The sequence below is a fragment of the Pleurodeles waltl genome, chromosome 8 (genome assembly GCF_031143425.1).
Source record: "Pleurodeles waltl isolate 20211129_DDA chromosome 8, aPleWal1.hap1.20221129, whole genome shotgun sequence".
Lineage (NCBI taxonomy): Eukaryota > Metazoa > Chordata > Amphibia > Caudata > Salamandridae > Pleurodeles > Pleurodeles waltl.
Window position 1 is genome coordinate 1,467,618,408 of NC_090447.1, and position 72,089 is coordinate 1,467,690,496.

Genomic DNA, 72,089 nt, shown 5'->3' on the forward strand with positions numbered 1-72,089 from the left:
TTAAGTTTAATTTGTTGCTGGAAAGCAAGTTATTTTTTCCTGGTGGATATCTTTTATCATATAATCAACATAATAAACATGGGATTGACTCAATATGTGAACCGGATCGAATATTATTGCTTTGCAAAGTACAAAGATCAACACAACCCTCGGTAATAAAAGGATGCCAGACACTTACTCCTATTGGTTCTCCGGTATTTACAAAACATTTTCTACTGCAATTGAGTTCACAAAGGTTTCCATAACACCTCCTTGTGAATCAACAACAAATCCTTTCCACTCATATGCATTACCCCTTGACCTTCTCAAGGCGAGCAGCTCTAGATCATTCCCTAAATCTTGCACAGAATGTTGCTGTGGGACATCATATTGAGTCATTTCCAGAATCTCTAATACACAGTGAGGTTCTCTAGGTCAGTAATTCCCAACCTTTTGACTTCTGTGGACCCCCACTTTATTATTACTGGAACCCAGGGACCCCCATTGGATCATTATTGGAATCCGGGGACCCCTCAACTGAGTCATTACTGATGCTGGGGCCTAATCTGTTAATATTATTTAATTTTCTAAGCAGTCGCGCACCCGCTGACAAGGCTTTGCGGATCCCCAGGGGTCCCTGGACCACAGGTTGGGAACAACTGCTCTAGGCCAACTGAAACCGTATTAAGAACCCTTGTAGGTGCCCCGCACTAGAACTAGAATGCACTAGATCTAGCGCCTGAAAGGCAGAAGACCTGCCAGAAGGTGGGTATCGCGTGATAGCAAGTGATAGCATATGGCACCAGAGCAGCCGGGACTACAAGTTATCTTAAGCTTAGTATGCAGCTCTTGCCACTGGCGGAGTCAAGAAGCCTAACCACTACTGGTTGGGACTGTGGCCCTGCCCAAGATCCGCCACTACCGGAAGCTTAACACCTGGATCCATAAAGTGACGACAATTGCACAATACACTATCTGTATAAAATGGTCTTGTTTGACAAATGCACCTAGATATGGAGAATCTGTGCATTACATATGCAACCTGAAGGGATGGTTTGGTCCTTTGTTCGATGCTTTTCTTTCCGCACTAAGGCGTGCATAAATCAGGACTAGTTTTAATTGCATGTATTATTAGAGCTCAGATAATGAGATCAGGTATGCTAATTGCAGCATTTAAGTATTTAAAATAAACACTGTTGTTTTGCAACGTCAAGAGACATCCTGGTCTTTTATTCTCAGAGTTCGGTGATATCTTGTCACCATCTTTGCACTGGATAAACTAATTCCTTCTTTAGATTGGTAGCCTCTGATGGCTGGTCTTCGTTTTTATTTTTACATGAAAGGCTGGACCTACTGCACAACTCTGCATCCATTCTAAGAGTAAACTGACAACTGGGACCACTCATGGGTGGAAAACAGCTACTCCCTTAATTTGCTTGAACGCTATGAAAGATGTTAAACTAAGAATCGTCTGTGACATTGACACCACTTCTATGTCTTAAGGGCACCTCCCCTGGGGTAACAGTTCCTCGCTTCCTGTTTCTAAGAGGAACTGCTCATAGTGAAGACATAGTATTGTTGAATTACTTAAACAGGAAGTGATTCATTTACTGTTGTCTTCCATTTTCTTAGCAGCCATTTCTAAATCCAAATGGCGAGAGAAATGCAGAGCCAGACAGTGACAAAAGGGGGTGGACTCATTCGTGGATCATTTGTATCTCCCTCTCAGAGAGTGCAAATCTTGAGCCTTAAGATATCAAGGACAAATTTCCACCAGAAAGATAACCACTACAGCTTCCATGCCAGGGGTCAGGCTCAGGGGGGAGCCAAGCCATGCTGCAGCCTGTCTCCTTAATGAACCAGTACTCGAAAGCCAATCCTCAGGCTGCATTCCAACTGACAACAGCCAGGTTAAAGTTCATCTATAGAACACTACCAAAGCTAACAAGCTTTGGCAAAGGCAATAGGTCTTTCCTATGCGCAAGCTACTGGCTTTGATAATGTTTTTTAGGCATGTTCTGCAGCAGTGTAGCTGCTGTTCAGCATAGCTAAAGGCTAGTGGTGTGGAGTGTTGTGGAGTGGAGTGTCGAAAAGTGGAGTGGCACAAAGTGGCATAGAGTTTCATAGAGTGGAGTCTTATAGACTGGTGTAAGGTGTTGTTGAGTAGAATGTTATAGAGTGTCATAGAGTGACAAAGAATGTTGTAGTGTGGAGTGTCATAAAGTGGAGTATCGTATAGTGGATTGTCAGAATGGCATAGAGTGGAGTGGCTTTGAGTGGACTGTATTAGGGTGGATTGCATTGGAGTGGAGTAGACTGAAGTGGACTAGAGTGCATTAGAGTGGGATGGATTGGAGTGGATTAGAGTGGAGTGTTTTAGAATGCAGTGTATTACATTGGATTGGAGTGGAGTACATTGGAGTGGACTTGATTGGAATGCAGTGGAGTTGAGTGGATTAGAGAGGAGTGGATTAGAGTTGGGTGTATTGGAGTGGATTGGAATGGAGTGGATTGGAATGGAGTGGACTGGAGTGGATTAGAGAGGAATGGAGTGGATTAGAGTGGAATGGATTAAAGTGGAGTAGATTAGAGTGGATTTAAATGGATTGGATTAGACAGGAGTGGATTAGAGTGGATTGGAGTCGATTAGAATAGGTTGGACTGTAGGGAAGTGGATTAGAGTGGAATGGATTGGAGTAGAGTGGAATAAAGTGGAGTGGATTTCATTTGATTGGAGTGGATTGGGGTGGAATAGATCGGAGGGAAGGTGATTGCAATGTAATAGATTGGAGCAGATGAGAGTGGATTAGAGTGGAGTGGATTGGAGTGGAATGGACTACAGTGGATTAGAGTTGATTAGATTGGAGTGGAGTTTAGTGAATTGATGTGGACTAGAGTGGAATTGATCAGGATTGAGTGGATTAGAGTGGAGTTAATTAGAGTGGTGTGTATTGGAGTGGATTAGAGTGGACTGGAGTGGAATAGAGTGGACTAGAGAGGAGTGGATTGGAGTGGAGTAAAGTGGATTAGAGTGGAGTGGCCTGGAGTGGTTTCAAGATTAGTTGATTGGAGTGGAATGGAGTGGAGTTTAGAGTGCAGTGGATCTCAGTGGAGTGAATTGGAGGGACATGGATTGGATTAGAGTGGAGTGGCATGAAAAGAAGAATAAAACAAATGCACACACAAGGAGTCGTCCTTGTACAACAGCTGTCAAATACAGTGCTCCCAGAACTCTGCCCCTAAAGCACACGCTAAAAAAAGAAATGAATGTGACCTTGTGCAATGTAACTTGTGCTCACGTAAAGCTCTCGGGTCGAGCTTGTGCTATAAAAACTGTGAACAAAAGAAGAAATAGTACCTCAATGGCAGAGCGAGAGTGGACTGACGCTAACTTAGAGAAATCCATTTGTACCTCGTTTATGCACTACACAAAGACCGGAAGTGACGCAGGAAATGGTGCCTGGGACACGCTGCAGAATTAGAAGGCAGGAAGAGGAGCAATAATGATGACGATGAATAGTAAGTAATGTGCACGCTAAAAAACCCTTTTGAGGATATTTTAATTTTTTAGATATAATAGGTCGCCAAATAGGTGTAAATTAAAAATCTGCCCTTACCATAGTGTGCTGCCCAACTATTTTGCTGCCTCATTCTGTTATTGCAGCCAGATAAAAACAAGTCAGGACTATTGCCTTTGTCAATAGTTGTTAGCTGCATAAGATAAATGATTATCAACAATGAATTTATTGTAAATATTGAAAATGCTCCAGTTTTGAAAAGATAAGACTGTGAAATGATAGAACTGTGAAATGATAGACGGTCCATTGTTTTGCAACATTTATGTAGCACTTTCAACCCTTGAGGGGGTACGGTTGCACCTTACATCCAGCAGGATATTGAACTCCACGAAGCCCTTCAGCATCAAGGCATGTGACTGACTCTACCACAGCGCATTAACCCCATAGAGGCATGAACCTGACCCGTGCCTGACTGTGATCCAGCCCAGGAAGCTCAATAGAGATGTCAGTCAACTGACTACCTTCGCCACAACTGATAAAGCCCCATGGACACATGAGCCTAACATGTGACTTACTCTCCTCCGCCCTAATGCCCTTCCAAGGCAATGGCATGTCTTGAAGCGTTCCAGTTTGCCTGTCTATAGTGCGGTATGCCTACACAGCAGACAGAAAGATGGACCCCACGCACTCTTTTCTTTATTTTTGCAGTTTTTTTTAGCAGTTTTTACATAGCGAAAATTTGACCCAAATGTTTTGGAGCACCTTACATGAGCACCAGTTACATTATACAAGGACACGTTCATTTTTTTTTTAGTTATGGGTAGAGTACGTTTTTTCCCCAGAATCACAGGCTGTCGAGCGGACCCCGAGACTCGAACCTGGTTCCCCTGCTCCAAAGTTGGCATCTCGTGCCTTAAGCCACATTCTGTTCCCATGGGTGAATCTTCACAAGCCCTTGTGAATCCCAGGAGAACCTGCGAGGTTTAAAGGGCCCAATTTATCTTTTTGTAAAACATGCTCATTCTATCGCCTGTTCCCGCTCTGCTTATATTGTACAATTGTTTACTGTTAGTAGTCTCTTCTACTCTTTCCTCTTTGCTTTTGTTAGTGTAAACTTATGCATGGTGCTCTGCTATTCAACAGCACTAAACAAAAAAGTGCATGCAGGGCACCTGCTCATGCTTGGGGCTTTGTATGGGGTTTGTTAGGGTTGAGCGCGCAAAGCGCTCTGGCTCTGTTGTTATCTCTCTATTGGCTTGTAACCACACCCATCAGTTTGGTTGGTTTGTGGGCTTGCCTTTTAAAATTTGCTTGATTTGATTAGTGAAAGGCATGCATATGTCATGCCTTTTACAGTGTTTAGCCCTCCTCGAGTGCACCGGCCAACTACTGAAAACATACGAGGCTTGATGTTTTCTGTATGGTTTCTGGGATACCTTTTCACTTTGTTTCGTAGGTAGCGCGATCTCGCTAGGCAGTCGTTGCTTTTGCCGATACGTTTCACTGGAAGCTAACTTCTGTTTCCTTTTGTGTGTTTGCTTCGTGCTGTCAGCTCGCTTATGTGAAACTGGTTATCTTTTCATTTTCAGTTTATGTGGCAAGAAAAGTCCGGTTAGGAGTTTACAACACTAATATTTCTAACTCGAGCAAACGTGAGGCCCATTGCATTGCAGATGCTTGTTTTTTGGTTGCCATGTTCCCGGGTACAGAGAAGGCGAGCAGCCTAGGACTTTACTTCAGGGACTATGCAAGAGGCCCCCATTAAATAAATAAATAAATGCCCATTAGAAAAAAAACATGATTGCACAGTACAATAACAGTAGATGAAGAGGGATAAATGTGGGGAAAACACTTGTTAAATAAACACACACACACACAAGTCCACGCAACAACATTAAAACCCTTCTGTGAGACAGTAACAAAAAACGAGGGGTTTGGTGGTACACAAGGTTCATGGTTGAGCTGCTGGTGTGCTTGTGGTCACCTGGGGACAGATACAGTTTCCCAGCAATCCTTGAAGCCAGGAGAAAGGCACATGTAGTCATCAAAAGCCCAAACTGCCTGCTTTTCTTCCCTCAGCTCTACCTCTGCATTGCCTTCAATGTGAGCCGTGCCAAATCCTCTTTAACTTATTCAGCAGTCTGTGCTGTATGATATAATCACATGTATTTACAAACAATGGACTGCATCTGAATACTGTGTTATTTCTAGTTGTATCGACCTAGAGAGGATGAAAGGCTGAGACAGCCCAACTACGGGTTTCATTCAATGGTCTACGTGTTAAACAGGGGCTCACCCCACTGAGTTACCATTTCCACCCTCGGTAAGACGGCACATGGTGGGGAACAATCAGTATATCCCTCTGCCTCTCAGCACCACATTGCTCCCCCGCCCCCCCCCCCCCCCCACACCAGTCATCAGTGACTGTGGACCGTACCCATTGGTCATCAGGACTGCAGATGAGGAAATGACTATGGGTATTACATTTATAGCCTAAGCTCTGCCTCCCACCCCTTGTGTCCTCTGAGGACTTCAGATCACTATCAAACAACAAATGAATCTCTTGGAAGTCCGGTGATGGTTAGTACTGCCTGGAAGTTACAATTTTGTTCACAGGGAGGGCAAAATGGAAAGCCCGAAAGGGACCTGTCTCATCATCCTATTTTCAGAATTGCCGGTACTGAGCACTGGTAAGACCCGGCCCACTTAAAGCCCTGCTTTTGCTCTGCATTCCTTTTTAATCTTTCCCACATCTTCTTTCGTCACTTTATTTTAATGGTTTAATTACTCACTTTCTAGACTGTACATCTCTACTCACTCTTTACACATTTTTTTCCATGTAACTCTGTTATTTTTTCTGTTTTTCCTATTTGTCTTACGTCATCTTTTGCTTTTTCGTACTCATCTCTTCTTCTTTCCCTCTCTGTTCCGTACATTCCTGTGACCATTGATATTCAGTTTCTCCCTTTCTCTCTTCTTTATCTTGTCACTTTCTCTTTTCCATATCCTCTGCTCTGCCATCATTCTTTGTTTTCTCTCTCATATTTTATTTCTCTATACCTCGAATGTTTACTTTCTCATAATATCTTTTCTTTCATCATTATTTTCAACTTCTCTCTTTCTGATCTCAATGTTTTATCTTATAATTGCTTTTCTTACTCTTTTTTCTACCTCTTTTCTTTGTTTTCTTACTTTCCCAACTGCATCCATTCTCCGCAATGTCTTCCCTTCTTTTTTCCTCCGTCTCTACTCTTCGCTTTATAAAATTTTCCTCTTTTTATCACTGTATTACCATTTAATTTGTAGTCTTCGCTTTGCTGTTTTCTCCCACCCATTTATATTGTTGGGCTTGTTCTTTTATTTGCTTCTCCTTCTCTATTTTCGCTCCTGTATTCAGTCCTACTATTTATTTCACATATTGAGTTCTCTTCTATCCCAGAGTATTGTATTACTTCTCTTTGTTTCTTTATTTGCATATCTTTACACAGATTTGTCACTGTTCATTCTCTTTCGAACTTTCTCATTCTGCTTTCTCTTTTCATTCCTAAACTTTATTTCAAATCCAGTTCATTTCTTCTGCTGCTGCCATTTTTCTGTCTTCCTATTGTGCCTCAGCTCTTTATTTCCTCTCAGTTCTTTCTTTAACACGATACTCTTTATTTTCCTCACTCCCTCTCCCCCATTGCCTTTATGTATTTCTTTCTCCTCTCTTTGTTGTTGCTTCTCATATATATTTTTGTTCCTTTTGTTCACGTTGTATTCCACTTTTATCTATCTCTGCTCATCTCTTGCGGCATCTTTTTTCAGACAGAACGTTTGAAAAAGCTTAACAATCCTCGCTTTCTTCACAAAGTTAGTAAAGTTTCAAAGAATAACGGGAGTTCATCTCTGTTAAAATTAAATTTACAGGAGAGAACTGCAAACATCAGCAGCTGCGGAATTATTTCTCAAGTATTGTTTATTAAAACTTTCCTTTGAAGGACTGTTTTTTTAACACTAAGCCTCATGTGCAAGACAACTTGGCCAAGGTTGGGAAAATGCAAAATTCTCAAACTTAGGGATTTACACTTTTCCAGTACTGCACCTCTTTAAGGGCTAAATTTTCAACCTTGCCCACTCAAAGACTCATCTTAATTTAATTACAGATTGCATGTCAATACAAACTCTTAAATCTACAATCCAACCAATTCACATACTTTGATTCAATTAATACAAATGATAAAAGGCATTAAACCCCTTACTAAAATGTATGTTTTTAAAAATTCATGACAAACGTATCCCTTCCCATCAGTATGGATTGTACTCCACTTCTCGTTGTTAACCAACAACACATATGTTGACCTCATGCAATCCCAATAAATTAAGTCGACAACCCGGGCATAAATCTCAAAGTTTTCCCAAGTATCTTTGTGTACAACGGTACGGTCCAAAGAGTTTGAAAACCGTGCCCTTAACACGTTCAAGGTATATTTGAGTTCAGATGGCCTATTTGGATGAAATTTATATTTTTACAATTTTACCAAATTATAATGTTATGATTTTTCTAAAATGATTGCCATTGACAACATTGTCCAAGTTTTCTGGTGTATTTTCTCACAAAAACAAAATGTGTCTTTATTTTTATTATGCACAATAACTTCAAAAGTCATTAAGAGTGTTCCACTTATTTGGTTGAAATATGTTGACCACAAGTCAATTCTCACTCTCAAATCCTGATTTATTGATATTTTGCAATTTTTATAAAACACACCTTTCACGAATTTTATACAATTGGCAAGATTTTAGCAAAATTTCACGAAAAAAATACTAATTTGAACAACTCCCTCTGGCCAGTTCTAAAGAAGCATTCTTCAACACATCTTGAGACAGTGTGCAAGAATTTTTACAAGGAAAAATGTTTCGATCCATAGAAATGCAGACAGGGTAATAAGATATCACACGTTAGATGCCTCCAAATTATATTTGTATAACTGGCTCCAGTGGAGGCCGGCAGCTTTGGGAGGGAGGGGGGCGGGCGGGGCACATACACACACACACACAAACACACACACACACAGACTCATTCTTTCACACACAGACACGCACGCACGCTCATCCATTAACAACACTCATTCCATTCAAACATGCACGCACGCACCAAACATTAATTTTACAAGATCACACACATTCATTCTTTCACACACACACGCACGCACGCACATCCATTGACAACACTCATAACACTCAAACATGCACAGGCGCACCAAACATTCAATGTAAAACAACACACATACATACACACACACACACACACTTACCTTTAGCCTCCAGGTCCATGGAGGGTTGGGACTGCTGCCTTCCCTCATTGGCTGACCTGAGGTCAGCCAATGAGGGAAGGCAGCAGTCCCAGCCTCGTCACAAAGTGGGATGGGGTTAGTGAGACTGCTGACCCCACCCCACTCTGTGACGAAGTGTCACTGATTGACACTCGCCCTGGGCGCTTCAGGGCTTAAACTGAAGCGCCCAGGGAGAGTGTCAATTGGTGACGCTTTCCTCGTCACTCAGGGGAGGGCCTCAAGGCACCTTTGCTGGGCCGAGGAGGTCACGCCCATAGGAGCTGTGATCTCCTCAGCCCAGCAAAGTTCAGCTCAGGCAGCCAGGAGTCTGCGCAAATCACACATGTTTGCTCCTGGCTGCCTGACCTGAGCATGAAGAGTTTCTGTCAGGCTGACCTTTGTTCAGCCTGACAGACACTCTTCATGGGGTGGGGGGCGTGGCCCCTCCTCCCTAAAGGACGGGCCGCCACTGACTGGCTCTCAAGTAAAAAGTCCTAGTGTAGGACGTTTCATTGCATTGCAGATGTTACAGGAGTAGATAAGGTCCTCACTTTCAAGTAGATCCTAGGGGTGTCTTACAAAGATGGACTTTGGCAGGACCAACCAACCATCCCTGCATGCCGGAATTCAGGACCGCCCTAGAAGGCGATACGCTTATTTCGCGTCAACAAATGAGCTGGTCTGAATTCACTGTTGTGCAGATGCCTTTGAGTTATCAGAGCCCAGTCGAGGTGCCCAGGTCCAGCAAGTGATGGCTATTCTAAGTCAGGGTTCTCAATCTATTCTTTCTGTTTAACCCAAACCAGCCTTGAATTCACCGCTCTCTACTTCAATATACAGTCAATGCTTAGTCACTCAATAAACAGTCTATTGCCGAAGGTCAAAGCAGGGCTTCCCGTCACAACTCGTTTACAAGTCTTATGGTGCTTTTTATTTCTCGTCCTATTTCACTGACACTTTCTCTCCTTATTTCCATCCCACCCACTCTTTCCTTCCTTCTCTGTAATCCAATGAGTCTGTTTCACATCATCTTTCACTTATTGTTTCTCTTTTGCAGCTTTTCTATTTCTCTTCTCTTTATGCCTCCACGTCTGTCCTTTTATTTCTTCTGTTTCTTTCTGACACATTTGTTCTCTTTTCCTTTATTTTTTGACTTCCCATTTTCTCTATCTCGCTTCCCCTCTCGTGTAAATTCTCTGACTCCATCCCTCTACTCTTTTTTGACTGCTTCTCATCTTTCACCATCACATACTTGTTTCCTTCCCCTCACTATGACTTTTCTTATACCCTCTCCTGCTCTGTTGTGTTATTTTTGGTTTGTCATTTTCTCTTCCTCTTCAGCTCTGGAGTTGGTGTCTTTCTGGTTTTATCTCCTAACCTTACTTTCTCTCTTGCTTCTTCTTTGTTTCTCGATCTCCCCTTTTCTCATGATCCCTCTCTTTTCTTTTTCATTCTCTTCATCTTATCCTTCACTTGATACATTGTTGTCAGGCCCCTTCTCCCCCTCTCTTCCTCCCTAGCTAGCCTGTCTTTTCTTTTTTTTTCTTTTCTTTTCTTTCCTTTTCTTTCCTTTCCTTTCCCTTCCCTTTCTTTTCTTTTCATTTCTTTTCCTTTCCTTTCCTTTCTTTTCTTTTGTTCTCACCCCACATTCATCTTCTGAATATAAACGCCTGACATTTAAGCAGCAGGGTAATTGTAATTCTCCAACTATATATTTGTAATGCATTCTGGGCACCGGCTGAGGCAGGCGCTGCACGGGTTTAGACCGCTTAAAGCTCGCACAGTCCCTCCAAAGCCCCGGCTCCTCTCAGCGGGGAAGGCCTCTCTGCTGAGCTTTGTCTCAAATCTTGCTAACTGGTTTCCTGCAAGGACCTTAAAACGTTATTGTTTCCAAAGAATCCTGACAGATGTTTTGTTATTACTTTACGGTGTATTTAATGTTGTGCTTTACTGTTATGGCTTTATTATACAGCTTTGTTTTTGAGAATCAAAATATTCTTCTAAGATAGAACTAAGAAAGTTGGGGAATCAACATATCTGAATTAATCTTTTTTAGGAACACAGAGCCCTCTCAGAGTAAGGTAAGCACAAGCAGCAGTAAACATCCTAGGGTTTCCATCTCGGTCCATGCTGTCAGGGCATCTTTGACCCAGCCCTGGGCTCTGATGTGACAACCCAATGCATTCTGGGAGTTGTAGTGTTACTCTGCTTCCATTGAACCATTGAATCTATTAGACTCTCGCACCTCCCAAAAATGACTGCTGCAGAAAAGATCGGGATTACAAATGTGTTCCTGAGGACATGGAGCTAAGAGTTCTCCATGTCACCTTCTAACAGCAATAGGAGGTCGCCAGTGACATATTTATTTCTGAATCCTGAGCATTGACAAATATGTCCGCTATAACCCAAACTAGGAAGGCCCGCTCCCACCACACAAGAATAGGGCACCCATGCCAAGTTTCTTTCTAAGTTGTGCTTTGTCCCCATAGTGTTAGGGGTTAATTTAAATCTCTTGGTGCTTCCTAATAGGCAATGAAGCGCCCACTGCACACATCACGTAACCTGCAAGGAATGGTTAAGTTATTGCAGTGTGTCTCTTTCCAGAAACACGGTGTGACTGGTTGGACACTTGTTTGACCTTGTAGGAAGGGGTAGGTAATTTGCATATAATGTGGCATCACGACATCCTGTTTTCCATCTAACAAATCATTTGATTGGAAAGGGATGCCAAAAATGGACCGCTTAACTAGGTTTTGATTCTGTCCACAAAAAGGTAAAGTAGACAAACATGTCAATGATGAGGTGAGTAGGGAGGTGCCCAAATCATGTGCAATATGGAAACTTAAGTAACTATTGACACATTAAAATGCAATCACCATTAAACTACCACTAAGACCTTGTCTTAAATTGAATCAGGTCTCTGCAATTATTTTTATTTTCATAGGGATCTCGGTCGAGAAGATCAAGCCTTCAAATCTTGATACCCTAAGGGATTGTTAGATCGCTCTTAACTAAAATGTTTAGAGATTTTTACTTCTGAAACTAACCCTAGTCAGACTCTTGTACGGACTCCGAGACTTTTTTCAACTTTATAATATAGTGTAGATAAATGTTAGCTAAACACTTCTTCTGAACATGACCATCGAGGTGAGTTCTAAGTAGAACAAGGGAAACAAGTTGTAAGGCCTAGTCACAGTCAACGATGGGTTAGTATCGGTTGCTGGATGTCAGCTTGTTCAAAGATACTCAAAACAAAAACCATAGGGCAGGTTTCCAGAGTTCACAGGTTTAGAGGCCTTAGTTCTAAAAAAGCTAGAGGCATCTGAGTGGCCTTCGTGGAACAAAACTAGGCACGTTAGGACAAGAGAAGCAGGTCTACCTGACTAATAGTTGGTAGAAGCAGGAGAAGTTACTGATGTCTTCGACAAACTACTGTAAATATGGTGCGTTGAAGGTTGGCTTCATCTTGGGAAAGCATATAGAAAACTACTCAGGAGAAGTTATTCTGAAGTTTATTTTCACTTTCTATGGAAGATGCGGAGGAGCCCTTAGGGGTTGCCTCTAAGTCACATTGGCAACCTAGTTCTGCTAACAAACTCTGGACCAAATCTAACAGAACAAGGATGTCTTGATGAAGGCTACGTGAATACAGGTCATTACCATTAGAACATTGTCATTCTAGCAATGTATTAGGAGACAAGCGATTACTAGTAATAAGAAGGGTTACAATGTAGTACTTTGTTGTATGTGTTTTTGTAACATGCACTCTCATCCTCAAGTTTACCCTGGCTCTGAACAGGTGTGCGTGCCTAGCCCTGTCTATGGTAGGTTGGAGTCCTTAAAGAGCCAGGTCTTCAGCTTCTTGCAGAATTGCTGAAGAGAGGAGGAGGCTATGATGTGGCGTGGGAGGCCGTTTCTGGCGTTAGGAGGGATGTAAGAGAATGTCCGTCCTGATCTGGTTCTGTGTATGCCTGGGAGATGTGTGTGAGTATGAGCCCTACAGAGAGGAGGTGCCTGAGTGTCTGGTGGAAGGAGCTGAGACTGTTCAGGTACATGGGGCCTTAGATGTGCAGTGTTTTGACTGTGTGTGAAGAGTTTGAAAAGAGTGCATTTATGTTTTCAGGAGCCAGTGGAGCTCTCTGAGGTGTGGTATGATGTGTGTTCTGTGTAGGAAGTTGAGGATGAGTCTGGCTACTGAGTTCTTGATGTTTTTTTAGTTTTCTAGTGAGTTGCTTGGTGATACCAGCATAGAAGCTGTTCCCGTATTCCAATTTGCTAGGGAATGAGTAATAATTTTCTGTAAGTGATTGAGAGACATTTGAAGGTCTTCCTCAGCATCTTCAGGGTGTGGAAGCAGGATGAAGTGACAGCATTTACTGGAGCGGTCATGTCCAGTTGCCTGTTGATGATTATTCCAAAGATTCAGGGATGGGTGCTGGGCATGGGCATGGGTCCGAGTTTGTCCCACTACCAGTTGGAATCCCATGGTGAGGTGTCCTTGCCAAAGATCACTACTTCTGTTTTGTCAGTGTTGAAGTTGAGATACGTCTTTCATTCAGTTAGCGACTTTGGTCATGCAGGTGATGAACTTTTTTCAGGCGATGAACTTTGTTGGGGTCATATCCTAGAGAAAACGTATAAGTTGTTTGTCATTGGAGTGCATTTTAAGCATCCTTTGGGCCAATAAACATTATCTGTGGCTGAAAATCCAATTGCTCAAGAGAAAAACACATGCAAACCTTAGGTAAAGTTTGTCAAATACTTGTGTCTAGGCAACTCTCTGGTTGCGGTGAAGCTTTAAAAACCAACCACTTAATTGGTTATTCTTTCTTTAAATCGATAATATAATAAGATAAAGCGTGCCTGACTGATTCTAACAGTCTCAAATTCGCAAAAGGGAGAGGGAATAAGAAAAGAAGGGACACAGAAGAAAATGTCAATTACCTAGTGGATAGCTGGTAAAGGTTACTTGCAACTGCTTCTAACACATGAATAGAGATAGTAAAATTACAGCTGGGGAGAAGGGAACCGGGCTAAAATTTAACAATAATGTCATGTCAGAATGTATTTTTTATGAATAAAATAAGCTTAGAGTGAGGACCACAAAAAAGTAAAAATTCTCACCTGCCTTTTGAAGGGTCGAATTCTCTTTCGAAAAAAAAGACTCAATTTTATTGTAGTTTTGAATGAGATTCTTGCACAGGTGGTCTATTGCATGCCACCTGATGAACCTTTCATTTCAAAAGTATCACAAGTCACTCTCAGGTATATCACTAATTAAAGTCATAATGGCAGAGGCAAGGGGCAAATGGCAGAAGGTCCCTGCTTGAAACATGAAATCTAAGTGTCTTTAAACTCTGACTACCAGCTGATCCAGAACACAGGAGTGCAAAAGAGGCGAATGCCACATTGTTGTAGGTCGATTCTCTTTCTATTTGTTTCAAAGATTTTGCCTTCCTGTGAGATATGCAGGCCATTAAAAATAGAACAAGGAAGCAGAAAATGGAACCCTACAGCTGTTTTAGATTACATGAATGGCATTGATTGGACGCTATATCACATCAAATGTAGCAATAAATATTAATACAACCCTAGACATTTCAAAGTGGTGAAATTTATCTAGCGGAATATTGCTATATTATACACAGGTGATGGTTTAACAGAAATAGGCTATATGGCCATGTATGAAAATCAAAAGAGAAAATCCTTGGCAATCCTAAATGTGATTTCGGAGAACGATCAAGTTATTTTCCCAATCTATCTGAGGTGTTATTGTTTGAGCAGTTCTTGGTTGTATACTATAGTGGTATAAAGCTAGAAAGGCAGATCTATCAAACTTTCACGCAGCTCATGGCGAAAGCCACCCTTGGTGCGCTGCGCTGTGTGAAAGGAAAAGTACTGGAATGGATCTTATTTAACATCGTACGGCACAATCCTGCCCTTTCCTTGCGCTGGTGCACTTTTGGCTGCCTAGTGCCAACGCAGGCATCCAGGCGCTGTGGTGCAAGGGCTCCTGCATTGTAGGTAGGATTGTTTTTGTGCAGGAAGGGGCACCTTCCTGCACAAAAACAACTCTCAGAGTCATTCTCCTTGTTTTAATTGTGCTGCAGAATACTTAGAAAGCGGAAACAGGGAGGAGAAATAAAGATACTTCTCATTGGCCCTCCCCTGGGAAAGCGTGGCATTTTGATGCATTGAGAGGCTTACCAGTGTTGGTAAATCTGGGAATGCACCAAAATCCATGGATGGATGCGTAGGAACACCCATGCTCCACCCATGGAATGCCTCTCTGGGGCCGAGTAACTCAACAATAGATTTGTAATGAGCTGCATTACTCGGGATTTATCAAGCCATGCAGGGCTATGCAAGATGGCCTTGCGTGGCTTGATAAATCTGACTTAGTAGTTGCTTCGCCCTTGCTCCCTCTTGCGTGGCGCAAGGGCCACACAAATCAATCATAAAATATGGCCCAAAATGTACTGAAAGGGTGGAGTAAATGACACCATGATTACTCTAAAGACCAGAACTCTTTCCTCTGTCCAGTGGAGACCAGTAAACAATCCTATTGGCAAAAAGGCAGGTTATTCTCAATATAAGTGACAGTCCGTCTCCTAGTTGTGGAACGTGGGGGGTGGGAGTGACACCCACCCATCAGTAATAGTTTATAGTATAAGTCACAGGGCAGGTAGCAGGATGGTGACTCAAGGGAAGTCCACAGTGGAAGGGGCACATTGTGAGAGGAACTAGGCAGGTGTGATGATTTGAAAGTCCAGACAGTAACAGTTACCCTGAAAGGAAGGGATACTCAAAGGATAGGAATTGGAGGCAATAATTATCCCGATAAAGGGTCATTTAGTAAATTTGGAGCAGCAGTGCGGGAGTAATGGGTTAGAACATGGGCTCATATTTATACTTTTTGCCGCTTTTTGATGCAAAAGCGCCACAAACTTACAAAATACTACTGCATTTTGTAAGTTTGCTGCGCTTTTTTGTAAAAAAATGACGCAAATGCGGCGCTAAAAAAGTATAAATATGGGCCATGGTGTGCAAGAAGGTATAAAAACAAATCTTCTCTGTCCTCCTGTCAGTCAACTGGGAAGGAGAGGCATGGGATAATGTGGCATGTGGGTGTGAGTGGCTCCTTTAGTGGATTGCTTGTGCAAAGCAGTGCACTCTACGTTCTATAGTTCCCCCCCTTGAGCAGTACTTCTACCCTTCAACAGCAAGCTATCAGTTCCAACTGCCCTTAGCTGTGCCTGCTTAGCTTCTTGTCAGAGTGTCTGTTCAGAGTCATGCCTTCATCATGCAGTTTTAATGTGGTTTAAAAATGCTTTCAGAATCATGTAGGATCCCAGCAATGTGAGGATAGTCTCTCGGAACCTGTGAAGTGCAACAGCATCGCAGGTGGTGGCAGGTTCCCCCAGCAGACACTGATCAGTGCTATGGTTCGCCAGGTCGTCTCAGTTTCTTCCAAGCATGCGCACAAAGTGCTCTAGAATGTCAGCAGACTGACCAAGAACATGTCAAATTATCCAGCAGTGACTTCTATGCTCTAGGATGTCAGCCGTCTCCACCTAGGTTCCCCCGCCTGAACCATGCTGGCTCATTGATATTGTAACCCAGGCCTCCTAGAGATTTATATTAGTGGGAGATTTTCATTTCGATGTTCATAAATTTAATAGGTTTATAGTATTCCCGAAGTTTAGAGGAGACTGCTGTAGTGTCAGCCAGCATCATCTCAGTGGGGGACTTTGACAATGATCTGTTGTGCAGCATGGCTAAAAATAATAATAAAAAAAGACTGTGATGCCCTGGCTGCATCATGGCACTTTTTTAAGTGAGTTTGAGCCACACTGCAAAGCATGTGCGCTGCTGTAAACCATGGCTACTAATCATTACCAAAGCCAATACCTCTCATAGGTGAGACCTACTGGCTTTGCCAATGCTTGTTTTAAAAAGTAGTGATGCAGCATTCTGATGTGCCCAGAATTTACATCAACAGAGGCAGTCTGAAATTGCTTTTCCTTATGCACAACCCCTCTTAAGCTGCTCTGCCCATAGCAGAGCATTGAAAAGAGCTTCATTTGGAGGTCAGGGGGTGATCTTTAGTGTGGTGTGTCACTCACAACTAGTGAGACTTGAGGTCTCTGCTACATAAACACAAAACCTGCTTTTAGCCTCTGCGTCCCCTTCTTTGATCAAACAGAATGTAGCCTGCCTCTGCCACAACTTTAGTTGAAATAACTGCATTCAATTTCTCTAGGCCATGTTAGAAAATAGATTCTCCCTTCCCACGAACAATCTCCTGATTTCCGCTTTCAAAACACCCTTAATTGTATTTTCTTACAAACTGCAACAAAACGCGTGGCTGAGTTTTTCTTTCTCCTGCTACAGATGAGACCAAACCAGCCATCTCTCTAATGAGCCGTTATTGGATTTATTGTGCCATATGCCGGAGAGACGCACGGTGAGGGAGAGGGATGTTTCTTCCATGTCTAATTAATTCACCCTCACACACTTCAATAAAAAACAATACATGCACCATGATCACAGTTATGGTCCTATTTAGTTCACAGCCCTGAACTTGGAGATCCAGAATTCAAGCTAGAGAGCAGTGTTTAATTTGTTTTAGAAAATTACATTAACAAAGTCAATAGGTCTTGCCCATGCAAGAGCTATTGGCTTTGCCAATGTGTTTTATTTTTGTTCTATACCAGTATGACTGCTATTCAGCATGGCTAAAAGTTTGAGGCATAGAGGAGAGTGGCATGGCGTGGAGTCGGGTAGAGTGGAGTAGCGTGGAGTGGTGTTGAGTTGCGTAGAGTGCTACATCATAGAGTAGAGTGTCATAGAGTGGACAGTCATAGAGTAAAGTGTCATACTGAGGACTGTCACACAGTGGAGTGTCAAAGTTGTAGAATGCAGCGGTGTATAATAGAGTGGCACAGAGTAGACTAGAGTGGCCCGGAGTGCAGTGATGTAGAGTGCAGTGGTGCAGAGTAGAGTACAGTGGCACAAAGTAGACTTAGAGTGCCCGGAGTGCAGTGATGTAGAGTGCAGTGGTGCAGAGTAGAGTACAGTGACATGGAGTGCAGGTGCAGAGTGGTAAAGAGTAGAGTGGTGTAGAGTGCAGTGGTGCAGAGTAGATTAGAGTGGCACAGAGTAGACTATACTGCCCAGAGCGCAGAGATGTAGAGTGCAGTAGTGCAGAGTAGAGTGGCATAGAGTAGACTAGAGTGCCCAGAGTGGAGTGGTGTAGGGTGAAGTGGTGCAGAGTAGAGTGGAGTGGCACAGAGTAGACTAGAATGGCCCAGAGTGCAGTGATGTAGAGTGCAGTGGTGCAGAGTAGAGTAGAGTGGCACAGAGTAGACTAGAGTGCCCAGAGTGCAGTGATGTAGAGTGCAGTGGTGCAGAGTAGAGTAGAGTGGCATGGAGTGCAGGCGCAGAGTGGTAAAGAGTAGAGTGGTGTAGAGTGCAGTGGTGCAGAGTAGATTAGAGTGGCACAGAGTAAACTAGAGTGCCCAGAGTGCAGTGATGTAGAGTGCAGTGGTGCAGAGTAGAGTGGAGTGGTACAGAGTAGACTAGAGTGCCAAGAGTGCAGTGATGTATAGTGCAGTGGTGCAGATAGAGTAGAGTGGCATGGAGTGCAGGCGCAGAGTGGTAAAGAGTAGAGTGGTGTAGAGTGCAATGGTGCAGAATAGATTAGAGTGGCACAGAGTACACTAGAGAGCCCTGAGTGCAGTGATGTAGAGTGCAGTGGTGCAGAGTAGAGTAGAGTGGCATGGAGTGTATTCGTAAAATGGTAAAGAGTGGAGTGGTGTAGAGTGCAGTGGTGCAGAGTAGAGTAGATTGGCCTAGAGTGCAGTGTTGTAGAGTGCAGTTGTGCAGAGTAGAGTGGCACAGAGTAGACTAGAGTGTCCAGAGTGCAGTGATGCAGAGTGCAGTGGTGCAGAGTAGAGTGGCCCAGAGTGCAGTGGTGTAGAGTTCAGTGGTGCAGAGTAAAGTGGCATAGAGTAGACTAGAGTGCCCAGAGTGGAGTGGTGTAGAGTGTAGTGGTGCAGAGCAGAGTAGAGTGGCATTGAGTGCAGGTGTAGAGTGGTAAAGAGTAGAGTGGTATAGAGTGCAGTATCGTACAGCGCAGTAGCATAGAGTACAATTAGTTCTCTTACATCACTCCTTTCTGCTTTGTCACTTTTTTCCTATATTTGATGCCCTCTTTCCTACTCTGCTGTTCTTTCTCTTGCTCTGGGTAAAGGTCTAATGATAAAAAACCCTAGTCCCAAAAAATTAGTGCCGCTGGCTACTACCTAGAGCCACTGGCACAAATTAAGCACCGCCGGATAATCTTTTTGATGGTGAGCATGGCCCATGTTGTCCCTAGGGTCCAATGATCGCCGAGGTATACACTGCCATCTGTACTAGGGGCGTGCATTATAAATGTCAGATGATGCAAATTGAAACAGGCATTGGTCATGAAAGAAATGCGAGATGCTCTGATCTAATACCTGCTGAGAGGTTCGTGGAGCGCAAAAAGGTCATAATTATCAACTTTTTTCAACATTCAGGGAAGAAAAGGAAGACATTTAGGCACTTACTAGAGCTAAAGTGCACTTTACAACACTTGTAATTTGATTTACACCTGGTATGATTTAAGAAAAGCTTGAACTGATTAAAGCTTTTGGATAGACTATTTTCTCGCAGGTGATCTGTGCCTGTCATCAATCACTGTTCATTAAAATTCCATAATTTGGAGTTTTATATAAAGATTGTTGAGAAATACCTGCCATGGCTCGGGCACGTCACTTCCTGTGATGTCACGAGCAGGGCACATTCACTATTATGTCCCTTACGCTACGGATAAGGTCAGTGAATTTAAGCCACTGCAATGTTTCTTTCAGTCGATAATATACTGAGTGAAAGCAAGACCAGATAGCTGGTGACTGCGACAAAAAGCAGAGGTCAATGAGTTTCTTTGCGCCCCTTACTCCATGGATTTAACACTTTGGGGGTAATTCTAACCCGGGCGGGCGGCGGTCGCCGCCCACCTGGCGACCCAGCGGGAAAGAGGCCTGCAACACTGAAGCCGGCTCTGAATGGAGCCGGCGGTGTTGCAGGCGTGCGACGGGTGCAATTGCACCCGTCGCGCTTTTCACTGTCTGCTAGGCAGACAGTGAAAAGCATGCTGGGGCCCTGTTAGGAAGAAGGGGGTTTTGCACCCCAAAATGACGTTAGGCAGGTTAGAATAAAAAAAAACATGACTCTAACCTGTTCAGAGTCATTTTCTGATGCAAAACAATCCATACCACATGACACCTGTCTTATAAAAGACAGGAGTCATGGCCAGCACAGGGGACCAGGGCCCCCTGGGCATGGCCATTGCACCCAGTGCCATGTAGGGGGGCCCGTTTCAGGGCCCCCAATGACACTTAAAAAAATATATATGTATACTTACCTGTACTTACCTATACTTACGTGGGATGGGGTCCCCCATCCTCCGCTGTCCCTCTGGTGTGGGTGGGGGTGTCCCTGGGGCAGTGTGAGGGCTCCTGTGGGCTTATTCCATGGTGTTTGACCATGGAAATAGGTCCATAGGTCCCCAAACGCCTGCCCTGACCCAGGCATTAAAAAATGGTGCAAAGCAAGCTTTGCACCATTTTTTGACCTCTCCTTCCCCACGTGCATGATATTTGCACAGAAGCATAAATAAGGCGCTAGGGCCTTAGAGTCATTCTTTGTCTGGGAACGCCTACCTTGCATCTCATTGACGCAAGGTAGTTTTCCGCAGGCAAAAAATGACTTTAACTCCAATATTTTGGTGCTTGACATGTCTGGTGCCAAAATATAAATATGGAGTTGAAGTTGTGCCAGATTTGCGTAAATAAAATGACGCAAATCTGGCGCAAACAGTGTATAACCATGCCCCTAAGTTTGATAAGTTTAGTCGGGCATTAGTAATGGCTATAGATGATAGTGCTATGAAACCTCAAGAATGTGTGAGCAAGTACAATGTATTTCAAATATTTTTATATGGTCTTATGGGGATATTTTGATTGATGCGAATACAAATACTTTACTTCTGGAACTGATTCTGCCACATCCGCAGTCTGTGGACATATTTTGATCCAGTCATCACAAAGCATCATTGTGCTCTTCCTTGCCTCTTCTTTTCAGGTAGATGTCCACCTCCCGCCCTGATGTAGTCATCACTTCCTCTCTCCCGCTCCTACCACCTCTTCTTTATGCTTCTCTTCCTTTGGGGTTCTGCTCTCTCTTCTTGCTCCTCAAAGCCCTGTCTATTTTTAGTTTCTCCAAAGTCATCGATTTATTAATTCTCCCTTTTCATATTTTTCTCCCAGGCTGAAAAGCAGAAAACCTCACATCTGCTCAAGGAAGCCGAGACAGTGCATACAAAAGAAGGGATAAAAAAACCCAGCCCGGAGGAAGAATCAGTCTTGGCAAAGAGCTCTGCAATCTCTGACACAAGCGCTCTTTGAAATGCCTTTCTTTTCTCTTTGTAATGCCCCAGCTTGCAAAACAAGATAAAAAAAAGACTCTGTTGACTGGGGGCGCTTTGCCGCAATGTCCCCTGCGGAATAATCCGCAAGTTTCCGTGATCAGGCTCATTACAACGATGAGGTTGGTTGAAGGAAGTGCTGGGAGGGGGTGGAGGGTCGCTGTTGTGATGAGCAAGGGATAATGAGAAAGGTGAAGATGAGGTTGCAATGGGGAGGGGAGCGCCCTCCTCCTAGAGACCGCGCGGTAATACTCTTTCTTCTGGGGTGATAGGGAGGTGAGTAGGTTAGGTTGCATGAGTTGGTGGAATGGTGCACAACTTTGTGGTGTGTTGTATGCACGTTGTGGCATTCCAGTAGGGATCTCACAAAGCAAGCCTATGCGCCCATGGTGTAGTCTTAATATGGGTGTATGGTCATTCGGATGATCTTATACACTGCGCGTGCCAGGCATGAGAGATATCCCCACACAGCACATATTCTGCCACTTCACTCTGGTCCCTTCCTGTCCAGGTCTTTCCCCTCTGCTGCCCTATACATCCCCATCAATTTTCCACCCCGATGCTAATCACTGCTCAACCCATTCCAGCTAGTGGACTACACAGCGACCAACTACTGGTTCCATCTTATCCTTCTATTGCGTCATATTGATTCTAACTTCTGTCTCCACTCTACCGCTCTAGTTGTACCACATTGGCACTAAGTCTTTCCTGCCCTTTCCCCATTAGTGTGCCACCTCTGTACTATGTGCTGGACATTGCACTTCTTACCAAACTACGTCAACCTTTATGGATAGCTCAACCTGCTCCCCTTAGTAAGTCACCATGACACTAAAAACTGTCTCCTATGGTTCCTTAAAGAAGTAATCAATAAAAAAAATATCACACAGTCCTGCACCTCTCGCAATCACCAACAATAGGCATTCTAGAATGTTCCTTTGTTTGATTATGCCAGCTGTGCCCTTGAGATGTACTGTGATGCTATTCATTGGATTGTTCCTTCAATGTGCCTTCTTCACAGTCATTTCTAACCTAGCTACCATCTGCCCTTCCAAAGCCTTGGCTGCTGTTCCAATGCTTTCAGCAGTATTTTGTCCTGTCCTGTCTTCACCTTCTGCCCCACTTTATGGCGAGTATCATCGCCTGGGGCATAAGGGACATGGGAACTTGAGACTCTATTCCTTTTCGTTCATGGAATTCACTCCAACCCAGTATGCAATTTTATACAGCATGAACAATGAACATGGCCTGAAGGCGCTAGAGTGCTTTACAAGAAGATGGATAAACGTACAAAAGAAAGTAAGCATCATTAAAACAAAAGCAAAAGTAGGAAAAAAACAAGGCAATTCCAGTCAAGTATTGGAAAGAAATCAAATTGAGATTTGTTCAAATCATGGTCTCAGCACTGGTGAGGCAGACATCAAATGAAACATAAGGAGAGAGTCAATGGTGGACTTACAATACATCAGACATCCGCAGGGCACATGTCAGGAGTGCGACAGAGAGAAAGCAGGGCTGGGAAAGTAAATCAGGACAACTACAAGAGTGAGTGCAAGGGAGAGAGAGGGAGGTGGAGGGGAAACACAGGAGAAGAATGGAGTGACATTCAAGAGTATCAGGAAAGGAGGCAACCATCCCAAAAATAAATGTGGTTCAGGTTGAGCAGGAAGTATCCATTGAAGGGAAGGAATGTCAAACCATTCTTGAAGGCTGCCTGTGGAGAGAAGGAAGAGCAATCCAAACTTTTGTTGCACAGCCAGAGCAGCCTTGTGCCATTATGCATTCCTTTTGGAAGGCTGAAGGTTCTAGAAGAAGTTTTTGTGATCATAGCCCAAGAACAAAGGGCCATATTTATACTTTTTGATGCACAACTGCGCCAACGCAGTTGTGCGTCAAAAAATTTAACGCCGGCTAACGCCATTCCAAAGCGCCATGCGGGCGCCTTATTTATGGAATGACGTTAGCTGGCGCTGCGGACTGGTGTGCGTCAAACAAAATGACCCACACCAGGCAGCGCCGGCGTAGGGGAAAATGGAGCTTGGGCGTCAAAAAATGGGGCAAGTCGGTCTGAGGCAAAAAATCTGCCTCAACCCGATTTGCGCCATTTATTTTGACTCCCACCCTCCATTGACATGACTCCTGTCTTAGCAAAGACAGGAGTCATGCCCCCTTGCCCAATGGCCATGCCCAGGGGACTTATGTCCCCTGGGCATGGCCATTGGGCATAGTGGCATGTAGTGGGGGCCAAAATCTGGCCCCCCTATGCCACAAAAAAAAATAACAAAAATTACTTACCTCAACGTCCCTGGGATGGGTCCCTCTATCATTGGGTGTCCTCCTGGGGTGGGCAAGGGTGGCAGGGGGTGTCCCTGGGGGCATGGGAGGGCACCTCTGGGCTCCTTCTGAGCCCACAGGTCCCTTAACGCCTGCCCGACCCAGGAGTTAAAAAACGCCGCCCAATAGGCTGGGCGCCGTTTTTTAAGGCCTGCCCCCTCCTGTGCGTCAAAATTACGTCACAGTATAAATATGGGGCACAGGCCTTAAAGTCATTTTTTAGAAGGGAACGCCTACCTTACATATAATTAACGCAAGGCTGGTTCACCCTTCTAAAAAATGGCGCACATGGTGGAACTTTGACGCCCGCTGCGTCGGACGTCAAAGTATAAATATGGGGCAGTGTTTGCGCCGAATGTGCGTCAAAAATTTTGATGCACATTCAGCGCAAACAGAGTATAAATATGCCCCAAGGTATCAAGGCCTGGATATGTGCAAACCTTGTGAGTAAATCAGACCATCTAGAGAGTTCTGATGTCCATAGAGATCTTCTGAAGCGATATTAACAATGAAGCACTGGGTGGAATCTTTTAATTATCATAATGAAATGTGCTGGTGCATGTGAGGTGCACTTTAGAAAGTCTGCGATGACAGTATTACTAGAGTCCATCCTTGAGAATAGTAAAGAACTAAAGTCCTTAAGACTTGAGCACTGGTTAATTGGAGGATATACGTTTAAACTATGCTTTCTTAGCCATTGCTTTGGTTTGTGTTTTTTCCAAGACTAAAATGCAAGGATTTTGCACTGCTAGATATACCAGCTTTACAAACTCAAAGGATAATTGAGGTTAAAAATCGTAGGGTTGGATGGGCGGACAAGATAAGGAGAAAATCAGTTTTTACTGGATTGCCATTCAGAAGAAGAAGACATCCAATCTTGAGTTGTTTGTAAAGTTTTTGTAAGATGTGTGAGACCATTGCTAAAGGAAATCGTAATATGAACCTAAGTATCATCAGCATATTGGTGATAGAGGGACCCAGAGTTATTGAGGCTCTAAAATCTTCAATGTAAAGATTAAAAAGAGTTATAAACCCAACTGTTTATTGTGGGTAAGAAGAGTCCCCAGGAAATGGTTTAAAGGAAAAGAGTATAGAAATGATATTGATCATACAACTGAGAAAGTAGAAGAGATGTCAAACCATTTAGCAAGACTGAAAGAGAAATTAAACATGGAGGAGCAGGTAAACAATGCAAAGGCGCGGAGTAACTTGGCTGCAAGGATGAAGAGAAAAGAGTGAATAGCTGATCATTACAAGAGCCGATAGGTGATGTTTGAGAAGTGGGGGAGTCAGGAAAGCAACTTTCCTACCCGGAGAACAAATAAAGTTTGATTTTCATCCATGGACTGAATCATGACCTTCCCAGTGTTGAAGAAAGAGATAATGAGCTATCAAGGGTGAAGGAGAGCTAGACAGTTTATAGTCACAAGGATTCTTCGAGGTGTCAGAAACATTAAATTAATTTGCAAAGATTTCCAACCAAAATACAGTTTTGTGGAAGAAGAAAATACAATTAGTTTTTTTGGTTTCCCCTTCTGTCCATAGTCTTATTGGTCAATAAAAAGCATTTCTGGGGGTTCTCTTATGACTTATGTTAGATGTTTTCAAGGCAGCTTTGGAGACGTGTAAGTAAAGTGTTTTAAGGGAAATGGAAACAGTCTTAAGAAGTGATATAAAGGGGCACAATGTGCAAGAGCAATGGTAAGAGCAAATGACAGAAATGGACAAAGGAGTCCTATTACAAATAAGGTATATGTGACCGGGTGGCCCCGATCTCCGTGTCGGATCAAGAGGCCTCCCCCATGCCGGAGGAGGCCGGAACATCTCTTCCTCGTTCCCACGTCACCATGGGAACGCGTTCGCAGCGAGGCACGCATCGGGAGGTTACCGGGGCAACCTCCGATGACGAGGAGAGTTCGGATTGGCCAAGAGGGGAGGAAGGAGGCAAAAAGGGGCGGAATTCCCGAGAGAGAGGAGAGGAAGGAACGCCAGGCGGCGGCGGCGAGGAGAAGCAGAGAGACAGAGAAAATTACCAGAGAGAAGAAAAGCCCTGAGAAACCCAGGACGAAGACAGCGGACCTCGGAGGAGCAGATCCGGTCTCGAAGACGGGAAGCCTGGACCGATCGGCAACCATACCGGAGACCGATGCGAGGAACTCCCCAGAGCCAGCCACGACCCCGGAGGGTCGTGGCTCTGGAAGGTACGGTCTTTGTGGGCAAAACGAGGGGCACTTTAATAGAAGAGAGCTGGGGAAGGGAGGGAGGAAGGGTGAGGGGAGGACAGGGAGGGAACTAAGGGACACCTAAAGAGCACGTGGAAACCACAAAACCCCACCGCGCACGAGTGAATAAGATAATAAGCACTTACCTTCCAATCCTCACGGACACAGAATCACCCCCCCTTCCAGTATCCCATTCCCCAGTAGTTAGACTAAGAAAGGACGTGAATGCATGTGGTCATCCCACTTACAGTAGATATCTGTTCCTTTTCCCTTTATGGTTGACGGCGGGATCCTACGAGGACGACCACACACAGTACCAAAGGAGAAGAAGAAGAGGGACATACCATTAGAAGGGAGAAACTCACCACCCAAAGGAGAAACAGAACTTAAACCATCTAAATATCCATAGTACCTTTTTTTCAATAACCAATAAAAATACTTACCGTAAAACCAAACATACCTCTCCCGAGTATCTATACTGTGGGGACTGTTACAGTGGTGTCAGAAGTGGGATAGAATTACGTATCCTGCCTTAACAGTCCAAACAGTATACACAATGAGTAAAAATCCGTCATTAGAGACCATGGTCAAGCAATTAGCAGAAGGGCAAAGACACTTACAACTGGTATGGGAAGCCCAACAGCGAGAAGCCAAAGAGGATTGAGAAGCCCTACAATCTGCTTTAAAGACTCAGGCAACCATACTTGCGAATAATCAGCTAGTACATGAAACGGCGATGAAAAAGCTCACGGAGACTATTGCCGCTAGCAAAGTGCACCCAAATGTTCCCAGTTCGGTGCTACAGAAGTATCAAGAGGGAGAGGACCCAGAATCCTTCTTTACAAACTTTGAAAGAGTGGCATCCTCTGCCCTGTGGCCGGAAGATAAATGGGGACAGTATGTCGCCCCCTTGTTGACCGGTCTCCTGCAATCAGCATACCAAGCCGCGAATCCAGGAGGTCTCACACCTTATAGAGATATAAAAACCAGCATACTCGAAAGGGTAGGACATGATACCGAGTACTATCGGGTTAGATTTCGTAAGGTTAAATGGGGCACCAACGAAGATCCCCGGACCTTTTATTTTCGGGTCAAAGACTTAGCACTGAAGTGGCTAGGCTATATTGGGAGTAGCCGAGAGGAGGTTATCACGACTATTATATTAGAACAATATCTTGAAGGACTACCACCATCCACAAAACACTGGATCAGGCAACACCCAAAAGTAGATACCGAGACAGCTATTGATTTAGCCTGCGCTTTTCATCGTTCTACAGATATCAGGAACCTCCCAACTCGATCCACCCTTAAACCGGTCCTATCGAATCCAAAGACCTTTGCGAAAAACCCACACGATCAGCTAGCCACTCGTAGATTTCCTGAAGCACCACCTGCAACGGGACCCCAATGCTATAATTGTGGTGAATGGGGACACATTGCACGTATGTGTCCCCAGAAACAAGAAATTGAGGAACCAATGGAAATAGGAATGACAAGACGTAGAGTACTGTGTACAGGAAGAGGGGCACTGAAGTTCAAGACAATGATAACCGTTAATGAAAAGGATGTGTATGCCCTTGTGGATTCAGGCTGTAGCCAATCGGTAATTAGAAAAGACCTGGTCGACGATGACACAGAAGTGAAAAAATGGGTGTCTATCTGCTGTATACACGGGGATAAGGCCCAATATCCCCTAAAGGTACTCCAGATCGGGTGGGGTCCCTATCGAGATTTCCTGCAGGTGGGAATAATGCAACAATTAATCGAGGAGTGTATCATTGGAACGGACTATATACACTTCCAAGAGTTGTTAGACCACGTCAGAGATAACAAGGTATCCCAGGACTGGTGGATAGAGGCCCCTTTTTCAGATAGCAACATTGAATGTTCAGTAGACCGCAGAAAATTATCCAGAAGAGAAAAACGACAAGAGAGAGAGCAATACCGGAAGGTATCAGGTGCCAAGCCCATCGAAGAGATAGTGGCAGAACTACATGAGGCTCCCAGTAGCTTTTGCCAACAACAAAGAGAGGACCCCTCCCTTACCCATGCTTGGAGGTCGGCGGTAACAGAAGAGAGTGAGGAGGTGGGTCCCTATTTTTTAGTACAGAAAAACCTGTTATATCGGGTGACTACCACCAGGTCGGGAGTACGTAAACACCAACTTCTAGTACCTACAGCCTATAGAGAACATGTTCTCACCTTAGCTCATAATCAACCGGGGGGGGACACTTCGGGAGAGAGAAAACCGAAGAGTATTTGCTCAGGCGTTTTTATTGGCCGGGAATATATGCACACATACGAAGATATTGCACACAATGTCCACGATGTCAGTTAACCGAACCTGGGAGGCCTAAGAAGGCACCTCTTATGCCCCTTCCGATTATCGATGTTCCTTTTAAAAGAATAGGAATGGACTTAATCGGACCCTTGGTTCCTTCATCAAAGGGACACACCTATATTCTAGTTATTGTGGACTATGCCACCAGATACCCCGAGGCTATTCCCCTCACCAGCATGACTACCAAAACAGTTGCACAGGCTATGATCAATGTTTTCGCTCGTCTTGGGTTTCCCCATGAGATTCTTACAGACCAGGGTACCCCTTTTATGTCCACCTTAATGAAACAGGTCTGCAAAACGTTAGGTATTGCTCAGATAAGAACCTCCGCTTACCATCCTCAAACGGATGGACTGGTCGAACGGTATAACCGAACTATTAAAACGCTACTCAGGAGGATTGTCCATGAAACCGGGAAAGACTGGGATCAAAAGTTGCCGTTAGTATTATACGCAATACGAACCCATGAACAAGCATCCACCGGTCATAGCCCGTTTGAGTTGGTGTTTGGACGCCAACCTAGGTCCCTGTTAGACATGGCTGTGGAAACCTGGGAGGCAGAGGCGGAGGAAGGGGGGACTCCTTTGCTAGAATATGCCCAAAAGTTAAGAACACACCTACACAGATTATGGACTGAAGTACATGAAAACATGGAACAGGCACAACAAACCCAAAAGTCCCACTATGACAAGGGAAGTAAATTACGGGTATTTCAACCTGAGGATCAAGTCTTACTAATGAGACCCACCTCTGAACACAAACTCCTGGCAAAATGGCAAGGTCCCTATCGGATAGTCAAGGCAGTTTCCCCCGTCACCTACCTGGTTGAAATATCATCTCGTCCACAGAAAACCCAAATATATCATGTGAACATACTTAAAAAATGGGAGGCACCCGAACAACCAAACCATAACGTAGGAATGGGCCAGTTTCTATGCACCAACAAGACACTAGACATTGAATTCTGCCCTACCACACCAGCCCCGAAAGATAATCTACCCTCAATTGACGAAACTTTAACTGAGGATAAACAACGGCAAGCACATAAGGTATTAAAACAATGGCAAAGATTGTTTTCAGAAAAACCAGGCAAAACTTTCCTGATACACCATAACATCCGAACCAACCCCAATACTATCACTAGAGTAAGACCATATCGCATTCCCGAAGCCAGAAAACAAATAATCGAGGAAGAAATAAAAAAAATGTTATCCTTAGGAGTAATAGAACCATCCACTAGTCCCTGGTGTTCGCCGGTAGTCCTAGTACCCAAACCTGACGGTACTGTCAGGTTTTGCATAGATTTTCGCAAGCTTAACTCAAATTCTCTGTTCGACACCTACCCCATTCCCAGGGTAGATGACGTTCTTGAGAAACTAGGGAAAGCAAAATACATGTCCACAATTGACCTAACAAAAGGGTATTGGCAGATTCCCCTAGCTATCCAAGATAAAGAAAAAACTGCATTTTCCACCCAGTCCGGGTTGTATCAATTCACCGTATTGCCATTTGGGCTTCACGGAGCACCAGCAACCTTTCAAAGACTCATGGATAGGATTTTAAAACCCTATCCTACATTCTCAGCTGCATACCTAGATGATGTTGTTATTTTCAGTGAGACCTGGGAAGACCATCTAGTACATCTACAGCACATATTCCAGACTCTCACGACAGCCGGCTTAACTGCCAATCCAAAGAAATGTATTATAGGGAAAACCGACATCTCTTAACTAGGGTATCGCATAAAACAAGTACCCTACAACCACAAACGCGGAAGGTTGATGCCATTTTACATGCACCTCTTCCCCGCACTAAAAAGGAGTTGCGCTCATTTTTAGGGCTAGTGGGCTATTATCGGCGGTTCATTCCCCATTACTCCACCTGGGCAGCCCCTCTTACGGATCTCCTCATGAAACACCATCCCAATCGGCTTTTACCTTTTTCTGAATCACAGAACGCAAGTTTTGAGCGGTTGAGAGCCTCATTAACCTCCGTCCCCATCCTCCACTGTCCTGATTTCTCAAAACCTTTCCACCTTTATACGGACGCCTCAGATGTTGGGCTTGGGGGGGTTCTGACTCAACCGGATAGCGAGGGGCTGGACCATCCCATTGTCTACATCAGTAGAAAGTTATTTCCGAGAGAACGTAGCTATCCCATCATCGAGAGAGAGTGCCTGGCCATCAAGTGGGCCGTGGACTGCTTACAATACTATCTACTGGGTCGGCCTTTTATACTATTCACAGATCACGCTCCCCTCACTTGGCTAGCTGCACATAAGGATTCGAATTCTAGGATACTCAGATGGTTCCTTGAACTTCAGCCATTCTCCTTCCAGGTTCGCCATGTTCCGGGATCCCTGCAGGCCCCCGCGGATTATCTGTCTCGGTTTCCCCTGTCGTCTCCTGTCCTGGAACAGGACAGTTCTTGGGGAAGGGTGTGTGACCGGGTGGCCCCGATCTCCGTGTCGGATCAAGAGGCCTCCCCCATGCCGGAGGAGGCCGGAACATCTCTTCCGCGTTCCCACGTCACCATGGGAACGCGTTCGCAGCGAGGCACGCATCGGGAGGTTACCGGGGCAACCTCCGATGACGAGGAGAGTTCGGATTGGCCAAGAGGGGAGGAAGGAGGCAAAAAGGGGCGGAATTCCCGAGAGAGAGGAGAGGAAGGAACGCGAGGCGGCGGCGGCGGCGGCGGCGAGGAGAAGCAGAGAGACAGAGAAAATTACCAGAGAGAAGAAAAGCCCAGAGAAACCCAGGACGAAGACAGCGGACCTCGGAGGAGCAGATCTGGTCTCGAAGACGGGAAGCCTGGACCGATCGGCAACCATACCGGAGACCGACGCGAGGAACTCCCCAGAGCCAGCCACGACCCCGGAGGGTCGTGGCTCTGGAAGGTACGGTCTTTGTGGGCAAAACGAGGGGCACTTTAATAGAAGAGAGCTGGGGAAGGGAGGGAGGAAGGGTGAGGGGAGGACAGGGAGGGAACTAAGGGACACCTAAAGAGCACGTGGAAACCACAAAACCCCACCGCGCACGAGTGAATAAGATAATAAGCACTTACCTTCCAATCCTCACGGACACAGAATCACCCCCCCTTCCAGTATCCCATTCCCCAGTAGTTAGACTAAGAAAGGACGTGAATGCATGTGGTCATCCCACTTACAGTAGATATCTGTTCCTTTTCCCTGTATGGTTGACGGCGGGATCCTACGAGGACGACCACACACAGTACCAAAGGAGAAGAAGAAGAGGGACATACCATTAGAAGGGAGAAACTCACCACCCAAAGGAGAAACAGAACTTAAACCATCTAAATATCCATAGTACCTTTTTTTCAATAACCAATAAAAATACTTACCGTAAAACCAAACATACCTCTCCCGAGTATCTATACTGTGGGGACTGTTACAGTATACATCATCAATCAGAGAACCAATTTTAATAGTAATAAATAGATCAAGAACACAATATTACAAATGGATGTGGTAAATTGATAAGGTGCACCAAAGTAGGACAGCAAGGAAATACACTATATAATAAGATTGCACCCAAACTCAATACACAAAGGGAATTGCCTGTAGAAATAACAAACAAAAGAACAAGCAAATGTAGACCATTATAGTCAAGCTATTAGAGACTTGCCGCTGACGCACTGGGAAAACCCAAGTGAAACAATAAAACAACCAGTCACAAGCAGATTCACTTCAAGTTAACACTTCATCTAAGACCAATCAGAGAAGAACTTTAAAATAATGATGGAAGGTGTTGGAAATGGCCCTTTCTGCAGGGTCATCCCCAGACATTTTGTCTTTCCCCTCCAATTTTTGTTGAATTTGTTTTTGTAGGCTATAGGCCTCTGGCCACTTAACCACTGCTAACCAGTGCTAAAGTGCATATGCGCTCTCCTTAAAACATGGTAGCATTGGCTTATCCATAATTGGCATATTTAATTTACTTGTAAGTCCATAGTGAGGTGCACTATAGGTGCTCAGGGCCTGCAAATTTAATTCTAGTTGTGGGTCTACAATGCTGAATGTGCCACCCACTACAGTAGCACTTTAAACATGCCTCAGGCCTGTCACTGCAGGGCGCGTGTGTGTAGTTTTAAACTGACATTTCAACCTGGCAAGTGCAACTACTTGCCAGGCCCAAATCTTCCCTTTTATTACATGTAAGTCACCCTAAGGTAGGCTCTAGTTAGCCCCAAGGGGAGGGTGCAGTGTATTTAAAACATTGTACATGTACTTTTAAGTTTATCATGTCTAGGAAAGGAAAAACTGCTAAATTAAGTTTTCACTATTGCAAGGCCTATCTCTCCCATAGGATAACATGGGGATTACCTTAAAACATATTTTAAGTGTAACTCCCAGTTGGGGAAAGATAGAAATGTGGAGTTTGATGTTTCTGGACTCACAAATCAAAATCACAATTTATGGTGACGTGGGATAAAATGGCACATTTTAAAAGTTGGCATTTTCTTGCTTTACCCATTCTGTGCCTCTGCCTGTCTGTGACTACACGTTTGGGTCGTGTGACAGCTGGGCTCTGTGCATTCCCTCTAGACAGCCACACACAATGGGAGATTGGGTGTCATTTGATGGGCCGTAGCATGCCTTAATGGGTCATTAACTGGCTTGAAGGGGGCAGAACTTAGCACTGCCTCACCTGCACCTGAATAGACTTGTCCTGTCAACCCACCATAGGGCTTAACCATGTATTGTCACTCCAGCCAGCTTGGAGCTAGGACAGGCGAGGAAGTGCATCTGTACATTTCAAGGGCCTGCCTTTGGGAGTTTCTCACACCGTCCAGAGTTAGGGCACCAAAGTATAAATACTGGGCCCCTAACCCACCAAATCAGATCTCTAGTGGAACCAAGGAATGTCTGCCAGGAAGAAGGACTGCTGTGCTGCCACTCTGCAACTGCATTGATGTGTTGGCCTACTGCTGCTGTGTGTTGTGTTGTAGGAGGGACTGACACTTTGCTGTATGATCTGCTGAGTTGGCCTGCTGCCTTCTGCTTCTGGCCTGCAGTGAGAGGGGTTGAACATCCTCTACTTCTTTGAACCCAAGTTTTCCAATGGCTTGCTGGCTTTCCCTGTTCTTCTGCAGTCTCATGGACATCAAAGGCTGCTTTCAACTTTCTTGGTGCTGCTGGACTCTGCGAGTCATACACTTGCCTGAGGTGCCCCCCTCCAGTGCTAGGCATCAGAAGTGGGTTCTGCAGCTACAAACTTCAAAAAGTGATGCATCATTGTGAGTGTAGCAGAAAAATTGACTCATCATGTTGTTGCTGTTGGTGCATTGCACCAACAAAGGCATTGTTCTGCGGACACTGCGTGGGTCCCTGGAGCTGGCCTACCCTCCATCGTGGTCAGCCTGGATTTTGAGTTTGCACCGGTCCCTGGTGACCTCAAGTAACCTTTTGACCGCTATAGACTTCTAAACACTGTTTTCACATTTAGGGGCATATTTATACTCTGTTTGCACCGAATTAGCGTCATTTGTTTTTTTTACTCTAATTCGGTGCAAAACTAACTCCATATTTATACTTTGGCGCTAGACCCATCTAGTGTCAAATTTATGGAGTTAAAGTCATTTTTTGGACGTGGAAACCTATCTTGCCTTAATGAGATGCAAGGTAGGCGTACCCGTGCAAAAATTGACTCTATGGCCTTAACGCCATATTTATACTCCCATGCAAAAATAGTGCACAGGAGGGAGGAGGGGTCAAGAAATGGTGCAAAGCTTGCTTTGTCCCATTTCTTAAAGCCTGTGTCAGGGCAGGCATTAGGGGACCTGTGGGCCTATTTCCATGTGGAACACCATGGAATAAGCCCACAGATGCCCTCCCCAGGCCCCAGGGACACCCCCACCCACACTGGAGGGACAGCGGAGGATGGGGGACCCCATCCCAGGTAAGCACAGGTAAGGTAAGTATTTTATTTTATTTTTTAAAGTGCCATAGGGGGCCCTGAAATGGACACCCCTATGTGGCACAGGGTGCAATGTCCATGCCCAGGGGACCCTGGTCACCTCTGCTGGGCACTGGGGTGGTGGGCATGACGCCTGTCTTTTGTGAGACAGCAGTCATGTGGTATGGATGGTTTTGCGTCAGAAAATGACTCTAGGCAGGTTCGAGTCATTTTTATTTTTTTACTCTAACCCACCTAACGTCATTTTTTGGTGCAAAACCCCCTTCTTCCATACCACCAGCCCCACCCGACTTACGGCTTTTTTTTTTTACACTAGCCGACCCTTTGCACCGGCTTGCACTGTTCCATAAATATGGTGCCCGGCTGGTGCTCAGAAATGGTGCAAACCGGTGCTAAACTTTAAAATCTTTAACAAAAACAATCTCAACTTCTACTGATTGGAGTTTTGCTGGTCTGGTCTTGTTTTACTCAGATAAACATTATGTTTCTAACCTGTGTGGAGTATTTTTCTGGTGCCTTTTACTGTGTTACTGTAATGAAGTGTGACACAATACTTTACACATTGTCTCTTAAGTTAAGCCTGACTGCTCTGTCCCAAGCTATCAGGGGGTGAGCACAGGTTAATTTAGGGTCAGTATCTAACTTACCCGGACTAGGACTGTGGTCCTTACTTGGACAGGGTGCAAGCCTCTGCCAAATAGAGACCTATTCTAACAAGAGGGAAAGTAAGGTATAAGAAAAGTGGGTTATTCATTGGGGGTGGATGTTCATCCTCCACGAGGAATAAGACCACAAATTTGCCAGGGTAAAATACAGTTTCAATTATTTAAAGCTGGGCTCAGCTCCCTGGTGGCTGTGGCACACATTAGGCAGGCTTAACATAAAGTATTTATCAGTAAAAAGCCAAAACACAATAAAAACCTGCAACCAATTGCCAAATAATGTAATAAACAGATGACATCACTGTGACAAAAAATCCCTTTAAGTGAACCAGAACTTTTAAACATTTAAGGCAAACAGTACCAAATAAAATTACAGCACTTAGATAGAATTTTAGACCAACCACGATGGAGCACTGCTCGGTTACATTAAAGGAGTTAATCCTGGTCAAAGATTCTACTGCTTGTGTTAGCCTCTGAAATGTAAGTTTAAATCCCCCAGCAAGGCTAGGTTGCAGGCTGTCTCTGCCAAAGTCCGCTTAAAGCCAGATAGCTGCTGGAAGAGGTCCCATTGAAGTTGTTGATTTTAGCGGGAAAAACTCAGCATGGGAGAAATTCAAATTTTGCAGCTGCTGAAGTCCAATTGTTGAGTGACTGCTTTTTGCATCTTTGTCTAATCAAGGTTTCTACTTTCGGACCTAGTCTTGTTTTTGGAGCCCAAAATCCTCCTTGGGGCACACCTGGAGCTTTATCAGACAAAGTCCTATCAAAATATGCCACGAAGCTCTTGAGGGAGTCCAAAAAATGCTCAAAAGATTCAACTTTTCAGGATTCTGGAGCACTGCCTCTTAGTCAATTCTAATTTTAAGGCTCAGAGGACCTCAGGGACACCACGTAGGGGCCAAGAAAATCTCCAGCAGAGGCCCTTTAATGGGTCTAGTTCAGATACAGTTGCTACTGGTCAGCTGAGCACTTCAAGAACAAGGCCTCTAGCAGCTTGATGTATTCCTGTAGCCATGCAGAAACCCAGCCAACTGACCCTTAGAGTCCACTTGTTAGTCATGGGTAACATAGGAACATAGGAGGAGGTATTTTGCAGGTTCATAAAGTGTTTCGATTAACTGTGTGTAATGTGCCACTTTTGAAGCATTTAGTAGCCAGTGGGTGGAATGCATCCTGGACACTCATTAACCAATGAGGATAATGGTTCCAGGGGCAAACCTTCCAACTTTTGAAGCAGAACCTGTTTGACGTACTGTAACATATCCCACATTGCAATATTCTAGGTTAATTCCAGGATGGCACAGCCTTTCTTCCTTTGGAGGTGGCTTGTGTGCCAGTCTGGAGGTGTTTATGGAAATTAGCAGTCCCCTCCTCCTCAGCTACACAAAAATGGTTCTGGTATCAGCCCTTGCCATCCACTGGGCTAATGCCAAACTAGCTACTGAGAGCAGAGGTGACTAAAGGTGTTTCTTCCCTAGGTCTCCCTTTACACTTATCATGAATGGGCGGGCCTCCGCCTAGTCGCTTTCAAGTAAATGAAGTTCCCTACCCCTCCCCAGTTGCCCTTCCTGAGCTGATATGTGCCACATACCTCACAACCAGGTCTTCCGGTCAAAAGGCCTAAGCCATTGTTTCTGCACGTTGAGCAGTTTTCACACCTCATTAAGGAGGAGCACGTACAGGTCAGCTGCTGGCATGCACATCTATTTAGACTACTGAATGTTAATTCAGGTAAAGTATAACTTTTTGAAAGTCTCTTGAAATATTTATTAAAAATACAGCTTCACCACTAAATTAGATGTTTACTAGACATTAAAAATAGTCTTTGAATTATTGTGGTAGCTTGTCTCAAACCAGAGACTGCAGGTTTGTGATATTATGCCGACTTATTTTTTCATGAGACAATTACAGCCCTCCATGGTGAAAGTAGCTTTTGGAGGCTGTCACTATAGGTGCATGCCAACATTATATCCTTGCATTTATCATGTTGGCTACAAGGTCTATATAAAGGTGACTTACTTAATAATTAAAAGTAGGATGCTTTTCTGTTGAAATAAGGATTATTTTAAACATTGCACCCACAGGTTTAGAAAGCTGCAGGAGTCAAGCTACACAGGTTGGCTGGAAACCATGCTTCCTTTATCAGCTGGTCCATAGGTGATTTAAAAAAAATTCATGCCATTGGTGTATTTCCTGCACCATATACTAAGGCCTTACTGCTAAATTAAATAAACCAGTTCGGAGTTAGCCAATTTTACCATGTTTTAGAGTTCAGAACATGTATACTGGGACCTGGATAGCAGTGCTCCAGCGTGCAGAGATAAAAAAATACAGGATCAGTCACAAAAAAGGGGTTGACATGATATAAGAGGCACTTTCCCAAAGTAGGTATATATATTGCAGAGGTATGGATATTGACCCAAAATACACCCTACAGTTGTTCACACTGTGGCCGAAAGGAAGCGCAGAAGAGACAGCAATTACCAGAAGGGTGTTAAAGGGTAGCAAGCTTCAACAGTGTTCAACCTATCCTCCTTGTCCTCACATGAGGCCAGACCAAAGCAGTAGTTTTACTACTCTTTTCAGAAGGAGGGGAAGCAGTGTAGGTAATAATTTTGTTATCATCCTTTGAACATCCCTGCACAGATCAATAGTCTGGATTCTCTTTCCACTAAGTAAGGCATGCAGAACACCAACAAGCAGGTCACGGAAACAGCAAATGAAGCATAACAAGAAACCTGGAGCAGGATGGCATTAAGAGCATGTCCACAGGAAATGCCACCATAAAACAGTTCTCCTGATAAATTATCATAAAGCAAACAAGAAGTCTAAAATTGATTTAGGCCTTTTAGCCCACCTCTTTTTAGACATTCTACCCAACAGCACCACCATTTTACAATAGCAGTGCAAATGCAACCTGTTCCGCAATGTTACTGGGCAGAGGAAACACTGAGGGGCTGAGTAGTATTGGAGGAGGGTGTTGAGGAGCCCGCCAGCAAGAAGACAAGTTGTCACAAACCTTAAGATCCATCTGAAAAATGTAATATGGGGAGACTGGTGTTACAACTTGAATGAAGGAGGAGTCAGTGTAGTCAAACTTGGGGTTTTTCCTCTCAATACCAGAAGCTTCCTAGCAGACTGCACAGAAAAAGGATCTTTGCTAGGATCAGATGAATGGAGGTAGTGGCTACTGAAACCTCACCAACTAAGAAGAATGTGCTGTTAAACTTTCTACACATCCTGTTATCCTCACTGCTGGCCTTTGACCCCCTTAAACATCATACAGATTAGATTAAGAGAGGTGCATTAAGACCTATTAACCCCCAACTGGAAGAGGGTCCATACCCTGATTCAGTTCCCTCATTCCTGTCACTTTTTGTGAGTCAGGCACATGAAGGCTGAGACCCCAGATTGGGGTGGTAACACTTCTTATCTTTTTTAAAGCCCTGATCTTTGAAAAATGGCATGCCATAAGAGTGGGTTCAGCAGTTAATTCATGCCTAGATTACACCACTGCTCCTTATTCTGGAATCTCCCACTATCAGCCTCTTATTCTGCATATTTTTGCAAAATTCAGCTGCCAGTCTGTGAAGGCTTAGAAGGAAAGATTATAGCTCAGATACTGGCTACCGCCCCAAGATCAGATACCCTTCTAAGCATATTATCTAGACTTCAGGAGCCTCTCTGGGCTGGCTCAATCCATCTAGTACACGTCCATGTAGATGTTCTATCAGAAACTGCCTTACCATGCCTCTTTCAAGATAAGGTGTAATGAGAAATGTCTACTCTTGGTGCTAGCTGGTGCTATTAGAATACTGTGCCTGATCAGATGCATGTTAAACCAGTCGTCAAACTCCTATTCAAGGCAGTCCTCTTCCAAAAGTACGCAGTGCTTAGGTCCTTAGTGCCTATTAAGTCTTGTAAGTTAGGAGTGTGCCAAGTAAAACTCTTGGCCCATGCTGAAATGCTTATGGAAGTGGCGGAATTCACAAGGGGCTCTGCAAGGGGTAGCTAGGTTAGTATGATTGGAGGGGGGTGAGCTTCAGATTTCCCAGCAATCACTCTGGGGGTTCTTGTTAAAACACATTTTATGAGAAACTAAGACATGAGGGGGGACTTAAGGGGCAAGAATTTTCAAACCAATCTACATTTTTAAGGTACTCAAAACAAAGCTGAGAGAGTGTGTGTTTTTTGTCAGTGTGGGCATGGAAAAATCCCAGGTGAAATCCGACAGACACTTTACATTACCGGACTGAAATCACTTGTACCCAACTATTTACTACATAATGCATTTTTTTGGGGGGTGCAGTGCCCAAAACACCCACTCCTAGAGCTACTCCCCTGGGGATCTGTGAGGTTTCTAGCACGACTTCTGTCAGTGGACGAATGGTGACAGCTCAAGGGAGCCTGACCTGAGCTCTCCCATCAATTAAGGATGAGTCCAAGCGTTTAAAAGGATGTGGATTATGTAAACAACACAACTGTCTTCACAATTTGCAGCCACATTTAGACCACTTGAAAAATGCAACAAAAACAACTAAATTTGCACAATATGTGGTGAAAGATACTTTATTGACCAGTCAGTGCATCAAAATACTCCATTAGGTGTTGGTACAAAATTGTATGGGAACTACTCCAATCTATGTCAGTGACTCACCAATGCTGGTACAATCTATGTAATTTAGTACAATGGAAAATGACTTCAAGAAGGAAACCATGCTCTCTGTTTTGTGAAAGGTTGGACACAAAGCTCTTTTTCAGAAGTTAAAAGCAGGTGCATTTAAGTCACCAAGGGAACATATCAAAAAAAGGGCAGACTGTTAAATTCAAATACAAAGAAGTTATTAAAAATGGAAATTAAATAAAATCATAATGGGGTCTTTGAAACTTTCCTATAGCTAAAAACAGAAACGTTTGTCCTTTAGAGGTTGCTGCATATCCGGGGATGCAGTTAAGGTTAGAAACACAGAAAAATATCCCACCCTCCTAATTCCTAGTTTATGGGAAAGACTGGGCCTCAGCACCCAGGCTGACTTAGACAGTGCTTGAGGCAGATAGATGGGGGCCAATAATGAATACTCAGTTTTTAAAGAAAATATCTGAAAAAATATGTTATGTGAACTAAATATTGTGTCAAGAATATGAAAGACAAAAATATGTGAAGAGAAGTTTCGATAGACAAGCAAAGTTTTATTATATATACCTCCACGTATATGTAGCTTGACGATATATATATCTTCAAGGCACGTAGATATGGAGTTAAGAATAGCAAATGTATACTGACATACTTGCACTTACCTTCTCAATATCTTGGTCCTCAATATTTTTGACACAATATTCTGTCCACACAATATTTCTGTTACTAATATTCTGTCAGTGATCCAATCACCCTCATCCCACTTAGTGCCAGGAGCACTAAGGAACCAGAACACCTGGCCAAAGTTGTTAGAGTCCTCCATGGATGGTTTTGTCCTGGTTGTTATGTGTATATTCTACTGCGCCTACACTTGAAGTTTGATTGATACATTTTCAGTATCAGTGTAAAGGGGTCATTTTAAGTTTGGTTGATGGCCCGCCAGGCCCTGGTGCATTGGAGGACATAGCACCATGCTGCTAGGTGGAGAACTGCCCGCCAGTTATAGAGATCTCTCCTAACGAGATGCACATCATTTTGATGAAGTGCTTGAGCCAAAATGGCAGAAGCAAGTTGGTGGTAACCGATTCACAAACGGGAAGAGCTCCCCACAGGACCACTTCCCCTTTGTGAATGCAAACGAGAAAAAAAAATTCAGAACAGGTAGTGTTCCCATGGACTTTTCATTTTTTTGTTTGAAATGCATCCCGTTTTCCTTTAAGACTGCATTTTTTAAAAAACACTGCTTTATTCAATAAGCAGTCACAGACATGGCGGTCTGCTTCTCCAGCAGGCACCATCCCTGTGAGTTCAGCCATTCCCAATGGGGTTGCAGATTGCGACCTATCTCATGAATATTGATGAGGTAGGTCTTTGCGACCCCCACTGGGAATCACGAAATGCGCCTGAGACACGAGTCTCTAACTGTGACTTGCAAAATGTCGCAATTGGAGACTCACAAAATGAATTGGTCATACATCCAGCCCACGGTCGCTTCCATGGCATCGCTGCGAGATGTTGACTAATCTCTTGATATTTGCAATGACAAGTGGCAGAAATGTTCATAAACATATTCCTGCATTTGTTCTCATCTCTCAGCCTCGCAGTAATTCAAGTCTCCTTGCTTTTGCTCAGCGTCTCATGAATGATAAATGAAGGAGCAACAGAAGAGCAGCCAAAAGGATCTTTTTTCTCTTGGTATTTTTTGCAAGTAAGGTCGTGCATGATTAAGCTGGGAAAGAGGACATTCAGATATATTTTTATGTTTGTTAAATCACCAGTGATATTGGTTTTGAAAGGACCCCGGCGATGTCCTGCAACAAATTCTGCAATTGTGTTATCTTAGTCTAAGCAGGAACGAGCCCTGGGGGAGAGGGGAGGTGGGGGGTAATATGTTTTATGAGTGCCATTAGAGGCACAGGACTGGAAAGAAGATATCTCTGCTTCTCAGGGCTTCTCAGGGCTTCCTCTGCAATCTGAAGCCACAGCTGAGGGGAGGTGGAGAGAGATCACAGGTCAGGAAGAGTTTCATGTCACGCCTCGGCATGTAATGTTGTGTGATCGTACATTATGCTATGTTATAGAACCCTAGCAAACCCACCATGGCATGTAATGTTGCATGGTGTTATGTTACGCTACAGAATACTATCCAACCCACCATGGCATGTAATGTTGTATGATGTTATGTTATGCTACAGAATACTATCCAACCCACCATGGCAAGTAATGTTGTATGATGTCATGTTATGCTACAGAATACTATCCAACCCACCATGGCATGTAATGTTGTGTGATGTTATGTTATGCTACAGAATACTATCCAACCCACCATGGCATGTAATGTTGTATGATGTTATGTTATGCTACAGAATACTATCCAACCCACCATGGCATGTAATGTTGTATGATGTTATGTTATGCTACAGAATACTATCCAACCCACCATGGATGGTATGTATGAAGTTATGCTAGGTTATGCTGCAGAATACTGTCCAACCCACCATGGCATGTAATGTTGTATGATGTCATGTTATGCTACAGAATACTATCCAACCCACCATGGCATGTAATGTTGTGTGATGTTATGTTATGCTACAGAATACTATCCAACCCACCATGGCATGTAATGTTGTATGATGTTATGTTATGCTACAGAATACTATCCAACCCACCATGGATGGTATGTATGAAGTTATGCTAGGTTATGCTGCAGAATACTGTCCAACCCACCATGGCATGTAATGTTGTATGATGTCATGTTATGCTACAGAATACTATCCAACCCACCATGGCATGTAATGTTGTGTGATGTTATGTTATGCTAGAGAATACTGTCCAACCCACCATGGATGGTATGTATGAAGTTATGCTAGGTTATGCTGCAGAATACTATCCAACCCACCATGGCATGTAATGTTGTATGATGTCATGTTGTGCTACAGAATACTATCCAACCCACCATGGTATGTAATGTTGTAAAATGTTATGTTATGCTACAGAATACTATCCAACCCACCAAGGCATGTAATGTTTTATGATGTTATGTTATGTTGCACAGTACTATCCAACCCACTATGGCATGTAATGTTGTATGATGTTATGTTATGCTACAGAATACTATCCAACCCACCAGGGATGGTATGTATGAAGTTATGCTAGGTTATGCTGCAGAATACTATCCAACCCACCATGGCATGTAGTGCTGTATGATGTTATGTTGTGTTATAGTTGTAGAATACTACCCAAACCACCATGGCATCTAATTGTGTATGGTGTATGTTAAATTAATGATGTAGAATACTATCCAGCTCACTAGGGCATGTAATTATGTATGATGTTGTATTATGGTATGCTCCAGAAAACTATCCAACCCACTATGGCATGTAATGCTGTATGATGTTGTTTTATGTTATGCTGGAAAATACCACTGAACCCACCCTTTTTGGGTTCTAGATATTTGGGGCCTTATTACGACCTTGAAGAAGGGGTTTTCCTCCATCACAAATGTGGCAGATATCCCGTCTGCCATATTACGATCCCATTATATTCAATGGAGATCGCAATACGGCGGACGGGATATCCGTCACATTTGTGATGGAGGAAACCCCTCCTTCAAGGTTGTAATAAGGCCCTTGATGTTATGTTCTTTTACTTAGCCTTTATGGATGTTGAATCATGGCACAGCCAAGAACACACAGAAAGGAGCATGATGTGCATTTGACCAGCTACTCATTAAGAAGCCACTGAAGCTGGGCCAGAAGGTAAGACTATGTCTGCACCCAGGAGCGGCTCCTCCAGTAAGGCGGAGGAGCGTTGCCCCACTGGGTTTTTGAAAAAGAGAAATTGATAATAACGTACACTACATTATTATCATTTTATTTTTCCCGGGAGTAAGGGGCTGGGCTGGAGGGACGGGACTGGAGGAGGGCTATGCACCACATTGTGTGCATGTGACATGCGCACTTTGCATGTTCTCTACTCAGCTGAGAGGAGAACATACACAGGCTGCCACTCCCAGTCTGAGCGATGAAGCAGGCCGCTCAGACCAACCACGATGCTGCTGTCATGCTGGTGAGAGACAGCAGAACATATAAGAATGTATAGGTAATGCGGAGGTGTAAACTCCACACATAGTTTTTGGATAGTACTTTGTAGTATGTTTCATAGTAATACAAAATGTACTACAAAGTGCAGTTTGTGAATCAGGCCCCTTGTGCGTAAAGTGTAGGAGCATGCAAAGTTTTTTATCTTCAACAAAGTTTTGCAAAGCTACCAATTTTCACCCTTCATACATTTTTGGAAATTTTCCAGTTTATACTCTCATTTGCCCCTGCAATGTTTTCTGCTCATTGTGAGATAACTTTCAGTGCAGAGGAAGATAATTTTCACTTTAATTGAATGCAGCCAGGCTTGAAAATGCATGACGGATTTTTCTCCGCAAGTCAACATTTTGTGGAAATATTTTCTACACAATGGCAAGTACATGCTTCATTTTTCTCAAAACATTTACCTTTTGAAGAGTTTATGTATGCACGCTAGCATTGCAGGTATGCGTGGCTTTATGTCTAACCCTTGATTCATCTAGGACGTTGTCGGGCACGTATGATCTGCTGTGTTTTCGATGCTAGTGTTGGGATGTCTTCGGACAGCTATGCCCTTTAAAAATCCCGAATAGTATAGAATAGAATAGAATAGGATAGGATAAAATAGAATAGAATAGAAGCAAATAGGCAGGTGCACAGAGGGTGCTATGGATTTACTATTCTTAACTCCACATCTATATATCTTGAAGATATGCATATTTCATCAAGGTGCATATTTATGTGGAGTTAGACAAATGCACCTTTATATTTTGCCCCCAATATTATGGTCACATTAGTATCATATTCTTCCTTCAATTTTACCTACCACAATTGGTATCACATGGGAAAAGAACATTTAAGGCCTGATTATGACCTTGGCGGATGGCATACTCTGTCACAAACGTGACGGATATCCTGCATACTGTTTTACGAGTTACGTAGGATATAATGGAACTTGTTATACGGCACGCAGGATATCTTTCACGTTCGTGATGGAGTATCCCATCCGCTAAGGTCGTAATCAGGTCCTTAGTCCCAGATTATGAGTAGCACATTGTTTTCCATATTTTGTCACTCCATATTCTGGTCACAATATTGTGAACCTTTAAGGTTCTGGCTTCAGTGTTCCCTACCAAAATTGGTTTCACATAGGAAAAGAAAGTTTAGACCCTGATCGTGAGCAGCACAGTGTTTTCCAATCCCTGCATAAACCTCTGGTTACACAGGGGTTGGAATTATGAGACGGTATTTACCCTATCCAGTAATTACCAGGTGTGTTAAATATTTAAATATGATTAAATTCCATTACATTTCAGCAGGTTCACCGTGCTGGATCATAATAGGGGGAAGAGTATGATAAATACAGTATCATGCAGACTTTGCTGTGGATAAGCACCAACATCTTCATGCTACGCCCCAGAAACTCATTATATGTGTTATCCCACTCAATAAATAAAGTACCCCAGGTTGTTGTTATTTATCTGGTGCATTAAACGCACCTTGATTCCAACAAAGGCGATAACAGGGCGGTGAAGTATATTTATTTCCTTTTAAATATAGGCAGGAGTAAATTTCTACCCAAAGTATTCTAACTAAAGACCATAGACAACAAAAACGGGTGAAGGGTGATTGAGACATTGTACAAAGATGTAGTTTGTAAAGGCTAGATAGTGAAAGCAAGCAACATTTAGACCGGTTGCATGTCAGACTTATAGCAACAACACATATTTACAATTTGCAATCTGCATGATGTATTGTTAAGAATTATTTCAGTTATAAATAGAGTGGGCTTTGGCCTCACCCAGAGAAGTATCATCCTCTCACCTCAAGCTATTCACTGTTTGGCATCACATAGAGGGTGTGAAGAATTGAAGTTGTGATGTTTCAGTGCTTTTTCAGGTGAAAAATAGACCCTCATGCATTGCAATCAATGCATGAGGGTATATTTTACACCTGCAAAAAAACCACTGAAACAAAACAACTTCAATTCTTTATCTCATACATCCAATGTATACTAAAACGTAATCTTTTTCTGTATTGTTTTATTGCAGTACGCTACACATTTCACACAAATATAGCAAAGCAAAAGCGTTGTAACCGTCCCAGAGTTTCAGTGTTTTTGCAGAACTGTGCCATGGTTGCAACAGAGGAATTTTGAAACTTAATGAAAATGGGTAGATATGCAATTGAATTGACTGCATGATAGATACTGAATTAAGTAAGCATGGAACTGGGCACGCTGGATAGGGCAGACATGGAATCCTGCATTCAGTCCAATTCCAAGAGCAGTATTTTCAAAGGAGATTACAGACAGTATGTCTGTGAAATAACATATTCATGATATGAGCTTGCCCCACAGGCCGTCAGACGTACATCATATATTAAAAAAGACCATCTACTGTTCTTTTAATACATGAATAATGTGCCCTTTCCAAGAAAGAGAGGCTCCATAGCAAACGTGATCTGCATAAAGGGCACCGCTCTAAACGAAAATACCGCAGGGGGACGGGGCACCTTTGGTTATAAGCCATACTTAAGCTGTCACACCTCAATACAAGCACAGACAAACACAAGGCGTGCTCTGTAGGAGCCTCAAGCAAGCCCTGTGCCACTGGGAATGTTGAAGGATTGGTGAGGATGGGGTAGGGGGAGGGAACAGGGGTGGCTCCTCAATAAGGGCAGAGGAGCGTTGCCCTCCGCCAGCAGCGGCAGCTGCAAAACCTTTTAAAGAAAATGATAACTGTGTTTATTATCATTGTCTTTAAAAGGGGCGGGACCACAGGAGTGACGTGCACTTTCACCTTCACTGCACATGTATGCTTGGCCGGGCGATCAAACACACATGCGCACAAGGCTCTCAACACAGTTGCCGGGCTGGAGAGAGCCTGCACATGCTCCCAGTCTGCCTGGGAGCGCCCTGGCTGGGGGCTCCCAGCCAATCCTGACGCTGCTTTGAGCAGCGTCCGGATTTGCCGCAGGGCAAGCTGGGAACCTGTGCCTGCACCAAGAAGACGGAGGAGCAGAGAGGAGCGGCTTGACGGCGAGGAGGTAAGTGTTTTTTTTTTCTTATTTAATTTAATTTTTCCCCCCTCCGCATGCCACCCCGCCCCTTCTGCGCCCCACGAACTGCCACTGGTAGAGAGGACAAGCTGAGTGTAGGCACGGATGCAGGTAATTCCAAGCCACCACGTATACAATATGACATAAATTTTGCACTTTGGCAGTCAACATAGCAGTTTTGGTGTTTGGTAGTTTTGGTAGTTCTATAAGAGGTTATCAGGGACTGCAGCTAACAGATTTTGTTACAGTCTAAATTATTTTGTACCAGGACAACTACCGGGGAAAAAGATTGTGAACCTATTGCAAAGATTCCATGAAGCATGTTCACAAAGAAAATTATGGTAAATAATAAATTCTGTGAAGAAAATAAAGTTGAGCAAATAAGTTGTTACTTCTTTTTTACAAATGAAACTAACTGATTTTGCCGCAAATTTAGTCCCATGTTCACATGTAAAAAGTAGCAATGCATTTATTTGCATTATTTGGTATCATGAACATAGAACTAAGGCCCATATTTATTTAAAGTTAGCGTCACCTTAGCGTCATTTATTTTTAAACTAAAGTGGCGCTAACTTAACTCCATATCTATATTTTGACGCTAGGCTTGTCTAGCGTCAAAATATTGGAGTTAGCAGCATTTTTGGGGAGCTTGCGTCTCATTGCTACAATGAGATGCAAGGTAGGAGTTCCCTTCCTAAAAATGACGCTAGCCCCCCAGTGCCATATTTAACTCCCGATGCTGAAATGACTCGCACTTAAGAGGCAGACCTAAATAATGGCTCTAAGCCAGATTAGCATAATTATTTAACTCCTGGTCAGACCAGGAGTTAATGTGCTGGTAGGCCCATTTCCATGAGAAAACACCATGGAATGGGTATAAAGATGCCCACCCCAACCCCCAGCATCACCACTACCCACACCACAGGGACACTACAGGAGGAGGGAGCCCATCCCAGGTAAGTTGCAAGTAAGTGTACATGCGTAAGTGTTGTGTGCCACTGAGGACCCCTTACATGGGGCCCCCTGGCTGGCCCTGGGTCTGATTGGGTTGTCCTGGGGGTCACTGGTCCCCTGTGGTGGGCATTGAGGTTGTAGTAATGACTCCTGTCTATGATGAGACAGGAGTCCTTTTTTGGCTGCTTGTGCATCAAAAAATGTTGCTAGGCTGACTAGCGGCAGATTTTGAAGCTGATCAGCCAACCATCATTTTTGACCCACTAGGGCCATTTCCCTTAGCCCAATCCCTCACCGGCTAGTGTCTTTTTTTGAGATGCTAGCCATTCCTTTGCGCCATTGTGTCATTTCTTAAAAATGGCACATGAATGGCATTAGGGAATGGCGTTAGCTCGCATTAAAAAAAGACGCACAGCTGCGCTTGCAGGTCAAATCCAGATCCCTGCGTTTTGCTCCAGTAAAAATATTTAGGCCCATATTTATACTTTTTGACGCAAAACTGTGTTTGTGCAGTTTTGCGTAAAAAAGTATAGCGCCGGCTTACGCCATTCAGCCAAATTTATGGAATGGCGCAATCTGGCACAAAGGGTAGGCTAACGTCATGGAAAATTACGTTAGCCGGGTGGGGGTGGCGGTAAGGGGGAAATAAGTTTTGCACCAAAAAATGACATTAGGCTGGTTGGAGGCAAAATATGCCCCTAACCAGCCTATTGTCATTTCCTGACATAAAACCATCCATACCCCATGACTCCTGTCTTGGAAAAGACAGGAGACATGCCCACCACTGCAATGGCCAGCACAGGGGACAAGAGTCCCCTGGGCATGGCCATTGCACCCTGTGCCATGCAGGAGGCCCCAAGTTGGGACCCCAATGGCACTTTAATTTTAAAAAAAAAAATACTTACCTATACTTACCCTACTTATCTGGGATGGGGTCCCCCATCCTCTGGTGTCCCTCTGGAGGGGGTGTTCCTGGGACTTGGGGAGGGCACCTGTGGACTCATTCCATGGTGTCTGACCATGGAAATGGCTCCACAGGTCCCCTAACGCCTGCCCTGACGCAGACGCTAAATAATGGCGCTAAGCAGGCTTAGCGCTATTATTTAGGCCTGCCTCCCCCGTGCACCATTTTTGCACGGGGGGATAAATAAGGCACTAGGGGGGAAATTTATACTCTGTTTGCGCTGAAATAGCGTCCCTTTTTTACGCTACTGCAGCGCAAACCTAACTCCATATTTATATTTTGACGCTAGCATCAAAATATTGGAGTTAAAGTCATTTTTTGCCTGCAGAAAACTACCTTGTGTCAATGAGATGCATGGTAGGCGTTCCCGGGCAAAAAATGAGTCTAAGGCCCAGGCGCCTTATTTATCCTCCTGTGCACCATTTTGAATCTGAGATGGAGTGCTCTATAGTTCCAGTCAAAAGCAGCCAAGCCTTTAGAATTTCCTGTGGCAAGCAACAATTTACCACTTTCTAAAGTGATAAGATATTGCTGCTCAAACTTTTCAACTGCTTAACTCTCCAGTGTGCCCAACCTGTGGCCCCTGGGAATACCCTCCTTGTGTAAAACAGCCTCTGATGTCTCTGGTCATTTGTTGCCATCTGGTAGGATTGCATGCAGAGAAGAAACATTACCATGCGGGTGATCATTCGTTTCTGGTTCTAAGACAAGCTCCCATGTATGCTAAATCAACAAATCAGGCGCCCAAGATTGTAACATTTTCCTATGGTGCAGCATCTGCTTACTGCTACCCACGTACAGATAGTCGATCTAAATCGCCACCAGTGAAATTTACTGTTAAGTATAGGAAATTAGTTTGATGACTGAGCCCCCTGGTGGATATGTACTGCTTGCTTGTGCTTGTTTGGGCGTAAATGCACTCTCCACAACAAAAACTGGAATCACGGGCTCACAATTTAGGAAAATATATACATTGAGGACAGAATATCGAGGGCCAAAATATCAAAATGTAAATGTCTATAAGGAAGTATAGATTTACTATTCCTAACTCCACATCCACATAACTTGAATACAGACCTCCTGTGTAGGTATATATATATATATATATATATGTATATATATATATATATATATGTAGAGGTCAGTATAGAAAATCTAGACTTACTTATCTGTCAGTATTATTTTTTTTAATTTTGTTCTTAAAATTGTGTCCCATCGATATTCTGGGTTCAATATCAGGGGTGCACACGGAACTAGAAGCAAAATCAGAAAGAATGATTTGGGATACTTGTTGCTGGGACAGCGGGCCTGGCATGGTCATTGTCAAAAGCAAACCCTCAAAATGTACTGGTTTGCTGCATCTCTCTTTTATAAGAAAGCTGCTCCATTCATTAGTTTTTCGAGTAAAGAAAGTAGGGTAAATGTATGGGGAAGAAGGTCCACTTAAAGTTGTCGACAGGTGATGTGGAATAATGTTCATTAAGCAGCCAAGAGGCCCAAAATATTTCCCAGTCAACCATATTTTACTATTCTTTTGTACATCAATAACCCTAACCAAAGTATGAAATAAAAACAAATCTCTAACAATTAGGCATTTCTACTGAAGTGCAATACCATAAGTGTTCTCAAGTTTCCAAAATCCACGCTTTAGTAACTCATGAAGCCCAGGGGCCATATTACAAAAAGTGCCCAGAGGGTGCAACATGCATGTGTGCTTGCTTTGTGTGCCACTGGGGCACTTAGGTGTTACAGAAAGGACCCCAGATGCTTGTGCTGCCCCTTCAGTAATACAAATAGAGCTGGCACACATATAGTGCCAGTGCTATCTCAAAAGAGTGTTCCTTCATTTGCATTTCCAAGGCAAATTAGGGCATCTGTTTGCCTCTGCATCTGTGCTGTATTATGGATGGGGGCGCAAAGGCAAAGAAGCTATCAGGAGGTGCACTAAAAATGTACCACACAAATGTGGCACACAGTCAGTGTGCCCACAGATGGCAGCTCTTTGGAGGGGGGGGGAAGGGTCCCGTGGACCCACCCCAACACATCCTTTCAGGCAGGTGCAGTCACTCACTGCACCTGCCTGCAAAGGGATCTCTAATCCCTCTTTAAAGTGTAGGCAGGTTACCACGTGCACAGTGAAACACGGAGTGGCTTTGAAGCAGGAGCTCCGTATTACACTTGAATGTGCTGCCTCCACAGCAGCATGAGTTTGTGGCTGCCCTGGGGCAGCACATTTACTGTAATAAGGCACACTTTCCCTGTTTCACATGGTGCACCTATTTAAAGGTGCACCGTTGCGCAAACATGGAAAGTACCCTGCATTTGTAATATGCCCCAGATTTGTCTTTCCAATCTAGTAAGTGCAATTCTGAATAGCACATTATGCATTCAGGACCACAAGTACCAGAATGAACGATGATACCAGGATTGCACGAGCTGTATATGAACAGACTTCAGAAGCTTGCTAGTGCTGATACCCACAAAGCACAAAATCGACCCAGAGATAGATACAAGTGTCAATGTAGTAAAACCCTGAGTCTGTAAAAAGTTGTTGTACTGACATTCTGTGTGTTTCTGGAAGAGTCCATGGTCTTGAAGTTCTTGCCACAGCAAAAATTGTTATTTTGTCCGATGTAGCAAAGATATGATTTAGGCAGAACACCCCCTGAGCAGAAGAAGCAAGACAATGGTAGACCCCAGACAGATTAACACACAAGGAGGGGCGTTAAAGACATTCAACAACCTGAAGACAACTTTGGAAAACATTGTGGATAAACTATGAAAACCCAGGTGGTAAAAGGTTGCTCACTAATAGTGGTAATGCATCATATATATATATTAAAGTTCTTGGCAATAACAATTGGCAATGTGTGACTTCCTGCAAATATAACACCAGAAATATTTTAAATGACTCCAAAATATGTCACATATATAGTGGGGATGAAGGGCAACCTTCTTTGCAAATGTAAATGGAATACTTAAATTGATTGGGGACCACCTAATTAAATGTCTCCTCTATTCATCTTGGTTATTAGCATTTTTTAAAACATTTATGTGGCACTTTAGTGCCTTTGTAGTCTGGGAACCTCTCTAACTGGAGTCAAGGGGATCAGACGTCATCCAGATTGTTTACTGAAAATGTTCAGCACCTGTACCTGCCACTCAGAACAGGATGGACGGAACAAGAGAATAACATTCACGCTTCTCACGCACGCCTACATAGCCCTTCACAACGCCGGACCAGAATACCTCAACCACAGACTCCACTTCTACACGCCCACCAGACAGCTCTGCTCCGCCGACCTCGCCGCCATCTCACATGTCCGGAAGGCCACAGCCAGAGGACGATCCTTCTCACACCACGCCACCAAGACCTGGAACTCCTTTTCCATCCAACTCAGAAGATCTCCCACTCTATCACAATTCAGAAAAGACCTAAAAACCTGGCTCTTCGACTGATCCCCACTGATCATCAATGACTGCTTACTTGCTGCCCCCGTGCCTCGCAACCCTAATGGGTGACTAGCCGCGCTTTACAAGTATGTTGATTGATTGATTGATGTGACGCATCTAAAGTGAACATTTCAAGGAAATACTTAATTGTGGAAGCAGCAGAGTAATGCAAATTGATTAATTCATCAAACCTTTGGTAAATGAACAATATATTTTCAAAGGTAGCAGCATTTGCATAGCATCTTCTGTCACTAGAACGGCACCCTTGCAGATTCCAAGATGGTCACCTGTTTTATGAGGCACTGGTGGTTCTCTTGATCAGCGGATGATGCATGGATAGCAGAGATTCGTTAAGTTTTTAGCTTAGTAATGGTTTGTGTTGGTTAAAGTGAGAGTAAAATGGTTTGATTCCAGATAAAGAACAAATGACATAATAGGGGTCCGCCTTCTGCATCTACATTCTTTGTTTTCCTCCCCAACACCAAGTCCAGGCATCGCCTTCCTTGTCTGTTTATGTATCAATGATGCTCTGAAGACTTGGAGCTCCCTTTGTGATGTCTTCTGCTGGAGGTGTTAATAAGGAAGTATAGAGTCAGACTTCAGTGTGGCTCAGTTTCCAGCAGCTGAATGAAGTAAGGCCTTAGGCTGTAAGAGCAGGAGGAAAATTAGAAATATTGATTCCATATCAAGCCTTAAGTGAGATAAAGAACATTACTGATGCCTTCAATAAAACTCCAAGCTCTCCAGGCACATCTAGAAGACCTTAATGAAAAATAAGGAGTCCACACAATGGAGGCGGAAATCAGGATTAAGAGACAAAGCTGCTTTGGCAAACACAATCTTCCTCCCAGGGCTGCGCCTGCAGTTTACATCTTTTTTATGCAGAGGCTAAGAATGCTAACCTTTTCTGCGAAATATATGTTGCACAGAGCCAAAACTTTGATGTTACACAAGGATTCATGCAACATAGTCACGAAAGTCATGATTTTCACTCAAACACTTTGAAGCACAAAGGTGTCAAACTCGAAATTGCACAGTTGTCCATAAAACAATGTCAAGGTTGCAGAAAAAATATTCACAACTTTGCACACATTAACATAAGCGATGCCTGGTTCTTAAAACTTGATGGAAAACAGGGTGGTAGTCAAGACCAGGCATTGGCACGGGGACCACTTTTGCTATGTGGAGTGCTTCTGTAGCAGTGCGGCAGTTTTAAAAGCACTGCATATTTTCTTGTATATCCAACAGTTTTCAGGCAACAAAAAATGTGCCAAGATAACTTGTGATTAATGCACCTGCTGGAGAGAGATGGGGATTTGCCTAGTGGCAGTCTTGACTCAGGTAGCGCATAAGGTTAATATGCCACCGGCAAGGAACGTATACTATGCACATCACAGGACAGTATTTTATGTGCTTAGCTCAGTGGGATACTGCTGTTGCCACAAAGATCACTTTGCTACTGTGCAGTACATAAATTACAATCATAATGTAGCATAGTGAGCTATGAACTGCCATCAAAGTGCTACATGCAAACTGCGTAGTGCAGATTAGAGTTGTGTTTTTGCAGGCTTTGATTATGTAAATGTTGCTAAAAAGTAGCAATAAATTCCTAATAGAACAATCAACCCTAACCACTTTGTTGCATTCTGAAACCTGGATGTATGCTTCCCCACACCAAACACTGTTAACAAATGCACACCAGTATGGATGACATGAATCCTGCACCTTGTGGTCCTCTTTGTTTTATGTACCATTTTCTATACACTGATTTACACATGCATAACTAATTGTCTCTGCATTGGTGTGATGCAAAGGACTCCAATACATTACATTGGTAAGAGAGGCGCTATAAAACCAATGAAATGCATGTGAGAGAGGGGCTTCATAGAAATGGGAGGCACTCTTAGAGGGTAATGATGAGGGAATCATTGAAGAGCCCCAATAAAGATTGCCATATCCTGGTGCACCGTAAGGTCATCATTTACTATGCCTTAAAAACGAATGCAATTGAATATGTAATGAAAAATGTGTTGTAGAATACGCCCTTTTTGGCACCTTTTCCCAAATTTTCTTGGTAGGGAGAATCCCATTGTAGTGGTCAGGCGTGCTCAATATACACCCTGTGGGGGCTGGTCTGACAAAATGTGCCAAGGCTGCTTTGGGTTTCCAGTCCGGACCTGGCGGTAGTTGCCCATATGTCATCAATGCGGAATGTATAATGACAATCGGCCTAAACATGATGGCCGAACTTAAGAAGTCCAAGGCTCTAGGTCATGGACCATGTTGAACCTAAACTTGAGTGCTAGGGCAAACTGCATATGGTTCAGAAAACTGCTCGAAACAGAGTTCTTCGATGCAGCCAATCACCGAGACTTAACTCTTTACTGTATCACGACTGAAGAACACCACAAAGGGTCTAGCACACAGTTTGGAATGTAATGACAGTATTAGTAACCAAAGCTGACTTTTTATTTACAGACTTTCACAGACTTTCAGCACTCTGAAAAAACAAAAGGAGAAACTCAGTAGTTCTAAAAAAAAAACTTACAATAAATCAATCACTAAATAAATAAATTATATATTTCTGGAAAATATCAAGAGCAATTTTTATTGGCTTTCTGATTATCCAACAAAACCTTGACTTGCCTCAGAGCACTCTATCTCAGATTCAAAATGGAGATATAGTGGACAGTAGGGGAATACTTAGGGAGCAAGCCGCATATATTGAGTTAAACATATATGCAAAGATATTGTAAAACATTATGTACAATATGGACAAACGGGAGCGTTGGAAACCAAGGATAGGAGTTAGTCAATATTATACAAATACTAGAACAAGAAAGGTTTATCTCATCTGTAAATTGAGCAGGATCTGGCCTACCACAGAGGTTACTGAGAATGGGACTCAAGAAAGGGGGTCACTTCCCACAAAATTGTTCTTGATCACATGAACTATTAGGATGTCTTGCCCTCTCCCACTGCACACCTGCCAAAGATTGCAGAATGCTGGAGGCAGTGATGAAGGGCGTCTGTTTCTGTGGTTTTTAGGCCAGTTTTGAATTTCAGTGAGGCTTCTGGTGGGAGGCAAGATACATTTTCTGAACAAAAAAGGAAGGGTCAATGTCATAGACCTTGTAAGCAGATATGTTGCATTTTACGCAACTGTGTGCCACCATACCACCTGACCAATACACTGACTCTACTTCATTGTGGGCGCTACACTGTCTCAAGGCAATAATCCTGCCATACATTTTCTATAAAAGAAATATCCTGTTTGGTTACCCATATGGTACTATTAATTCAATAACCTTATCTGCATTTTTTACTATTTCTTAGTTTTGATGATGTAGTTCCTCCGGTGTAGTGGAAGTGACCCTGGGTTCAGCTATGTTTAGCCAGTATAAAGTTCTCAAACATGGCAGTGCCAGTTTGCATGGCCTTGTCTCCAGCTGGTGCCATCACCGTATATTTCCCTGCTGAGCATGGCATTCTGGGTCAATATTTCTGGACAACAAGAAGGGATTAGACACTGTCCGAAACAGTCGGTGCTCTAGATGGCGTGATCCACTTGCCCATTTGTTCATCAATAACCTTTCTAAGCAGTCATGAGAATCTGAAAGTATTACTAGGGAGGACCAATGCCTAGTGCACGTGACCCCATTTTTTGAAAGTCCTCTGTTTATCTCTGAGCTTGTATGTGTTCTTGGTAGGTCACGACAGATGCATCTTAATTGATTGTACCTTTCAAACCTTATCTGCACACTATTTCCTTGGGCTTCAATCCACACCTTCTTAATTGTGCCTTGTGAAAGTTTCAAAAACTTTACTGAGAAAGGCAAAAGTGGTGAAAAGTGACTATTTGAACCGGCTGATTTTTTTCATAAAGACACTTCATTTGTTCATCACTAGGGGCTCTTAAAAACTGTTACATTTGTCTTAATTTGTCTTAAGAATCCAAGGAACTTTTCAACCACCCATCTCTCTGCAATTCTCCTTAAAAAAAGAGTAAAGAAGCCTAAATAATGAATTTAAAATCGTATTGCATTGCCAACCCTTCCTACACGGCACTTCTATTCATTACAGTGAATGTTTTCCAGTATTCAGAAACTACATCTCCAGAAAACCCTTGTGTTATAGAAAATAATAATATAGTTCTCAAAATGGATAACATTTCAAGGCTTGCAATTTTTTAATAACATTATTTTAGAACTAGAAAGATTCTCCATGGTAAGTACAAGTGTTGGCCTTATAAGTAAAAATATACATAATATTCACAAATCTTTGAATGATCTTGTTAAAAACTAATATTGCATTCCTACAGTGATGTGCTTTTGTTGTTGCTGGAGAAGCTCTGCTTAATAAGTAAAACATGTGTCTTTCTCCATTTTGCAATACCAGTTCTTTGGTCTGAGTTATATGGGTACACAGGGCCTCATCGTGAGGTTGGAAGGCTGACCGCCAGCCTGGCAGCCCTGTCGAGAGGGCACCGAAGTGGAGCTGGCAGCCCCCCCCCGGATATATTACAAAGTTTCCACTGGGCTGACAGGCGGAAACCTCAGAAATCTGAGGTTTCTGCTGGTCAGCCCAGTGGAAACCATGCAGGGCACTGGCCTCCGTTCCTCATGGAGCCGAGGACAATGCCGTCGCACAGAGGGTGCTCTGAGCACCCTGGGAATACACACTGTCTGCCATAGCAATGTGCATTTCAAGGGTGCTGGGCGGGGGGGCCCCAGCACTGGCTTTCTGCCGGCCTTTCAGTGGCTGGATCCCCGCCATGAAACAGCAGATGGAAACTGGACTTGTGATCAGCACGGCGGCACTGAACTCAGCCCCACCGCTGATGTCCACGACGCCGACTGCCGCCAACCTGTTGGGAACCATGTTCCTGGCGCTGGTAGCTGCCCCCTGGTGGTGCACCAGACTCGCAACGAGGGCCATAGACATAAAATCGTTCACTTTCCCAACACCAAACCTACCTAAGGCTCCATAAATGTGGTTTGGTAAATCCAAGACTCCAATCGATTCTTTTTGCAAACTGCATTTGGAAGAAAACACCTTTTCAAGTTAATAATCAAAAATAAACATGTAGTATAAAAAATATATAATGTGTAACATGTGTAATATGATCCTGTGCTGCCACCCCAGTGTTTTGGTGACATTTATAAACCACTTGACCTTTTCCTTTGGTTTATGAAGTCACCAGAAATCTTGATGACAAGGTGGGACCCATCACGTGGGACGTGATTTGTCATAAATCACGTTTCCTCTATATATGTCACTTACAATAAATGATTGCCTTGCTTTATGGATTTTTTGTTCCTTGTGTCTATCAATCTTTTATATATTGCTTAGAAACATCCAAAGGTTTCCTAGTACAGGTATAGGGACATACTAAAGCACAGTTTTTAGTTTTTTTCTGAATGAGTAATTGGCAGTTTCATCCGACATCTCTGTAAGACATCCTATGAGATAGTGAATGTTGGCTCATTGAAGAGAACAAAATACACATTCTGCCAGTCTCTTAGGCACAATCCTCAAACATAGGCAACTGGTGAGAAGATGGATATAAAAACTATGGAGCAGAGAAAATAACTCGTTTTAACTGTTCTGCGTCTCCTCCAAAAATGAAGATCATTGAAATCTCTTGAACGACAAAAGACATTCTCACTAGCTCGAACACCTGTGCAAGTTATTCATGTGAAAATGTGTATATTCTCATTTCATTTTCTAGTTTTTTTTTTGTTTTGTTTTGCTCCACAAGCAAAATGTTTTCTCCTGTTGAAACCCCCCTTCAAATTAATCTCTACAAAATGTATAGTTTATTCTACATCACCATGACAGACGTTAACTTGGATGTATTTTCATTATGGGACATAGGAGGCAACATTGAACAGGTGTGCAAAGTACGTATAATAAAAAAAAAAGAAAAACGTCAGATGTACCCGCAGCTCAGTGTGGGGAGCTGCCACGTGAATATCAGAGCTTTTGCAAACATTGTTTACATGTGTGTTGGGTTATGCACAAAGAAAAGCTAAGCAAAGTTTGTGCTTGCATACGAAACGTGTCACAGTGCGTGTGAGTCACTGGTATGACATAACTTCAGAGCACTTGCAAGAAAAAGCTAAGCAAGTAAGTCACTACCGTTCAAAATGCTCCACTTAACACTGGCGAGAAAAACCTCCGCAAAGTGCATTTGAAATCGAAAAGAATGAAACTTTACAAACAATAATTAGGCAAAAAATTTGCATAATTAAAACTATTAAATATCTACAACCTTATTAGTCTGACAGTGTTCACTGCAAATTTCGTACTCTAAACAACGCTAAGCCTAAATTTTACACTGAGGAAAATGAACCACAATGGCAGATTTTCCATCATACATGCAATTTCCATGAAGTAGAAAAAAACAAAAAAACTATGGTATAGATTTAAAATATCAGTCCTAATGTCATGTTTTAAATACAAAATACCTCTGAAGTTCACCAGTTATAGATATAAATATAGCTTACACCTTCGCTATGCAGTGATGTCTTTAATAATCTAATTTCAGATGTTATCTGTGATGTTATCAATGACATCATAGAACATGTCATGAGTGATGTAATATGTAAGGTCGTAAGCAGTGCATGGCAAGGGCTCAGGTTATATTTACTTCAGTAAACTGTAGCTGGTGAATTTAATTTTTTATTTGCATTTAAAATGTGGCATTATGACTGACATTTTCACCTAACTATAACGTCACTTTAACCTTTGCTTCTTTAAAGTAAACGTAAGTTTTCTTTTATCATAAAGGAAGATCTTACAACCATACCTAAACTCCTCCGTGGGAGGCCAGGCTCCCACGGGAAGCCAAGCAATATTCAATCTAGCGTGGCCCCATAGGCGAACCAATCTGCATTTTTGTCTATATTGTGGGACTATAGTGTGATTCCTGTGGTAGTCACACAGGATCAGAGACGGAGACCGCGCTGAGTCCTACAGGACTGCTCCAGGATTTCTGTGGGACAGTCACTAGTTTTCAAAAAATTATTTCAAAACTTTTGTTCCCCTGTGGGACCCTCACACAAGGGATATGGGTTAGAGGATCCCTATCTTGCCCCCTTATACATGCTTTTACTTTATTTTTTACTGGACTTGGGGACTGTCCCCCCATGTATTGTGATGACGGCTGCAACATTTTTCTTCCTGTTGCCTCTACCAATCACATTGCAGGACCAACCAGTCAGAACGTTTTGGCGTTTTTTCCACAGAACTCCCGGTGAAGTCCAGCCGAAATAAATATAAATTTTAAACCTTAATTTTTCTAAAAAGGCTAAACAGAATTACACTAAATCACAAAAAGCATACTTCTTGGCTAATGATCTAGCTTTCTGCCAAACTTGGAATTATTCTAAGCCATTTTCTTCTGCATCATTGTCTAATTTTCTATTTGGAACGTGCATGGGTCAAAAGTGTTTTGAGCCCCCTCACCGATTTTATTGTTCCCTGCTTGATGGATCACCTCAAAACGTTCCAGGTAGGAGCTGAGGTGGATGAACTTTCTTTTGGAAAGTTTTGTGAAGATTTGTTAAATCGTGACAAAGTTACCATCAGACCTAACTATAAAATTACACAGTGGCGGCACGCGGACGACTTGGCAGCGGACTGAAATGTAAGTTAGGAGATGCAGGAGGTCAGTAGTCTTGTGGATCGTGTATGCTGCGGGACGAGGGGTCAAAAAGTGGACTTTTCGAGGAGAAGTTACAAGGATGTGGATAGGACAAGCGGTGATGCAGGGCCATGTCAATGTAAGGTGTCTCGTTGGGTTGACTCCGTAACAGTGCTAATTCATCCTTACGAGAGTCAAAGCAGTTTCCTGCTGCTGTGAAGGGCTGCTGAACCTGGTAGCATTTTTTTATGTTTAGATTTACATGGTGGGAAGGTTGCAAAGATTTTTTTTTTTAAATCGAGTTGTGAGTTGCTCATCTTTGCATGCCCTTAGCTTTCTACAGAATCCACCCTTAACTTGAGGCCAGGAAAAATGATTAAAGACATGAGCTGGGAAACAATGAGAAAAAAAGAAGAAGGGAGAGAATGGTTTCAGACATACTTAGCCAGTCTGCTCCTCGTTGCAGTGTTGTACAGTATATATTAGTCTTTCCCTGAAAGCTGGGATTAGTCTGGAGCAGAGCCGGTGGCTGAATTCCCTTCCTCCCAAGCTGGGTAACTCTAATTAAAAGCTTAGCTCACCTTATCCCCCCGCTTTCCCAGGCGAAAAGTCAAAGCTTGCATTTAATTGCATACATGTGTGTGTTTTCAAAACCAATGCTCTAGAGCATCTCAAGATCTTGCTTAGTTTGGGGAAAACACAGAGAGATAAATACATTTTTGACACAGAATCTCAATCAGGCTGGAGGGGGAAGAGGTGGAGGAATGTGGAGAGAGGGGCGTCATAGGAAGGGAGGCGAGAATAGTTGGTGGGAAGTGCAAGAAAGGTGTGGAGAGAAGATGAAGATGAACGAATGGGATGAAGAGGAAGGGATGGGGTGAAGACAAGAGGTGAGAAGTGGTGGAGGGTTGTAGGAAGGAGCTAGGGGAGAGAGGGAGAGCAACGTTGGGAAATCCAAAAGAGGTGAGCAGTGTGAAGGACAAAGGAGGAGGAGAAGAGGAAGATGGAGGGAGAAGAGAAGGTGTGAGAAGGATGCAGAGGGAAGGTTGGAGATGGCTTAGTGACGAGAGTTGCGATGGTGGGACGTGTAGATGGGATGAGAGGTGCAAAGGAGAGGAGACGAGGATATGGAAAAGAGAAATGTGTGAGGAATAGGTTCAGAGATAAAAGGGTTGAGAAAAAAGAGGTTACGTTTCAAATAATGTGAGAGAAATAAGCAGCGAGAGTGAGGTGACGTGACCAGATGCTGAAAAGTTGGAGAGTGTAGAGCGGGCAAGGAGGATGGATGAGCAATAAGAAACAAAAGGAGGTGACCAGCTGTGGAGGACATGATGGGTGGCAAGGGGAGGTTGAGCAGGTGGAGAATATGGCTGGGCGAAATCACATTTTTGTCTAGCAAAATTCCCTAAAAGAATTCAGGAAAATGCACTTTTTGACTGAAATGCATTTTGTCACTATCTCGCATCACTTTTTCACGCAAGTGCACACATCTCTCAGGAGGCTTGTGAGCTACTGGCAAGAGGCTGGTTTGAGCAAAAATGTCTCTTGGCAAGATATTGTGTATGCAAATGAGTCTCTCACATGCAAAAGTTATGAAAAGTTGAAGAATCCAAAATGTGAAGAAATGTTGGAAATTTTGCATAACACGAAATTCCAGAATGATGCAAATTATAGCAGCATAATTAAAATTTCTCACAAGCGTAGTGGAGAGAAGGTGGCGAGGAGAGGGAGTGGAGGGCAATCAGGGTCGGACTAGGCTGTTAGTCCATCAGGCATTTCCTCAGTGGGCTGGAGCCATGTAGGCTAATTTTGAAAGCCTTGTGCCACAACTGGTGCCTCCCTCACTTTTCGCAGCTCCCCGAGATTAATTGCAAAAGAAATGGGGTCTTCAAGGGTGATGGAAAAGGAGGGATATAGGGAGTTAGACAGAAAGCAATCAGAGAGGGAGAAAAGAAACAGGAGAGAAGGAGAGAGTGATAATGGATGGTTAAAAACAAAGGCCCTGATTTATACTTTTTTTGCGCCGCATTTGCGTAATTTTTGATGCAAAAGCGGCGTAAACGGACAAATTACAATTGTATTTTGTAAGTATACGACACTTTTGCATAAAAAAACCGTAAATGCGGCGTAAAAAATTATAAATCAGGCCAAAGTGTAAGAATAAGGAGAGGAAGGGAGCAGATTGGTTTGAGTATTTTTGCCAGGGCTGGTTTCGGTTCCAGTTCTGCTCTGTGAACAATATGCTCCGAAAGAAGCCGGAGCAAGAAAAAAAAAGAAAACAAAACTGAAATAGAGGGAAGGTTGAAAATGGGGAGAGAAGAAGGTGGTAAAGATTAAAGAGGAAGTGGTAAGGTATGAAGAGATAAAAGGAGGAAGCAAGATAGATCGAGAGGAGTTTGGGATGAAAGGAGGAGGCGCTGAGTGGAGATGGGCATGGAGGGGAGGTGAGGAAGAGACAGGGAAGGTGTCTGACAAGAAACTTGAGAAGGTGTTGCTGTGACTTGAGAACTGGTTTGGGAAGAGCAGTGCTGGAAATGAGCAAGAGGGGAGACATAAACCTATGAAATGGGTAGGGATGAAGCAGTGGATGGTGAAAGGTGATAGGAGATGAAGGTGAATTAAAAGAGTTTGGAAGGAATAGAGGGATAATACGGGGGAAGGAGTGTGGTATAGAGAAAGCATAAAAGATCGAGAAGTTAGGCTGTGAAAGAAGGACGTGGTAGAAGTTTAGTAGAGGTGAACTAAGAAGTCCGGAAGGGCTAGATGTCAAAGTATGTAGAGATGAGAAAATGGGAGAAGGGAGCCAGTGTGAGGTGAAAAAGTGCTAATTGAAGAGGTGGCTGTAGAAGGAAGCATGAGGATGGCGAAGGCGTTCTCTAGGCACGATCTCAGCATCAAGTGCATCAGATGATATTGAACCACTCTGCCTTTGAAGATCTTGTAGTCGAACTATCCAGCCGGCCATCTTTGGACACAGATAATAATATGGCACAAAATACTACTAATACCTGATACTGTAGATCTTCGTTGTCCTCACTGGTCTATGGATGGTGCAAACTCATCATATAGGCCTTGCAAGGAGAACCATATGCAGATCAAAAAAATATATCATTGTAAAAATGGTGGCCAGGAACCACGGACATCTTTTAGGGGCTGCAGTTGTCATACCTGGCTTGCCCCTTGTTACCTTTTGACCCCTGGCAAAGCCAGTGTCAACAGTAAGCAATAGTTTTAAAAAAACTTGCCTTGCAGACACATGTTTATAGCTCGGTCTCCTTTTGATGCCCATTGCAAAAATCAACAAGCACTGGCAAGGGCAATAGATCTGCTTTAGATATTGAATTTGTGGTTTTAACATTACTTATGGCCTGTATAAATTGGTTTTGTAAAACATATTCACAAAGAACATTAAAAAACTGTATATCTGCGCATGCACATACATGTGCACAGCCTAGCGAACAATTTCAAATGATGTTTATAATATTGTTTTACAAAATTTATTGTAATGGAAAACTATCTGTGCACATGTGTGTGCAGGCATAAGCATACATTTTGAATAGCAGTTGTGATAACGTTTAAAAAACAATTTTAATAGAGAGGAAAATAAAGTTTATGTTTAGCAGAAGGCACTGTGCTGTGAAGATAGGGAACGGTCAGAGGGCCTCACAGCATTACAGAGACCTGACATAGTATAGCAGGACTTGGTATTAACATCTAAGTCAGTCCTTGTCCTGGAATGATGTCAGAGTTTTTTTTTCTGATAAACAAATTTAATGATTGACTTTCAGAAATTTCCACGTACAGTTAAACAGTTCCACATCCTAATGCATGAGGTACACAAGCATTATAGTTAGAGCATCATGGTCCCACATCTTGCCCATGATGTGTCAATCATTTGCTCCAAATCTTGTTGTGCTTCTGATGGCATCCCGGTTCCTCATAGATTGTTTTTACCTGGTGACACTCTAATCCACGCCCCTCCACCACACCACAGAGAAGGGGATTCTGGTGGCTTCCAGTTGCGCTGATGTCGTGTTTGGCAACTAAGGTAGCCACCCGATAAAGGTCCTTTCCATTATCAGTCCACCAACCTCCTCCAATAGATGTAGTAGATTAGTTCTGGGGTTAAGGTCAACATGGTGGCCAAGAACTGTAGAGAACGCACATCCTATTTCCCCCACCCCCGAAGGAGGGAACGACCAAAACATGAAAAAGTCAGCTTTAACCAAGGTGCATCTAGCACAGCTGGTCCGAGGGGTTCTGCCAGAATGTTGTAGTCTATCGGGGTCAGTTAGGCCATGTGGAGATAGTTAAGTTGAACCTTACGGAGGCATGAGAAGATAGGCAGTTCCCTAGGTTCCAGACAGGCCTCCCACCAGTCATCATCATCATCCATCGCCCTCATCCATGCCTCCTATTTCTGTCATAAAACCTAGAAACTGTCTGGAGTACTAGCAATCACTGAGTGGTAGATCCTAGAAATAGCACCCTTGCCCAGCCTCCGCAATAAAAGCCTATCTTCGAGGGGGTTGAAGTCCGTGATCTGGGTATTGGTGGAGATATGGACTGATAAGGCATGGCGTAGCGGAAGATAGCAGTAGAATTGTGTACAGGAGAGTTGGTAATGTTTCTGCATGTTTTTGAACGACATCAGCGCCCCACTCTGCTGAACGTCTTTCAAATGAGTAATTCCTATTTTGTCCTAAGATGTAAAGCCTCAGAGGCCTGACATTTGACATAACCATGTGCCATGCCATAACGGCATCATCCCAGTGAGTTTGTGATCCCAAATAATGAAATGTAGTGCTGCCCTCTAGAAAATCAGGGCTACCTGGGTGCAGTAGGGAGAGATTGAGGAACTGGGTTACTGTAAAGCAGGCCTAGGACAGTGTTGAGTCCCAAGATGTGCAACTCCACCTGATATGTGGGGTTGTCCCAACCCCTGGTGAAGCAATCATTTGTTGTTGCAATTTGTGCGAGTTAATAGCCACTGAGGTCAGTCACACCCAGTCCTCCCTCATATGGAGATTTCCTGGCACTAATAAAGACCATCTAGTGATGACCCTATGTCCAGAAGAAAACATTGATCTTTGATGTCAGCGGAGGAGGCACATCATTTTGAACAGTGCTATTTGCCCCATGGGGTTTAAAGACAGCCAATCCTATTTCCACAGGTCCCTGGTCAGTCCTTTCATAAGGGGGGTGGGAATTAAGAATCCAAGCCAGTTGCGGGAGGCGGGAGATATATCTATCTAGGTATTTGAAGGAGATACGCCTTATCGCAATTGTGGGACACCACGATTGGCTGCATGCATGGCCCTCAACCGGTACCAACAGAGACTTGGTCATGTTGATCTGCAGACCAGAGGCCTCTTCATAGAGGTGGATGATCGCAAGACATCTTGGGCCTGATGACTGTGGATCTCCAAAAAATAGCAAAATATGATCTGCATAGAGAGCAATACGCTCAACAGCCCCTCCTCCAAGCCATCCTCGAATTCCGGTGTCGCATCTGATGAGATGTGCCAAAGGTTCAATTGCTTGGACAAATAACAATGGAGACAGAGGACAGCCCTAGTGGGTGCCCCTGTGAACCAAGAATGGCAGGGATAGGACACTGTTTATCTGGACTTGAGTGGTAGGGGTGGTGTATAAAAGGCCGATAAGTTTATGGAAGTAAGTCCATGCGACAGTATCGAACACCTTCTCAAAATCAACTAGGAGCAACTCTAGGGAACTGCCAGGTTGATATGCCCGAGACAGGGAAAGTTGTACTCTCTATATACAATGGGGGGTACTCCTGTTTGGGATGAGCGAGCAATTCTCTTCAGGGTGGAGGTAAAACCCACACTATGTATATTTTGAAGAACTGTTCACAATATGTCTTGCAGGTAGCTACACAGTAAAGCCAGACACCTTCAAACACTCCTCCCACCATCCAGGAGCATGAAACCAACATGAAAAGAAGGTCAGTAAGTCTTCAGCTACATGTCGGCAAATCTAGCGAGGTCACAATCCTTTGTGGCAAATTTACTACTATTTCACACAATGTGGTGTAGCGACTAAAGTGGCCAGCTTGGAGCATTGCAGAGGGTGTTGGGTGCATTTACCACTAAGGGACATTATCAGAAAGAGGCGGAGGAAGGGAGTACAATGTTGTTTACTGCAAGTACGATGGGGCGAGTGATATTGCGGGTGAGGTGTGGAGCAGTGTACCCCCTCTGGCCTCGAGGCAGTGGGAAAGGATTCCTTCTGCCGCAAAAGGCTCCTGGAACTACTCTTCTTTCACAAGATTTGCTCCTCAAACACCTCATGAAGTTCTTTTAAACTTGACACACCAGGAAATTGTCAACAAGCATGCACAGCAGCCACATTAGGTCCCTGATTTATACTTTTTTTGCGCCGCATTTACGTCATTTTTTTATGCAAACGAGGCGCAAACCTATTGTATTTTGTAAGTTTGTGCCACTTTTGTGTGAAAAAATTATGCAAATGCGGCGCAAAAAAGTATACGTCAGGACTTAGATATGTTAATGGGTGCATCAAACCCACCTCGTACATTTTGTCATGTTTCCATAAATGTCTTATTCATATATTTACAGATGCTCAGACAAGGCTTCACTCACCAGCATTTTTTTAAAGCATCATCAACAGGATTGATTGACCTGCACCTATTTAGGAAAGGTTATACATGCTAAAGTGATATCAGCATCCTTAACAACTGGTCCATGTGCATGATCTCCTGGTGCTGATAATGAGATGCCAGGTCTACCAATCACACGTGTCTGGCATAGACTTGGGGTGTCATGGGGAAGTATCTGAGTGACTGGGGGACTCCAAGGATGACCACAGAGCATATCACAGTAGTACGCACCTGAACACATGAATCATGGACACATCATCGTTCACTGTTCCTATCTCCAGTTGCTAAGGTACGTCATGTGTTTTCGCACCAGTGCTTTTCTGTTCTTGTCACGGTCGCTGTTTCCTTCTGGAACATGTTGTAATGACCACAGGGTGAATGGTCTCTGCCTCATGAACAGAATCAACTTCTCTCTAATGAACTCCGCTGAGAGATGCTCTCTGAACCACGCAGGTGTCCAGTCACGACTCTTTACGTAAGGTTGTTATTACTGCAGATAACCTCACGGTCTGGCCTGCACTTGGCGCTTTGTAGTGCTTCCTAGGCAGTGCGTGGGCGAATCTGTCTCTCGAGTCCTCCTGTCCCCCAGGCACATCTCCAAGCTGGGTCATTTGTGCTGCGGTGTGATGGTGTGAATCAGAGATATTGACCCGTATAAATATCAAGTTGCAAAGCCTCGGTGCCTGCTAAACCACACTTCTAAGAAAACACTAGCTATCAACCTGTGGTCTCTGGAGTCATCAGGCCCCCCCAGCCTGGCCTCTGACCTCAGAAAATCCCAGAAAGCCACCTCCAACTTGTGCCCAAGGCTGGCCTCTCACCTCAGTGGTACCCAGAATCCTTTTCAGTTAGCCTCAGAGGATACCACAGGTGAGAAGTTCCAAGAAGAAAGTGAGAGGTTGAATGTAGAGTGTGGGGGGAGCACAGACACTGACTGCGGAGGAAAGGTTGAGAGGGCCAAGAAAGTGAAAACATTTGAAGGAGATGCAGGAAAAAATAAAGAACACAAGACTGAAACATAATCCACGTGACAGAAGTAAGGAAGAGAGATACAGGCATGGATGTAAATCAGAAAAGAAGTCAGATTGCAGAAATTAAACTTAAGTGGAGAAGGGAAAGGAACCTAACAACAAAGGCGGGCCACTAATGGAGGGAAGAGAGGAAAGGAGCAGAGATAAGATTCCTAGTAGCATGAAAGGTAGGAATGAGGCTGCACCTTTTAGGACGAGCATAGCAGGGTGCAAGCGCTGCTTTTCCGACGTGTTGGTATGTATCTGAGTTTTTAACCACGCCCACCCTCGCCCATCACTATCACTCGTTCAGGGGCTTGCCCTTCAAAAATCCTTTATTTTCATTGGTAAATGCTTTACGTTTGTCCCCCCTTGGGACGATTTAGTTACCGCCTTGGACATCGACCCTGTTGCATGGCTAATTGCACTTTTGCCGATACAGTTGACTGCAAGTGAACTACTTTTTCCTTTTGTGTGCTGCTTCATGCTGATGCCGTGGCGCTTAGAATTGGCTTGCTTATGTGAAACTGTATTACTTTTCATTTTCAATTTATGTGGCAAGAAAAGTCTGGTTAGGTATTTACAACGCCAATAGCTCTAACTCAAGCAAGTGCGAGACCTATTGCAAATGCTTGTTTGTGCTGGTTTAAGGCACATAAATCCCTGGAGGATAGAGATTCAGCTATCCATCACCAATCCATTTTTGTGGCAACTAAAACAGTATCAAGGGCACCTAAATAACAATTTCTTAAAATAGCAGATCAAACTGAATAGTTAATGACTCAATAAATTGCGAACTGTTCTTTATTTTTATTTTATTTGGGATTAGCTGTAACTGAATCGCTAAATAAGTGCATGGTTCATTTTCAAAACGAGAAAAGTTGTAAATGTGAAAATTATTATGAATTGGAAGTAAATGTAAACCATGTGCAAAATGCGAAAGGGACTGGAACAAATTTTCAAGAATGGCTGCTCTCTAGGCTCTGGTGAGGCAAATGTGCCTCCCAGCTGAACAACAGTGGCACAAGAGAAGAAAGGCTAGCCTTTTTAAAGATGTGTGTAAGTTTATTTGAAAAGACAGAGGAGGTGGTTAGACAGACAGGTCATTACAGACATAATTGATCAACTTGGCTCATCTTATGGTGGAAAACTAATTGAAAGCCAGGCCATAGCTACTCACATACAGGTGCTTTGTTCCCTTCACCTCTTTCACCTTTGTCTTAGTGGTGAGCTTTTGTTTGGCATTAAACCATACTCAAGACAGCAACTGCTTCCCCATCATGATCACGGAATCTGCAACCTCGCCACTCACGTCCCCGATGCAGGGCCGGACTGGCTGTAGCGGGCATCGAGTGTTTCCCCAGGAGGCTCGACGGGCAGGGGCTGATTTGGTTACTGGGGCCAGTTTTGCAATGTTGCTGCAATATCGCCCCAGCAACAAAAGCAGCAACCCAGCGTAATCCACTCACTCTCGCTTCCAGCCTCCGTGTGGGGGCTGGTCTGACAAAATTGGCAGGGCTGCTTTGGGTTCCCGGTCCAGCCCTGCTCCTAAGAGGCTGGGCCCGATGCACTGAAGACCAACAACGAGGTCTTTGCCACTGGAGTCTTGCTGCAACGTGCAGAAAAATCTGCAGGCACTGACGTTGCTTGAGAACCCAGCAAAACTCCAGCAACCTTGTTCTGAATCTAGCATTATTTGTTAATGGATCACAAGCACAAAAAACTGATCCATGAGTCACAGACACAGTAATCTGTTTGCATCCTCTACTCTGTGCCTACACGTGGATTTCACTCAGTGCATCATTTTAATTGCCTTTCCTGCAGCACAGTAGCTATTCAATCTGTTCTTCTTACCTATTCTTTTTGTGTCATAGACCTACATGGAATATTAAAGAAAGTTTAATTTCATTTCATAAGTAAAAGCACTCAGATGAACATTCATTATTAAGAGCTATTGTGTTGAATGTTAAGCTCCGAGGGCCAGATTTACCAGTTTGCCATGCAGCGCACTGCAGCAGCTGCAAATGCTGCACTGCATGAGAAGGAGAGAGCAGGAGAGCGCCATATTTACAGAAATACCGATCTCTCCTCTCCCTAGCTCCGGTGCTGATTTTACCTGCCGAGCTTCACGCACCCACCTCAACCATAGTGCTCGGGTGTGTGCATGAGTCTAGCATATGTTTTGCACTGGAAGGCTACCCAACCAGTACAAAATACTATGGGGTATCTCTGCTAAGATTTTACGCAGTGTTTGCGTCACAAAAGTGATGCAAATTGATGCAAAATCTTTTCTTACCTATTTACTTCCCAGCGCAAAACTTGTTTTGTCCTGGAAAGCAACTTAAAAGTAATGCAAAGGAGAGTGAAGGCTGCTTTGCATTACTTGGCACCAAGGGGGCGTTACATAGGTGTTACATTGGCATTCCCATGCAACCACCCATGCCTTTTAAAGCAAAACCCTTTTTACTAAAAATAATAGACAGGGTTTTGCACCAAAAGTTAACACCATGTGAAAGCAGGCGTTAAAAGGAGAAGGTGAAGATTTACTAGAATTTCACGCGAGACAGCGCAGCTGCCAAAAAAGCTGTGCTGCGTTGCATGAGAAGGAGAGATCAGGAGAGTACCATATTTACAGAAATATGACACTCTTCTCCCCTCTCCCCAGTGCCGGTGCAGACATCTCTTGCGGTGCGCCATGCACACACCCTTGCACCATAGTGCCAGGGTGCCTGCGTGAGTCTCACATAGGTTTTGTACTGTCAGCACACATACAATGTAGGAAATGTTTAAAAGTGCGTCTATGCTAGTGTCTTGTACTGGAAGGATACCCTTCCATGTCAAAACCTATGCTAGACTCATGCACACACCCTAGCACTATGGCGCTAAGGTGTGTGAATGGCGTACAACAGTTAAAATCAAGGCCGGCGCTAGGGAGAGAGGAGGACTTAATAAGTCATGGTGGCCAAGTTACTTCTCAAAATTTAAGTTCAGGGTGCACAGAGGCAATTCCGAAGCATGGTATGCTCCAATAATAGCTTGTTGAAAGTTCTTATGTCAAAATAGCCCCAAATAGTAATTAGACATCAAAGTAGTAATCTGAAAACTATTTATAATGTGCAAAAATGTTGATTCCAAATGCCTTCACTGAAAAACATAGATGCCACAAATAAGGAAAGTTGAAGCATTTATAAAATACTGAAATTGTTTAGTTTATGTTTCTGAACTGTTGTGCTGCTCAGTATTATAGATGGGAAGGACCATATCACTGATAATTTTGCTGAAATGCCCAACCTGCTTACCACGCTATGGCCAGAGATCTCTCCAGTGATTCCAAGCCACCATCTCAATCTGTCTTTTTTGTTGAAGAAGGACAAGGACATGAGGAGAGGCAGAGGTCACACCACATGGTAAACAGGCAGGGTAAGGTAGGGGGTCAGGTATGCCAGATCAGATTAGTTCTTCACAAGGAAAGGAGCAGTTCCGAGGTGAGAGAGGGTTCCCTCTAAAGTCACTGAAATAGATATTGATGGAGACTGCCATCATTATTTAGCTAAAGGATTAAAATTGTATCCGGGTTTTTGAGTCAATGTAAATGTCACAAAGTTGTGGGTCACCTGCCCTTCAGGATACATTTTGCAAATCACATAATTAAGATAGCATCACCTTGTGTTTTGGTTATTAAGATTCTATTTTAGTAAAGCAACGTTTCAGATACTGTAAAAAATTGGTTATCTGCAAATTGTTTCTGAATAAGGAGACAAGGGGTTACGATTTAAAAGAGTGAGTAAAACAGGTAATACTTTTTAATGTAGTCAAAAGTAGATAATCATCTGGAACTTGACGTGTTACCATTCACCTTCGTATTTTTTGTATATCATCACATTTTTATTTTAAGCGTCAATCTTTTTCGCAAAAGATTTGGTGCAAACTCTACAGCTTTAATCACAATCATGATTGTTGTATATTTTTAGGAGCTGAGAGGTTCAATTGGGACATTTGTCGCATCTTACAATAAAATATGAAATAACACATATGTTGGAAATTGGGTTACTAGTTGAGAGGGGTGAAACTGTACTCAAACAGCAACTAAGATCTTTACCAGGGTGAAAAAACAAGTAAACACTAAATTAACTTGTGCTTAACCATCTGGTAGCTTGGCACAAATGCAGTCAGGCCTAACTTAGAGCAATACGTAAAGTATTTGCACAGCACTTCAAAAAGTGAAAACACAACCACAGTGAAAACACAACACAAAGAAACTCCTACATCAGTTTAGAAAAATAGAGTAACATTTTGCAAGTTATTTGCGACCAGTATGCCAATAATCCAATGAGAAGAACCAGAAATAAGAAATGTTAAATATTTAGGTGAAAACAGTGCCCAAGAAGACAAAGCGTCAACTGTGATTATCTGGTCACACCTACCTCGGGCTGTGTACAGAGACCAAGTTAAGCCCGCTGAACAAAGAAGCTCAAATCCTGGTGCAGGGTCTGCACGGCGTTGCTTTGCTAGACTTTGTGCCGTCCAGCATCAGTTCTGATGAAGCTGTGAGACAAGGCAATGCAGGGCTTTGCGTTGGTTCTGGTGAGCTCTACAGCAAAGCCTGGTGGGACTTTGCATCACTTTGAAATGGTTTCGATGGAGTTGGCAGCAATGTGGCAAGGGTTTGAGGGGCTTCACATCATTTTGAATCGGTTCTAATGGAGAACACAACTGGGCAGGCAGAGCACCTTCAGATCCACTTCCAAGGATCTAGGACTGGCGTGGCACCACTTGGGGGCAGGCCTTACAGCAGGCAGAGTACAAGTGCAAGATTCAAAGTGA